Here is a 72,089-nt window from a genome sequence, read left to right as displayed (position 1 = left end):
GAATATAAACTTAGTATTTTTATTAATTTTATATATTGTATATTATTACTGTGAATTTAGGAACTAAGCGCTTCCAAAGAGGAACAAAATAGAATAAAAGATAGTTAATACTAGAAATATCGTATTAAATTAAATTAAATTTCTGAGTATCCAAATTATGCTTCATTTCTTTCTTTATTTGTATATATTATTTTCTTATTATATTCTTGCACCACTAAGTAGTAATGCTTAGCGCGATGGATTGTTTCCTTCGTGCAAGTACTGAAGATAAAACTCAGTGGACATTAGGCTGGGATTTTTGGAGTCTGGATCTGTAGAAGTGTCAGAAGTGTTCAAGGTTGTCACCTCCTCAGCAATGCATGTAGATAGGGCTCACAAAAGTCATATTATGTATTTTGTGCATATAAGTAGTTATTATGTTGAAATGTAAACTATGGAATTGTGATTAATTTGTATATTATATAAATTATAAATTTATGTAATTAGTTTGTAAATTATGTAATTAATGGAAATATGAGAATTTTGATATATGAATTGAGCATGAATATGAGTTGCAAGAATTGAATGTGAAATGATTATGATGAGCATGGATGAGATTCTTATTGTAAAATATTCTTGAAAATTTCAAGCAGGTGAATAGTGAAATACGCCAAATGGTAATATAATAGGGAAAACTCCATCAGTTTCTCCTAAGCAGAAGAAAAAAAAATTGATATTAAAATAAAATCCATTCAAAACTATTAAAGGAATAAAATAAGATAAGATAGGGTGCTCCGGCACCAAATGTGGCGCGCCTTGCTGGGCTACACTGTAAACCGGGTGACGGGTGTCACAATAGATTTGTTAGTTTCAAAACATAGTTTTAAACTAGAAGTACCATGAAGATATCTCAATATCCACTTCACTACATTCCAGTGCTTCTTTCCTAGATTAGACAGAAATCTACTAACTGTACCAACTACATGAGCTATAACTGGCCTAGTGCAAACCATAGCATACATCAAACACCCTACTATAGATGTATAAGGGATTCATTGCATGTCATTCTTCTCTTGCTCACTAGAAGGAGACTACTTGACACTCAATTTAAAGGATGTAATAAGAGGTGTACTTATACCTTTAGCTTTAGCCATATAAAATGACTATAGTACCTTCTTAATGTATTTTTCTTGAGACAACCATAACTTCTTGCATTTTCTATCACGGATGATCTTCATGCTGAGAATATGCTTTGTTTATCCCAAATCTATCATTGCAAAAGACTTACTCAACTCTTTCTTCTAACCATCCATCCTAAAAGAGTTAGGACCCACAATAAGTGTGTCATCAATGTACAGAAGCAAAATTACAAAGTCATTATCAGAGAATTTCCGCACAAAGACACAATGATTAGAAGTAGTCTTGTTATTGCCTTATTAAGCCATAACTAACTCAAACTTCTTATACCACTGCCTGGGTGCTTGTTTTAAACTATATAAGCTCTTTTTCAAGTTGCAGACATAATTCTCTTTTTCTTTCACCATAAAACCTTCAGGTTGTTCCGTATAAATTTTCCCCTTTAGGTCACCATGGAGAAAAGTTGTTTTCACATCCATCTGCTCAACTTCTAAGTCAAAACTTATAGCTAAACCCAAAATAACTCGAATTAATGACATTTTGACCACTGGTGAAAAGATCTCCTCAAAAACAATTCCCTTTTTTCTTACTAAAGCCTTTGACAACCAATCTAGCTTTGTATCGTGGATATGAGGAATTTTCTTAATGCTTCACCCTATAGACCTAGCAATTCTTTAAGGCTTTTCTGTCTTTGGGAAGCTTAACCAGTTTAAAAGAATGATTATCGAGCAAAGACTACATTTCATCTTTTATGGCTATAACCCATTCTACCTTCTAATCACTCTCAATAGCTTCTTGGTAACATTCTGCATCAGTCAACAGTACATACTCATTGGAAGAGTACTGAGTATAAGCCCTGTGGTCTCTGGTAGACCTCCTAAGTGGAGCTTCAGGTTGCTTAACATGTGCTTATTGTTGATCATTAACTACTTCATGTATAGGAGAATCTACCTCACCTGTAACTTCATGTTCACCCTCAGCTTCATTATTCTGAGTATCATTTTTCACATCAACCTCAACTGCATTAAGCATATCTATTGTGAAAGTTGGATCCATATCAATTAACCATCAGCTTTAGACTTTGACTTATTTGCCTTGTCAATATCTTCAATGGTCTGATCCTCTACAAAGATCATATCATGGCTTCTAACAAGTTTCTTTTCATCTGGATCATAACACCTATAGCCAAACTCATCTTGACCATAGCCAATAAAGATGCATTACCTTATCTTGCCATTTAACTTGGACCTCTAATGTTTAAGGACATGCACAAAGCATTTGCACACATAAGTGGTCATAGGAAATATCCCTACCATACCACACCCTATTAGGAACATCAGCCTCCAATGCAACAGTAGGAGTTAAATTGATCACATGTGCAACAGTGTACAATGCCTTACCCTAAAAAGATTTAGGCAATTTTACATCTGAAAGCAAACATATGACTCTCTCCATTAATGCTCTATTCATCCTTTCTACCAAACCATTTAACTGAGGAATCTTAGGAGGTGTTTTTTAATGTCTGATACCCTATTCTCCACAATATACATCAAAAGGCTCGCAGTATTCTCCACCATTATTAGTTCAGATACATTTCAGCTTCTTTCCTATTTCTCTTTCAATAAAAGCTTGAAATTCTTTAAATGCACCAAACACTTGATCCTTCGACTTCAAGACACGAACCTAAAGTTTCCTTGAGCAATCATCATTAAAAGTCATAAAATAAAGTGCACTACTAAATGGATTTTTCCTTCAAAGGACCACAAACATCTGAATGTACCAACTCAGGCAAACCCTTTTCCTGAAAAAAAGGATGATGTTTGAAAGAGACCCTTTTCAACTTTCCAATCAAACAATGATCACCTCTATCTATCTTTGCACCTTGCAATAGCATATTCTTCTTGGTTAGAAAATCAAGCCCTTTTTCACTAGTGTGACTCAACCTCTTGTTCCATAATTCTGCAAAACTATTGCTTTCAACTGCATTCACAAGATTAGTAGAGGTTGAAGCTTGAAACTAGTATAAGCCCAAAGACTTCTTCCTTCTAGCATAACTAATGAACCTTTAGTGAGCTTCAATTGCACATCATTGAACATGCCAGAATATCTATCATCATCAAGTTTACTGGTAGAGATCAAATGCAATCGGACATCTGGTGTATGTCTGACATCCTTAAGTAGTAACTTTATTCCAATATTGGTCTCCAAACAAATAGTTCCAATGCCCACTACTTTTTCCAGTCCATCATTACCCATCTTCAAGACCCTAAAATCACCTGGAGTATAAGATGTAAAGAATCCTTCCTTTATGTAACATGAAAGGAAGCACTACTATCAAATACCCAACTGAATTCAATGCTGGCAATATTAACCATATTTTCATGATAAACAGTAACCAAATCATCAAAAGTAGTGGTGTTGACATGATCATTATTATTAACATTGCCCTTCTTTTCTTGCTTGCCTTTGTCAACCTTGTTCTCCTTTTTCCACTTGAAATAATATTTCTTGAAGTGCCTTATTTTACCACAGTGATGATGTTTAAGGTTTTTATAACTTGACTTTGATTTTCTCCTACTTCTGCCTCTATTATTCTGATCTTAACTCTTGCTTTTACTTCTGCCCCTGTTTTAAGTAACCAGAACCTTTATATGCGATGAAGAAGCTTGATACCTTCTTCTCCATTCTTCATTTAGAACACCTCCCTCATCAGTTTGAAAGGAGACAGCACCATTAGGAACTAAATTAGTAAGTGATACTTGAAAAGTCTCTTAAGAATTAGGTAGAGTATTAAGCAACCACAGGCTAAGAATCTCATAATCAAATTTTATGCCCATACTAGACAGCTGATCCATAATTCCTTTAAACTCATTTAAATGGTCAGCTATAGAACTACCTTCTTTAATTTCAACTACATCATTTTGTTTAGCAAAAATAATTTGTTGTTACCACTCTTTGAAGCATATAATGATTCAAGCTTATTCCATAAGGTTCTAGCATGTTTGTCATTACAAATGTGGTTATAAACATTATCATCAATAAATTGCCAAATAAACCCACATATTTGCTCATGCTCAAAATCCCATTCTTCATCATTTACAATCTTGCTTTTGACTAGCAAATACAAGCAAATGTAGTGACTTAACAAATAAAAGGTCTTTCATTTCATTTTTCCATAAGTGATAATTTGTGCTAAAAGGTCTTTCATTTCATTTTTCCATGAGTGATAATTTGTGCCATTCAACCAAATCATTCTACTTGCATTAACTTCCATTGTTCTACACAAAACAATCACTCAAAGAACCAAGCTGTGATACCAGTTTGATCGATGTACAATTCAATCACAAGAAAACAAGGCAATTTTTACTTAGAAAACTCCTTCAAAGTGAAGGATAAAAACCACGGGACTTCTCTTGGTCCAATTAAAATAGCTCCACTATCACAACAAAGGTTTGTAGCAATTACAAATACCATAAACAATTCTCAACCAAAAATCTCAGGACAATTCAAATAAATTAACAAGAGATAACAAGGTTTTGAAGAGAATTCACCAAAACACAGTTGTTGTCCATACAAATTGACCACCTTCTAGTTGTCAAAACCTGATCTCCACTATTCAGATAAAAGAACAATATGTCCCCACTGTGCCTAATCGGACTACAAATGACCTTATGATTGCTGGAAATGATGAAACTGGTCTATGTTGGAAATCAAAGAAAACCAATAGTTGTTCAAGTAACCAAAAACAATAAAAACAGAGCTCCAAACAAGATCTCCATCATTCATAATGAAGAACAAGCTGCGAAGATACTGCAAACCAAATTTGAGCTTGTTCCAATGGTAAACAAGCTCCCAAAACTCAAAAATGTGAACTTTGCACCTTGAAAATTTTGCAAAAATTTCTGCAGAATGCTCTTTGTTTTTGTTCTATTTTTCCCACTTCTATTCTAATGTTTTAGAGTAGTCAAAATAAGAATTGTGGCTATTGTAAATTAGTGCAACAGAAGGCAACAATATATGCAACCCTAATGAGCCAAAATAAATACGGACTTCAACAAAATGGGCTCTTCACATAGGAGGGACCTAAGCCCAACATGGCTCACAAGCAATTGAAAGGCCATCCCAATATTACATTACTTTCCTACAATATTAGGCATTCCAAATGCAATTTTGGAAGTAGAATTTGCACAAATAAACTTTAATTCAATTGGCATAATATAAGATATTTCTTAAGAGGGTTTTCGGCTATCTTTGGTACAAATAAATTCAATAAAATTTTATGGAATTTCTAAATTTTTTATATTTCATTTGGAAAAAAAAAATTCAATTTTGACAATTCAATTTCACAGAAGGTAAAGACCTTTTTTGGTTATAAGGGATATTCTGGAAAGTAAAGATAAATGAAAATGTTTTGGAAAATAAAGATAAATGAACTTTTATTATAAAATTATACCAAACATAAATTATATAGAATTTAATTGAATTCTTCTTTTTAAATAGTATCTTACCAAACACAATAATTCATTTCCAAGTGAATTCTAATTAGAATTCCATCCAAATGAATTTCAAATCTCTAATTAATTTTAACCAAATGGGGGTACTCGCTATTAATCAATTCTGACTGGGGAGAGAGAGTAGAAAATATAAAGAGAGGGAGAATGAAAGAGAGAAAAAGCATAAAATAAAGCGGGACAAAGAAAGAGGGGTGGAGACTAGAAAATAAAGAAAGAGATGGGGAGAAAAGGGATAAGAGGGAGAGAAATAGACAGAGACAGAAAGAGGGAGAGAGGAGGATAGAGATATAAGGAGGGAGAGAGAGCAAAAAATAGAGTGAGATATGTGGAAAGAGATAGAGATAATGATAGAGAAGGGGAGAGATGAGGGTAGTATAGTCTTTTCATTTCATTTTAACAGTAAAATAATTATTTTATTCATTAACGGAATCACAATAAATTACTAGCTAATCTAATTTTGAAAATAAAGGAACCAATTAATTAATATGCTCAAAATCAAGAGGCTAAAAAAACCAAGAGGACAAGTAAATGCCATAAATAAACATATGTTATGCAATTCAATGACCTTTGAAGGATTTGAAGAGTTGGGTAAGAGACAAATTACTTCATGTGCTTAATATCAATGTGTAGAGAAATTCTATGACATGGAAAAGTATGAACATATGGAAGAATATGTTCCATTATCAGCATCAAAATAATACAGTTGAGAAGCTTTAAAAAAAAAAAATAAAGGCATTCTATTCTAAAGGATTGATATTCTCTTGTAGGCTATAAAAAAGGATAATATATTGAAACAGCATTGAATTAGTAGCAATGAAATGAATTGATAAGAGGAAGAGAAGCATAGCATGAGGATTAGAGTATGGTGTTGGAACCAAGGATGAATTGCCCGCAAATCCCAAAATTTGTTTTATGTGTGGATGGTTTTGCGGGCAGTCGCCTTGGTGCTGACAGTCTCTTCTTTCTCATGCTAGGTTTTCTCTTCTTCTTCCTTAGCAAATCCATGGGATCAACTTTTTTCATATACTGGTAAGTAGAATGGTTTTGTGATTTATTTTTAATCTGTTAACCAAAATTTCTCCTTTTTTTTTAATCATTTTTTTTCTTAGTTTAAAATTTGTCAACCTCAAAACTGATTTGAAATTGAAAATTAGGGGCCACTTTGATTGAAGAATCGTCCTCTCAATTTATTTGAGCAATATCTCTGATCAATTTTTACATAGATCTAGTTGAATATTAAATACATCTATCTATATTGTAATTAAAATAGAAGATATGAAAATAAAAGCTGCCATGACTCACAATTCAAATTATTGACTTTCTGTAGTATACAAGGCAAGTATTCGATTATTGATCAAATAAATGATTTGTCTTTAATTGAACTAATAAATTTATCTTAATAAATCGTAATATAATCCATTGAGATAAAAAAATTGAGAGGGTCTAATGGGGGCCATGAGATGTGTAGTCATGGCCAAGGTTTTTATCGCAGAAATTGAGGCTCTCGAGGCTGCATACTGTTAAACCTCTTCTGAGGCTTTTTCTTGTTCTTTTTTTCTTTTTCTTTTTCTTTTTCATTGACAAAATATATAATGATGAATATTGACAACCCTGAAGACAAAGAGGACCTTATTTTATTTTATAGTAATTATCGAGGTAAAATATTTATATTTATTCACAATATTAATTAGACTAATCAAACTTGCAACAGCCCAAAAAAAATATTGTTATTGAGCTGAAAGGCCACCAAATATTTAGAATTGTTTCGCATTTAATATACCAATGTAAATATTCAGTTTTGTATGATCTTCGTCAATCCTTGGTCTTGAATAAACTCTTCTTTGGGTGAAGTTTCAGGGAAAGCATCCATGAAATTTTCATTCTTCTGTTTCTTTTAAATATTGAATTTGTCAACTTCAATATCTTCTTGCGAGAGACATCACCCATAACCCTTCCACATGCACAACAACATCTGCAATTACAAAAGGTCAATTAATAAAAAAACTTTTTGATGTTTCTTTAATAATGATGATGGCTTTGATTAAGTTATACGTACATGAAGCTACCAGCACTTGTTGTTCTGCAAAAATTGAGACAGTGCGTGCACCAAGCCATGATGAGATTTCTCTCTCCTTGATTTTGTGAATAGAATTTGAGAGATATGGAGAAAACCCAATTAGCTAGTTTGCCTGTTCTAGGTTTTTAATTAGTAGCAAGTCTATTTCTTGGGCACCAAGAATATGTATAGTGTGTTGCTTGGTGGTAAGGTAGATATACTCCTTGTCCTGTTAGACTTAGAAAAAGTCCATTCAAGGCACCGTCTTAGAGACTTTGTTGAAGCTAAACACATGCTCTTCGCACTTAGGCACTTGCGTTGCGTAGTTTAAAGGGAAAAATAATTTCCTATACACCACTTTGTCCATTTGGTTCTCCATCAATTCTCTTAAAGTATAAATCGAATTAGATTGAACCATATTATTCAAATAATCAAATCTAATTAAATCCATATCTTTCAATTTGATTTTTTTTTTTTTAATTTTTAGGGTTCAATTTGATTATTTGGTCATTAATAAAAATATAATTTCTGAAAATAATATATTACTAATTTATAGAACTAACCAAACTGAATAAAAAAATTGAAAAATTAATAACCAAATATCCAAATTTCATTAATTTTACTTTTATATTTACAACCACACATGTATTTATATTTCACACATGAAGTTACCCATTTTACGTGATGTTTATTTTACATGTAAAATTAGCTAAAAGTATCCTATGCAATAAACATTCCGAATTTCAGTGGACAGAATCTTAAAAAGAAAAACCCATTCTGTAATGCTTATTCAGATGCAAAAGAGGGTGAGAAAATGAAAACAAACGAGATTTTGTCAGAAGGAAGCCATTCTCTGCTGTTGATAGATTAGAATTTGTTAGCAGCTCTACAAGGGGAAAAAATAGCAGAGCAATGTCAAATCAAACCATTTGTAAACAGCACAGTTATCACTCTTCTCAGCTTACAACAAACACCTACAATCTTACTACTACATCAGTTAGCTACACTCAGAGCCTATCTAATTTAACAGTTAGATATAGCCATAGTTGATAGCTGATAGATATTTCTATCAGCTAATGGTAGCTTATATATATATATATATATCTTAAAAAGATTGTATATTTATGTTGTCAATACTTCCGCTAGCATTGACACTATGAGAAAACAGAGAAAAAAAAAAATTGAATATTTCTCACTTACCGCTTCAATTATTTCAGGGTGAGAGCATATTTAATTTGTTCTCTCTACATCTCTCGGCTGAAATTGGCGCGCTTGGGAGAGTTTCACAATAGAAAAATATTCATTCTAAAATTTTTATTGCATTAGGACTTTGAATATAGCTTTGGCATGAGAGGCTTTTCTTAATTAATAGCAGTCTAATGCAACGAGCTTCAATACTTATTTAGTTTACGGGTGTAACTGATGAGGCCGACTGCATCAGAATTAGATTAGCTATATATTTTATGATTATCACCAATCATATAGAGCATAAATTCTAATAATTCATTTATTTGTCAATGTTTTGAAAAGGTAAGGACACATTTCCACAAATATTCAAACATTTAATTAATTCTTTTAACTTGATTCAAAAGTCATGATCATAATTATTAAATGCGCGCCTTAAGCACATCTTAGGCTCAAGGCTTACCAAACTTTAACTTTAGTACTTTGTACGCCTAAACATGTGCCTTCATTTCAGGCATAAGGCTCTGAAAACACATGCCTTCCTTATTTTCATTTCTGACGAGCACTTCCATTGGTTAAAAACACTATCAGTTAAATTTGATATTTGTTGATCTATCAGAATCTTGTATTGACGTACCAAAAAGTTTTCGAAATTAGCATCATTAGCGATAACTAGTAATAAAAATCTCATCAAGTCAAAACTTTTAGTAGTTTATTTTTATTTTATTTGGATTGTAAAATTATTATTACTTAATTACTTATTAGTTATTATTATTCTTTAATTTCATGTTATTTGAAGTTTGATGAAATATTCACATTTATTTTACTTTTATGGAGTTTTAAATTTTTTTTTACTTTTGCACTTCACCTCGTTTAGACGCGTGCCTTCGCTCTATACCTTGCGTCTGTGCTCTAAAATCCCATGACACCTTAGTGCGCCTTGAGCCTTTAATAATTATAATTGTAATTATTTTTGTATTCTAAATCTTTTCCACGTCCAAAATTTTTACAAGTTGATTTTATTTTTTATTTTTACTTCCCCTTTAGATTTTTGATAACTTTTTGAAACTGAAGATTTATTCATAAATATAATAAACAAAATTTAGATTCTTTAATTAATCAAATTAAAAAAAAAAGTTTAATGATAATTTTTTCGGGATTCTGCATTTATGTTCCATTTTTTCAATTTAGCAATTTTATACCAATTTAAAAGATTGACTACAAATTTATCTTATGACTACAAATATGACTTACTTTTAAAATTGTGAAATCATAATAACTGTAATTAAAATATTAATTTGTAAAATATACATAAAATACCGTGGTAATTTTAAAACTTTGTATTTTTTTAATTAACTATTTGAATTTTAAAAGAAGAAAATAGTTAAAAGACAAAATATGTTTTACTTTCATTAATTAAATTTTCAGTATAGTATTTTGATTATTTGAAATATAATGAGCATTTACTTTTATTCTTTAGATTATATTTTTGCAGTAATTTGGCGAGTTAAAATTTTTTGTACAAGTAATTCTCTTGTTTGTTCTTAATAGACTCACTCCAATTACGAAAAGCTCTAAATCCTTAACAGACTTGGACATCTACTGTAACAACCCAATTCAATTGGACTAAATAATTTTCTAACCATAAATTATTAGCCCAAAATTATTAACCAATATATATATATATTGACGTCAATTACAAATATATATTCATTTCTTTTTTAAAAAAAAAAAAGAAACAAAAATTTAAAAGTCCGTATATGATATATGTATATTTAAAATATTTTTTATATAATAGTTATTAGAGATTGTAGTTACACATTTTATACATATTTGTACATACTAAAAAATGTCAAAATTCAAAATCTTTGAAATATGAAATAATATCATTTTTATTCATATTAATTATATATTATATATATCATCTATAAAATATATAAATAATTTTAATTATATATTTATAATTTTAATATATGTAAATAAAATGATATTTTAAATTTATTATTATTTACTTGTATTTACTTTTGTTACCTTCTATGTATACTAAACTTTTCACTCTCAAATTTTTTAACAATGATTTCATAATAAAAATAATATAAAATATGCAATATAATAAAATTATTTATTAAAGATATGAAATCATTTAAGCTTGATTAAATTATATAATCATTTTTATCATTTTAAAATATTATTTTTTTATATCCTCTTAATATATTAAAAAATATAATAGATTAAAATATTATATTTATATAGTAATATTAACAACATTATTCTAAAAAAATTATTAATAATAGAAAAGCATTAAGGTAGTATTAAAAAAAAAACGAAAACAAAATTATATTATGTACAATATAAAATTATAGGTGTGTACAATAAATATATGTTAATATATTGTAACTTATCTAACAATAATAGTAGTTTATTATGGCATTAAGAGGGTAATTATTTAATAATTGATAAATTTATATAGTTAATTAGAAAATCAATAACTTAATTAAAGTAATTGAATAATTAATTAATAAAAATTTAATGAAATTAAATTAGTTATATTTTATAAATACATTAGTGAATTATCCGTGCTAATGCACATGGGTATTAATAATTTTAATTATATATATATATATATATTCAATTTTAATATATAAAAAATTAAATAATATCTTAATTTTTTATTAATTATTTCATTTTTTATTTTTTATTAATTAAATATTGTTTCATATTTTTATTAATTTTTTTATCTCTCAAATTTGAAAATGAAGATTTCATAATAAAAATACAGTAATATAATAGAGACATTGCTTAAAGATATAGTTATTTTTTTATATTTTATTTTTTATTAATTAAATATTATTTTATATTTTGTTAATTTTTTTATCTCTCAATTTTTTTAATGAAAATTTCATAATAAAAACAATAAAAATATAGTAATATGATAGGAACATTACTTAACGAAATAAAATCATTTGAAATTAGTTTAATCATATGATTATTTTTATTATTTTAAATATTAAAATTTTGTTATATAGTTAAAATAAAAGTAAAGGAGCATTAAATGGATAGTAGCAACACCATAGAAGATATCATGTGGTAATACCATGAAAAAACTGAAGGAGCGGAAGCATGAAAATTGCTAGATTATAGCATTGAATTTAAAAAAATTTCTTGTAGGGTTTCATGTATGATGCCACATCCATTATGTGCCTAATTAATTTCAATGTTCAATTGTATATTAAAATACTTTTAATATGTATTAGGATCTATATTTGCCATTTAAGATTTTTGAATTAACAAATTAATTCAATTGAACCCTAGTTTAAAAGAATAATATGTGCACTAACCTTTTAATACACTATTGATGTATTTGACACCTTTAGGAAGCATCTAGGACCTCAAATGTTGTCCCTCTAGCTTGTCCACACTAAGATCACCAATGGGCAGCTCGCAATTTGCTTCTCAAGCCTTTGCCAACCAATTATAAATTGGGTTCTTACCTTTAGAGAGGTTATATGTGTTTATAGGACATTAGAAATAATTTCTAGCAATTTTAATTCAAAGGAATTTGGGCAATTCTCTTTAAATTGATGAGAAAAGATGAAGAGAAGAGGGAGCTCTAAAAGTGGCGGCCTTTGAGACAAAGAAGAAGAGTAAGTTGTTTCTTCTTTTTTTTTTCCCTTTTATAATTAGGTCATCACTTAAACCTATTGCCACATGTCACCACCACATTGCATCTTATTTTTAATTGACCTAATCACATTAAGTCAAGTGTCAAAGCTAGACTTAATCTTGACTTTGATCATCTTACATGATAGGAAGACAAGCAGTAAGCTAATATGGTGCCATGTGTCACCATCTTATGGTGCCACATGTCACCCTGTGAAATGATCAAATTACCCTTATGTTTTAATTTTGAGTTCTCAACCCAAAATCATTATTTCTTCTCTTCTAATCAATTTATATCAAATATAAATTAATTAATTAATCTCCATTAATTAATTTCTCACAATTAAATTCATATTTAAATACTTTAAATATAAATTTAATTTATATTATACATCCAATAACCTAGATTTGGTTTCAAGCCATGCTAGGGACCTTGCAATCTTATTGCAAAGCAAACCTATTTAATTAATCAATCAAACTCTTTAATTAATCAATTAAATCACATTTTACTTGGTAATTAACTTGTGTATGTATGTGACTTACTAAGCTCATCACTAATTGGCAATGAGACATGATATTAACTCTTAATATCATCAGAACTCTTTCTTGCCATAAATGATTTCTCTAAATCATTTTAGGCATCTCGTAGACCATGGTTGACACCTAGCATAGCATGCTATGGCCACCCAATCAGTAACAAAGAGTACCTTACCTTTAAATGAACCTATAATCATATGTTTTCGTGCACTAGAATCTCTCTGTTACAAAATCCCAATTCAAGCTGGAGTCATGGTTTATGTCAAACCTCATTTGCTATGAATATTATATTCTCTTTTAATTCCAGTTCTTGATTAATTAGATTTTCTTATCAGAAACTCTTTTCTGACTAAATCTGTTTGTCCTGGCCAGGAACTTGAAACATCAAGAACAATTAAATGAATATAGGATTTTATCCCTATTTACTTAGGGTAACAGATTCCATCTTGATCAACACCTATCTCCATATATAACAAGTAGGAGCCAACACATGCCCATATACCCATACACAATACAAGTATGAAAGTAGTATCAAACTCAAACCACCTACATACAAGATAACTATGTTATCTCAGGTCTAAAGATTATATGCACTAATATGATATATGACAATGCATTGATAAGAGTAAACTCCATGTGCTTATCACATGCGTCACTGGTTCGGCCTACTTATCATGTGTAAGTGCCTATCATGTTTGTTATATGGCATGAGACTCACCATTCCATCTTATTTATATCCCATATAAATACCTTAGGAACAAACATGATTACAATCTTTCTAGATAAGTCATGTCCTGTGTGAGTTATCCTTGATTGTAAACCAATTTATGGTACTTTGTGCTAGAAATACTGTCACTCATATTCTTAACAACTTAAGAATAGAATTTCTAACAAAATATCAATCGACCTTTTCTATTATACATAAATGCATTATGTAAACAGAAAAGTGAAATTGCCTTTTATTAATAAAATATGTACAAGATACATACTAAATGATATGCTCTAGGGCATACTACTAACAAAAACAATGTCACGTGTCAACCTTTGGGAATTATATATATATATATATATATTGTCACTTGTAATGCCATATAGTAAACTCTCTTCTTAGAATACCACATGACAAGTTTTTGGAAGAGTTTAGCCTGCATTACATATATCTAATTTAAATTTTAATATTTTATTTTTTTTATTAAAATCATTTCTAATATTTTTTATATAATTTGATTATTAAAATTTATAGCATATAACTATAATACTCTTATTTTAAAATTTATTTTTAATCTTTATATGTCCCATTTAGATTTTCAATAAAATTATATTTTTTTGTCACTTTTTGTAATCCAATTTCCATAAAAAACAAATTAGTTTATATATATATATATATATATATATATATATATATATATATATATATATATATATATATATATATATATATATATATTGTATATAAATGTATGAAGATGGAGAATATTTGCTATGCCTAAATTGCCCTTTATTTTTAAAATTAATTATAATTATATTTTTATTATTTTAATTAATTTTAGAGTTCATACAAATTTAAAATTTTGACTCCTACTTATACTTAACTTCAATTAAATATAAAATTTTATAAAAAATAATTAATTAAAATAAGAAATTAATAAATAAAAAAATATTATTATCTATTGTTTATAAAAATATTAAAAAAAACGTATTTATATTGACAGATGAATAATTAGTTGTCAATAATGCATATTAAAGAAAAAAACATATAGCTAATAGCTAATCCATATAAATTCATTGTTAATGTTGTTTAGCAACAAAAGATACATCGACGCTAATCGTTTAGCGACAGAAAATTTATCACTAAATCCTTTATTATGCAAATTCTACAATATATTGTGTTGGACCTAGGGTTCTTAATCCATGTTTGATGATAATAAACAATTAATGTGCTACTAATCTACCTTAGAAGTATTTGTGTTGAGATTATAGGTCCTAAGTTCAAAAATGAGAAATTGCTTTAAATCAAGATTGAAAGTGTCACGCCATACTTCTTTGTAAGGTATGACATGATCTTGTAGTATACCTAATAAATTACCGAACTTCACCTACTGACAATCTATTAAATATACTACAAGAGATTTTGATAAAACAAATGCGTTTTTAAATTTAGCGTGGTGATAAAAATTTAAATTTAGTGTTTTCAATTCAAGTATGTTTCAAGAAACTTATTTAGAATTAATTGGGCATTTTTAAAATTTTGTGAAAAATCTGTGTGATTACGGCTAATAATAGGTAAAAACAATTCTTCAAATCACCTGAAAAAGCAATTTACAAAAATGTTTCCAGTTCAATCTCAACATTTCACAAATCATTTCTCATTTCTTTTTAAGCAATCAACTCATCATCAAGAAAATGATTCATTGTCTACAAGACTCAGAAAGAAATTTCAACATTACATTCATTGGAGTGATAAATTAATTTTACAAAAATATACAAGTAAATAAAATCTCAAACTAATATTACAATCATTTGGATTTGATTACATTCCAAAAATAATATTACAAAAGAGTTTATACAACTGCTCGAACGTACTTACATACAAATAGTTACGTGATTACATCAAAATCCAATGTATAGGAGTATACCTACAATACACTTAAAATTTATTTCCACACGTCTTCAAGTCACAGCTTCAAGTGATTTCACTCAACTGCTTTGTCCTTACGTTCACCTGCGACAGCATACAAAGCTATCGCTGAGCGGTGAACTCAGTGGTGCACAACTAATAATTTAAAAATGTAATACTCTATACTTCAGCAAAATCATAACAATGAAATTGGAAATATTTATTTTCTTCATAATTCACAAAATCAAAGTCAGTGTTTTCAATAATACAATCATGTATTTAAATGACATTGATCAGTAATTAAAATTTACCAAATCATAAATGGACATTTGAAATAATCCCATCAACTATGGAAATAGATATTAAATTTTCCGAAATAAGGAAAAGCATAAAAATATAAACCAACTAAAATAAATAATCTCTTTTAAATCATTTGTGCATGAGATATCATTTTAGAATCACAATTGCTCACTTTCAAATCCATTCTTATTCTCACTAACTTAATGCAAGACTAATCCGTAAGGGCCATCTTCAAAGTTATTCTCACTCCCTATGGTAGGGAAGATCGAATCGTGCACATTCCATCCATCACACCATAAAAAATTAAATTCCAAAAGGGCCATCTTCAATATAGATCTAACCTCTTATATGAGAAAGATCAAATCATTAATGTGCACATACCATGATATTCAACACAAAGCTAACATCAGTGTTTCCTCAACAAATGAGGGACGGGTAATAACCATGTCGAGTATTAGTAGTGAGATATAAAATAACATCAGAAAATTCATTGCCCTTTTTGTGAGCATATAATCACAATACAAATCATTTCCATGCCAATCTCAGTAAGCAATATTTTCCATTTTCCATGTAAATCCCATTTCAATCACAATTTCCCAAAACCAATTTCATTCAACTTATAAAAATATGCAATAATTGTTAAAATAAAATCAATATTTGATAAACATAATACATAAAAAAAATAAAATCATTTAATCATTTGGAATATGTAAAATAATTATTAATGAAGAACTAATTGTGCACAAACCTCTCTTGCTTGCCTCAATTCAATCTCCTCTACTTCCTTCCTTGGAAGGCTCTTTTCTCACTGAAACACAAAATTAAAGTGTTTCAATACCTATCCAAATCATTCCTAATAATAATCCCAACAATCAAATTCTTCATCTTAAATTTACTTATAAGGTCTCCTAAGTTAAGGTCTTTGTGTTTAATATTATGGTGTTACTATTCATTTTACTAGTTTGGTAAAATATTGACATTTTCATACTTAATAAGTATACTAGTTCTAATTACACTCACATACCACATTTTGGTTTACAATAGTGTTGCCATTGATTGCCAATTAAAATTTAAAACTCCCTAAGAGAAATTCCAAAATTTTAGTTTTGGTCACTTGGGTTTATTGTTCTATTAGACCTATCTACAGTAGAAATTTGGCTAAACTTTCCTCATCAAAGTTGTTTCTTAATGTGTCTTGTTTAATTCTCTTTTTGAATCACTCAATTTGGAGTTTTGTATCTCAAGTTATGGTAATTTTATCATAACTGGTCGGATTGGTTATTTTCAGATTTTCTGGGCAAATTCTGGTTCTGGCGGTTTTGATAACCTAACTTTGGTTGGCAATTTGAATAGGCTATTATCAGAATTTAGGTTTGTGTTCTTCATGAAAGTTGTTCTACTATGTCTAAACTTTCGATGGCTATAAAAATCAGGTCATTTGGACCTTTCTACATCAAGTTATGACCATTTGAAGAAGTACTGTTCATATGGTTAGTTTTGTCTAGTGGCAGGGTACCTAATCCGAATTCAATCTAATTTTACACTAACTTGTGGTCAGTTTTAGGGTAAGATTTCTACATAAAAATTTCTTCTTTGGGTCTTAATTTTCATCTCCAATTGGCCTTACACCAATTGGAACAACAAAATTTCAATTCTAGCCATGTGAATGAGCAAGGGTCAAGATGTCCAGATTTGGACATTACCACTTTCACACTTCAATTCAATTCCATGCATTCAATCACACTTATAAGCACACCAATTAACCAGTTTAAGCATCAATAATGTCAATTGGTCAATAATTCATCAAAACCCTAATTTTCATAAACCCTAACTATATAATCCACCATCCCATAAAATCCCATGCAAGCTCATCATGCAATTCATGTTTACATGTCAATCCACTCTAGTAAACATGTTTACTTCCATCAACACATCAAAATCTCTCTCTCCCTTAGGGTGGCCGAATTTTATGTTCAACCCTCCATGCATTTTTTTCAACATTTTCTTTATAATTTTCACACATCTCAATTGAAATTTAAGTAATATTCAATAATTTAGAACTAATTTGCACATACCTCAAATATGAGATTTCCAAGCTAGCCAATTCTTCATTTTTTTTCCTCTTCTTTTTGCTACCAATCTCTTAATCAAGGTCTCTAATCAAGTTTTTGTGTTGACACTTAGGGGAAATATGATGAGAAAATGAGGAATTGAAGCTTGAAAAGGAAAAAAAATGGTGGAAGAGAGTTTAGGAATGGTGGCCGGCCAAAGAAGGTTGAAGAAGACAATTTTTTTTGTCTTTAATTCCACTTTTGTCTCTTACATAGAGATAATTATCCACAATTATTTTTAAATATTAAAAATTATAACTTTGATTACATCATGATGATGTCATAATTCCTATTTAAATTTGTATTTCTTTTCTTTTATTCTTTCTACTACACATCTCTTCATTTTTAATTATTTTTCAATATTTTAATTTTCTATATTTTAATGGATCTTTAGACCAAGAGTCACCCCTATGGGTGAATTGACCATTTTGCCCTTTATCGGTCTAATCCATTTTTCCAATAGCATTAGGTTACTTCCTGAACTCTAATTCAATTTTTCAAGCTAGTTCTCTATTCTTTTCTGTGATTTTCACATTATCATTAACTTCACAATTATCCCTAGGCCTGGGTTGTCATAAGGTCCCACACAAAATTAGGGTAGCGACTGAGCTCGTAGTCACTTCCAAGTTCGGTCACCCATCGCTGTGGCCTTGGCTCATTTAACCCATTATGCTTTGTTTTCTTTATTTCCTTTTTACCTTCATGTAATTGCTATTTATTTTTATTTATGGCTTTTTTAGGTGACTTAATTATGGTTCTGAATATCCTAACTGTCCGGACAGACATCAGTCGCTGAAACAGTAGAATGTACGAGACTGTACAATGTGAGGGTGTTATAGAAAGAGAGCAAGAAATTGAAGTAAAGATTAAGGAGACACTACAATGTAAATTTTTCTTTTATCTTATGAATCTTAAATGATTGGTTATGATGGCTCAAGTTTAGGTTTCTCTAAATTTGTTAGTGTCTATATTTTTAACTTTTTCTTGACCAAGGGGAGTAAAATGAAATTTTCACTTTTAGGAAATGCAAATTTGTTTGTGAAAGTTTTTTCATTGAAAAATTTATCAAATTAGCTTTCCAACGGTTTAAACAAATCAAAAATCTGAGTTCAAGTCAAAAACTTATGAGTTTATGAATCTCTAAACTTCTTAGTGTCTCTATTTTAACTTTTCTTGACCAAGGAGTAAAGTAAAATTTTCACTTTTGGGAAATGAAAATTTATTTTTGCAAGTATTTTCATTGAAAATTTTATGAAATTAGCTTTCTAACAGTTCAAACGGATCAAAAATCTAAGTTCAGGTCAAAAATTTATAAGTTTTTAAAGCCTAAGTGCCCTTTTGTCTAGAGAGCACTTCAGTAGCCGAAAGTGGAAACTTTGGCAGCCAATGTTCACTCTTTAAATGATGGTTTTTGAATGTTTAAACCCTTTTTGTCCAAAGAGTACTTCAGCAGCCGAAAGTGAAAACTTCAATAGCCGAAGTTCACTTTTTGAATGGTGTTTTCTAGCGCTCCAACCTTCGGCAATTGAAGTAAAGAACTTTAGTAGCCGAACCTGAGTTTCTAAAACTCAATAAAATAGAATTTTGGGTGATTGAATGGCTATATTTATATTTAATACACCCCCAATGGTTATTTTCTTACTAAAACTATAAATAGAGGTCATTTATGACTGGAGGAGAGGAACAACAACTATATTTTGAGAATTTATTGTGTTTAAAAGATTTTTTCTTCTTCTCTCTCTCTAAAACTTGAGCTACCATAATTGATTATTGAGACCTTGATACTTTGAGCTGTAATTTCTTTATTCTGAGAGTTAGTTTAAGGCTGTTGTGAGCATTCATTGTAACTTGAGTGTGATAGAGCATTAAATTTCTCTTGAGTGTAAAGGGATTTGCAAAAGAGTAAGGTTTGCACTTGTGGTAATTGTAAGGGGTTTATTCTTCACCCAAAAAAGAATTTTAGTGGAGTTAACTCTCAATGAGAGCCTTGAGGAAAGGATGTAGGCTTGGGATAGCCAAACCTCTATAAAATTCCTTGTGTTCTTTCTTTCCTTCCTTTTCTTTGTGCTCTTCACTCAAAATTTCTCTTAGGCTTCAAATTCTTTAATTAACATCCAATTCACCCCCCCTCTTGGGTTGCTATAAGGGACAAAAAGTGGTATCAGAGCTGGTCTCCATTCAAAGACTTAATCATCTTGGAGCAAAGATTAATGGCAACCCTCAATGCATAAGAAGGTCAATCGGTGGTAAGACCTCCCTTCTTTGATAGGAATGACTTCTTATATGGAAAAATAGAATGTTTTATTTTCTTAAATGAGAAGGAATTGACTTATGGGATGTTGTAAAGAATGGGCCATTCACCCTAACTAAAATTATAGATGGTGTGCATGTAGCTAAGCCAAAGGGTGAATAGAGTGAGCAAGAGAAAAGAAGAGTAGCTCTAAATGATAAAGCTTGTCACACATTACCCCTCTGTAAGGCATAACATGATCCCGTAGAATATCTAATGAACTACCGAACTTCACCTACCGATAACTCATTAGGTACCCTACAAGGGATTTAAAATAATTTTCTTATTTTTGACAAGTGGTGAGCATTTTCTAGTAAGTACTTAAAATATTTAGTTAAAATTAAAACTAGTTAATATTTTTGGTCCATTTTAGTTTTTCGCAAATTCTATAAAAATTTTGACAGAGTTTCCTCTGTATTTTGAGAAAACCGTTCTTCAAATACCTGTAAAAAAACACTTCTAAAATTTTTCTCAACCACTACTTCAATTTCATACTCACTCCCAATCAATTTCTCAACACATTTATTAACTTTCAAATTACAAATCAATTTCTCAAGTTCAAAATTCAATAATACTCAAAATACTAGCAATACATTTCATTCAAATTAATTAAAATAGTTTCATTCATATTTCATTAAGAACAAAACAATTTAGATACATCATTACAAAATTTACATTAAGAGAGTTTCAAACTACAATATATATATTACAACTTTATACAAATTTTATACAAACTGCTCAAGACCCATTTTTACATGTCCATACATTTATGTGCAATATATACATCAAAAGAAATATTTACAGTCAGGGTATAAATTATACCCGATAACTTCTAGCAGGTAGCTCCCCTGTCCTCAGCAGCTCAATCTGCTGCTCCTCTAGTCTCTATATCTGCGACAGCATACAAAGCTATCGCTGAGTGGTGAACTCAGTGGTGCACAAACTAATAATTTAAAACTTAATACAATTTATGCTTGACAATTCATAACAAATAGAATTTTAAAATTTCTAAATTCTTCAAAATCCATGACCTTCAGAAATCAATATTTTCATTTATGCAAATTATTCATTCGAATAACATTTTGATCAAATAGTAACTATTTATTTACATTTCTTTGAAATTCCGAGACAATGCAAAAATTTTTTAATCATTGACAAATTATTTATTTCAATCACAATTTATCAAATCATGCATAATTTAAAGGGCGTTGCCAACAATACACCTGATCGAACCCATGACCCAAAATTCGAATAGATGCCGTGTTGTACACCACGACATTTCACATACTCTCAATAACCGAGGCTAAAAGGGAGAAACAAAGACTAGCTAGTATATATGAGTACTCATTCACATCACTCCCCAACTGGCAAGCCAGAGAGGAAGAAACTCGCCCCATCAAGTGGAGGAGTTATCTCACTAGACAAGCTAATGAGAATTCACAACATATTTTGTCATGTCAACTGTGGTTTCAAATCATATTCAAAATAATTTTTATTTACAAAGTGTTTACAAATCATTAACATATTTAATCATCATAAATTCATGCTCAAGGTTGGCAACACATCAAACTTAAAATTTACAATCCTCAAAACAATGCAATAAATCCTTAAATGCATAAGAAAATTTATATTCAAATTATACAATTTCATTCAATAAGTTAAAATTCTCAACACAACAAAAATCATAAATTATACAATAAATTTATTTCAAATCAATTTGGTATTGAAAAATAACAAAAGTGTTAGTTGTACACAAACCTCAAATGAGTCGCCTGTTGGCCTTGACTCGACTCCTCGGGTTCTGTCCCGGTATTCTTTTCCACTGAAATACACAATTTTATAGTATTTCAGTACCATAATTTAACATAAATTCAAAAATAAATTTAACTTCACTTTTACCTAGCTCTAACGTGCTAAATTTGACGTTCTTGAAATTTTGTGTTTCGGGTTACTATTCACTGCACTATTCAAGTCAAATTGTTGACTTTTTAAGGCTTAATAGGTATGGGAACTCCAACTTCACCCACATACCACATTTTGGCCATTAAACTTGTTGGTTTTGGTCATTTTCTCAAAGCTTAAGTCATTTTGGCAAAATTGCCAATTTTCGGTTTTGATGCTCCGAAGTTGCACTGTTCCATTGGTCAATCTACTGTTGGAATTTGGCAAAACTTCATTCATAGAAAATGTTCCTTATTATCTTAAGTGTATTCTCATTTTTGGATCACCCCCATCGGAGTTTTGTAGCTCAAGTTATAGCTAAAATACATTTACTGTTCATTTGCACTGTTCATACTGGTATTTTGGATCTGGCAGATTTTTGGTCCTAGCAGATTTTTGGTCCAACTTTGTTCAATAATTTGATCAAGTTAAGTTCATAATTTGGTCTAACTTTCTTCATATGAATTGTTCTACTATGTCTTAGGTTTCCATCGGTTCAAGAATCACCTAAATCCGAGTTTCCTAGAGAGAGTTATAGCCCTTCAAACATTACTGCTCAAATGGAATTCTGCAGAATCGCAGGTACAGTAACTCAAATTTGCTCAATAATTTGAATGGGTTAATGGCATAATTTGGGGTGGTGTTCTTCATGAAAGTTTTAGATCTATGTCCTATCTAATTTCTGGTAAAATTTCAGGTCAATTTGACCTGTCTAGCTCGAATTATGACCAAATGAACAGTTACTGTTCATTTGGTCATTTAATGCGATGGCGACTGCTCTCATTTCACTTTGGTCAATTGGTTCACCAAGTTTTAGTCAGTTTTTGGCCATGGTTCCTTAATGAAAATTGTGCTATTTTATGTCTATTTTCATCCCCAATTGGTGGCATATCAATTGGAATTGTAAAATTTCTGTTTGGTCCTTCAAAGTTGGTTTGGTCATCTTGCCAAAGACATGACCATTTGACTAAGAATTTGGTTTCACTTCCAATAATTCAAACACAACTTATTTGGTCACAATTGACCATTTTTCACTTCACAATAGGTTAAACATGCCATTTACTCATTTCTTGCATTTTTGGTTCACAACCCTAAGTCCCAAAACCCTAACTCACTAAGTTGTTTCATTTAACCAATTCAATGCCTATGTACATGCTTCTTTAACTCTATCAAGCTCATATACACCTTTAAGTCCATCAAATTCATGCACACACATCAAACCCTAGCTAGCCTAAATTCAGCTTTGATCCCTCACAATTATTTTTGTTTCATTTTAAGTTACTTTCTAAGTTAATTAAACTAAGAACATAGAAATTTAGTAAAAGAATTCAAATTTATATACTAACCTTTGTTTGATTTTCCAATCACTAATTTTCTTCTCTTTTTTCTTCTTTCTTATTTCTTCAATCTCCTCTTCTAGTAGCCCAAACAAAGCTTAATCATAATTTAGTAGAATTTTTGGGGAGTTTATGGGGTTGATTCAAGCTTTGAAAGCTTGAATTTCATAGCTATGGAGGAAACTAAGGAGAAAAGAGAGAGAGAGGAGAGATACACATTTTTGAAGAAGAAGAATTATTTTTTTTTCTTTTCTTTTATGTTTTTATCCTTATGGAAGACAACAATTAATCCATTTAATTAATTTATTAATTATGGGATTTATGGCATCATGCATGATATCATTTCCCTACACCTTTTTCATTTTCCTTCTTTTTTCTTTTTTTTTCTATTAGTTCTTTAATTTAATTTTTGATTCCGAAATTTTCTTTTCTCCGATTTTATTTGACAGTTAGGTCAGGAGTCAGCTCTCGGGGTCAATTGACCAAATTGCCCTTCGCCGGTTCAACCCGGTTTGCAAATAATCCAATATTTCTTTCGGCTCCCTGACCTAATTATTTGACTGGCTTAACAGTTCTTTTTCATGATTTTCTATTTTTCACTGTGTTTATAAGGGTCCTAAGGACCGCAGCGTCACTTTTTACGGTTCGAAATTTGAGTTTAAAACGACTTCGCAGTCGTTCCCGAGGAGGTCACTCATCACTGTTACTCTCGGCTCGTTTAACCTCTTATGTTCTGTTTTTCTTATTTATAGTTAACTAATTAAACATTACTAATTATTTGTGTTTATGGCTTCTCAAGTTGTCTTAAGTGTGGTTCTAATCCCCTTAATTGTCCGGACCGACACCGGTCACCGAAACAGTGAAATCTACCAGGCTATGCAAATGGGGGTGTTACAATTCTCCCCCCCCCCCCCCCTTAAAATAATTTCGTCCTCGAAATTCTGTTCACTATCTGTCCTCAAATAGTCATGCATATTGTTTTCTCGTGTTTTTCTCACATTTCTGTGTGGCTTCATAATCAGAATAATGGTCTATAGCACTTTAACCAACACTATTTACTCATCAATTTCTTATGAGCTTCTGTCATAAGTTAGATTCAATTTCATTTCAGTTTTAGAGGTAAGCTAATCTGTGTGCTAGTGGATCCACTCTTTCTAGGACCTCGTATGATCCTATGGGAGAGAACTTAGTTTTACTATTTTCTTATCAAATCTCTTGATCATTTGATGCAACCTTCAGTTTAGTTTAGAATATTTTAGTCTTTTCTTGTTGTTGTTTTAACAATTATTTTTTTTTATAGTCTTTTCTTCTTAAATGACCTTGTTGGTCGTATATGAACTGCTTATCTCTTTCTTGGCCATAGGTCCATAACCATTATCTTACCATCTCCATTTATGACCACGGCCTATGTGCCATTTTGCACTATCTTGTTTGCTTTTATTTAACTTATTTCCTTTTTGATAAAATAGTTCGGGATATCGTTACGTATCTTAAGTAAGTTGTTTACCTTAGTAGCAATTCCTCATCTAGTGTTTTTCTCATTTCTTAATGTTCTATTTGTTTCCTTTTTTCATTCCACAACTTAACTTTAATTATTTTATTCCTCAATCTTATCTTCTTCCTTAACTTGGCTGTCGAGTTGTAATTTAGTACCTCTTATCGTCCCTAATAAATCCACTATACTTCAATATTACTTGATTTGGTCCTCTGACCATTCTAGTCAACACTTTAACTAATGTTCATAATGTTTCTTTATTACGTTCGCACTAACTATTCTAATTTTTACTTCCACAACTCTTTTATCTATCAATATTCTATAGCTTATTTTCCGCTGGTTTGTGATCATTACCTTTTTTTTTTTTAACCATAAACAATTCTTTAATCTTAAGAAGGGAGTCTACCGGACTCTCCTGTTTCCCATGCTATTTAAAAGTTCTGCTTTAATTCTAATATAATCCTTATGATCCGCATAATAAAATTGTGCTCTTCCTAAAGAATACCTGACCAACTAGTTCCTATCGAATTGCTGTTATCAGTAGAATATCGTTTCTTAACTGTTTATAAGTTATAATTGTTATCCATAGCATCCTGTCTCTTCTAGGGAAACAAAATTATATTTTGTGTCTTACCTTTACACAAATAGAATACTATTCCTTACTAAACTTTGAGTAAAAGATCCATTGCAATACCAGAACAACTATAAAACCCATATCGGAGACTGGATGACTTAGCCCTATAGGTGTTATTTTTAAATATTTACCATGCTAAAATCTCTAGTCCCATAACAATTCCTGATGTACTGTAATTCGTGCTAGGGTAACGGAGTCTTTAACTCTCACTACCTTACAACCATGATATTTTGATATTCTAATCATAGAGTTTTAAATCCTGAATTAGGATTTTCAAACTCAGTTCTAGTAATAAACTCTATTCTAGTATATTTATACCAGAGCGAAAATCATTTATAACTATTCTTATCCTTATGTACTATTGGGTAGTACGTAGCTCTACACAATAAATCTCAAGTCAATCTCAGAATCTGACTTACAAAGACAAACATCAAGTATATTGCATAGTTACTACTATACATCCTAATAGATCAAACTTTCCTATGTTTTATTTCTTTCAAATCCACTAATACCTTAAACTTATTTTGATTATGGTACTTACTGACATCTATCAACAGTAATACCTTTACTTCCATCTAGGGCAGATATATTACTACAACTTATTTTTAGGTCCTCTTGCCTTACCTAATTAGGCTTACTAATTAACTTTATAATTTATCATAGTCTAGGAGATGTCTCTCACTAGAAACTTTTCCAAAATTAATTCCAATCATGCTTATTATCGCAATTCTTATCCTAAAAGACTAATTACTAACACATTAAAATTTATCTCCATGCAAGGGAATAGCAGTAGAACGTATAATTTTAGCATTAGCATATAAACAAGTAGAGCCAGAATCAAATAGTACATAATTATTCCTTTCACAAGTTAAGGACATACCGGCAACTACATCTGCAGTCTCTGCTTCTTCCCCTCGATGCACGGTGTTCCCTCTTTCTAGTGTATTCCTCTGCTCGGGTTGGTCCATTGTACGAGGATTACCTGAAGTGTTGTCTCTACTTCTGCCTTTGCCCCTACTGACTATTAATGAGCCTCTAAAATCAAAACCTTGGACTGATTCCTTTGGTGTAGTATGTGGCATAACTCGACGTGCGCTAGTACAATCTCGGGCGAAATGTCCAATTCCACCACAATTGAAGCAGGCTCCAGTGACCCTATGGCATATACCTCCATGTAATTTCCCACAAACGTCACAGAGACGGGTAGGGTAGGAACTTCTGGTTCTTTGACGAATGGTTCTTGATTGCTTCCGCCCTGAAGATCCACCTCTGTCATACTTAGGAGCTCGGGGTCCCTCAAAATCTTTTCTCTTTCCCAAATTACTACTCGAACTTTGACCGATGGGTTTCCCACTTTTCTCTTTTTCATACTGTTCTTGAGGGGGTTGGGTTCGTACTTGGGCCTGGGCTGACAGATTATCAGCCATTTGCTGAAAGAACATGGCCATCTGCTGGGCCGTTTGAGCAGTAATTTGTATAGGAGGGATTGGTGCAGTTGGACCCCCAACGCTCTGTGAAACTGGGGCCTCTTTTTGTACGTTAGCTGTATCAGACTGCTCTACAATTTTATCCCTCTTGTCCATATCTATTCACAGGATTTTTTTTTTTCAATTTCCTGTACACCCAACACAAGGAGATTTCTCCCTGTTAGTTCATATTCATGATGTAATGCATGGTATGTAACAATTATGGACATTGAGCAGTTGTACTTAACAAGGAAAGACACAAATTTACAATTTAAAACGTACTTCAAAAACTTGCTCTGATACCACTAAAACATGTCACACCTTACCCCTCTGTAAGGCATAACATGATCCCGTAGAATACCTAATGAACTACCGAACTTCACCTACCGATAACTCATTAGGTACCCTACAAGGGATTTTAAAACAATTTTCTTATTTTTGACAAGTAGTGAGCATTTTCTAGTAAGTACTTAAAATATTTAGTTAAAATTAAAACTAGTTAACATTTTTGGTCCATTTTAGTTTTCCGCAAACTCTATAAAAATTTTGACAGAGTTTCCTTTGTATTTTGAGAAAACCGTTCTTCAAATACCTGTAAAAAAACACTTCTAAAATTTTTCTCAACCACTACTTCAATTTCATACTCACTCCCAATCAATTTCTCAACACATTTATTAACTTTCAAATTACAAATCAATTTCTCAAGTTCAAAATTCAATAATCCTCAAAATACTAGCAATACATTTCATTCAAATTAATTAAAATAGTTTCATTCATATTTCATTAAGAACAAAACAATTTAGATACATCATTACAAAATTTACATTAAGAGAGTTTCAAACTACAATAGATATATTACAACTTTATACAAATTTTATACAAACTGCTCAAGACCCATTTTTACACGTCCATACATTTATGTGCAATATATACATCAAAAGAAATATTTACAGTCAGGGTATAAATTATACCCGATAACTTCTAGCAGGTAGCTCCCCTGTCCTCAGCAGCTCAATCTGCTGCTCCTCTAGTCTCTATATCTGCGACAGCATACAAAGCTATCGCTGAGTGGTGAACTCAGTGGTGCACAAACTAATAATTTAAAAATTAATACAATTTATGCTTGACAATTCATAACAAATAGAATTTTAAAATTTCTAAATTCTTCAAAATCCATGACCTTCAGAAATCAATATTTTCATTTATGCAAATTATTCATTCAAATAACATTTTGATCAAATAGTAACTATTTATTTACATTTCTTTGAAATTCCGAGACAATGCAAAAATTTTTTAATCATTGACAAATTATTTATTTCAATCACAATTTATCAAATCATGCATAATTTAAAGGGCGTTGCCAACAATACACACAGTCGAACCCATGACCCAAAATTCGAATAGATGCCGTGTTGTACACCACGACATTTCACATACTCCCAATAACCGAGGCTAAAAGGGAGAAACAAAGACTAGCTAGTATATATATGAGTACTCATTCACATCACTCCCCAACTGGCAAGCCAGAGAGGAAGAAACTCGCCCCATCAAGTGGAGGAGTTATCTCACTAGACAAGCTAATGAGAATTCACAACATATTTTGTCATGTCAACTGTGGTTTCAAATCATATTCAAAACAATTTTTATTTACAAAGTGTTTACAAATCATTAACATATTTAATCATCATAAATTCATGCTCAAGGTTGGCAACACATCAAACTTAAAATTTACAATCCTCAAAACAATGCAATAAATCCTTAAATGCATAAGAAAATTTATATTCAAATTATACAATTTCATTCAATAAGTTAAAATTCTCAACACAACAAAAATCATAAATCATACAATAAATTTATTTCAAATCAATTTGGAATTGAAAAATAACAAAAGTGTTAGTTGTACACAAACCTCAAATGAGTCGCCTGTTGGCCTTGACTCGACTCCTCGGGTTACTCACAGTATTCTTTTCCACTGAAACACACAATTTTATAGTGTTTCAGTACCATAATTTAACATAAATTCAAAAATAAATTTAACTTCACTTTTACCTAGCTCTAACGTGCTAAATTTGACGTTCTTGAAATTTTGTGTTTCGGGTTACTATTCACTGCACTATTCAAGTCAAATTGTTGACTTTTTAACGCTTAATAGGTATGGGAACTCCAACTTCACCCACATACCACATTTTGGCTATTAAACTTGTTGGTTTTGGTCATTTTCTCAAAGCTTAAGTCATTTTGGCAAAATTGCCAATTTTCGGTTTTAATGCTCCGAAGTTGCACTGTTCCATTGGTCAATCTACTGTTGGAATTTGGCAAAACTTCATTCATAGAAAATGTTCCTTATTGTCTTAAGTGTATTCTCATTTTTTGGATCACCCCCATCGGAGTTTTGTAGCTCAAGTTATAGCCAAAATACATTTACTGTTCACGTGCACTATTCATACTGGTATTTTGGTTCTGGCTGATTTTTGGTCCAACTTTGTTCAGTAATTTGATTAAGTTAAATTCATAATTTGATCTAACTTTCTTCATATGAATTGTTCTACTATGTATTAGGTTTCGATCGGTTCAAGAATCACCTAAATCCGAGTTTCCTAGAGAGAGTTATAGCCCTTCAAACATTACTGCTCAAATGGAATTCTGCAGAATCGCAGGTACAGTAACTCAATTTTCCTCAATAATTTGAATGGGTTAATGGCATAATTTTGGGTGGTGTTCTTCATGAAAGTTTTAGATATATGTCCTATCTAATTGCTGGTAAAATTTCAGGTCAATTTGACCTGTCTAGCTCGAATTATGACCAAATGAACAGTTACTGTTCATTTGGTCAGTTTGGTGCAGTGGCAGCCTGCTCTCATTTCACTTTGGTCAATTGGTTCACTAAGTTTTAGTCAGTTTTTGGCCATGGTTCCTTAATGAAAATTGTGCTATTTTATGTCTATTTTCATCCCCAATTGGTGGCATATCAATTGGAATTGTAAAATTTCCGTTTTGGTCCTTCAAAATTGGTTTGGTCATGCTGCCAGCAGCATGACCATTTGACCTACGAATTTGGTTTCACTTCCAATAATTCAAACACAACTTATTTGGTCACAATTGACCATTTTTCACTTCACAATAGGTTAAACATGCCATTTACTCATTTCTTGCATTTTTGGTTCACAACCCTAAGTCCCAAAACCCTAACTCACTAAGTTGTTTCATTTAACCAATTCAATGCCTATGTACATGCTTCTTTAACTCTATCAAGCTCATATACACCTTTAAGTCCATCAAATTCATGCACACACATCAAACCCTAGCTAGCCTAAATTCAGCTTTGATTCCTCACAATTATTTTTGTTTCATTTTAAGTTACTTTCTAAGTTAATTAAACTAAGAACATAGAAATTTAGTAAAAGAATTCAAATTTATATACTAACCTTTGTTTGATTTTCTAATCACTAATTTTCTTCTCTTTTTTCTTCTTTCTTGTTTCTTCAATCCCCTCTTCTAGTAGCCCAAACAAAGCTTAATCATAATTTAGTAGAATTTTTGGGGAGTTTATGGGGTTGATTCAAGCTTTGAAAGCTTGAATTTCATGGCTATGGAGGAAACTAAGGAGAAAAGAGAGAGAGAGGAGAGATACACGTTTTTGAAGAAGAAGAATGATTTTTTTTTCTTTTCTTTTATGTTTTTATCCTTATGGAAGACAACAATTAATCCATTTAATTAATTTATTAATTATGGGATTTATGGCATCATGCATGATGTCATTTCCCTACACCTTTTTCATTTTCCTTCTTTTTTCTTTTTTTTTCTTTTCTATTAGTTCTTTAATTTAATTTTTGATTCTGAAATTTTCTTTTCTCCGATTTTATTTGACAGTTAGGTCAGGAGTCAGATCTCGGAGTCAATTGACCAAATTGCCCTTCGCCGGTTCAACCCGGTTTGCAAATAATCCAATATTTCTTTCGGCTCCCTGACCTAATTATTTGACTGGCTTAACAGTTCTTTTTCATGATTTTCTCTTTTTCACTGTGTTTATAAGGGTCCTAAGGACCGCAGCGTCACTTTTTACGGTTCGAAATTTGAGTTTAAAACGACTTGCGATGCGTTCAGGAGGTCACTCATCACTGTGACTCTCGGCTCGTTTAACCTCTTATGTTCTGTTTTTCTTATTTATAGTTAACTAATTAAACATTACTAATTATTTGTGTTTATGGCTTCTCAAGTTGTCTTAAGTGTGGTTCTAATCCCCTTAATTATCCGGACCGACACCGATCACCGGAACAGTGAAATCTACCAGGCTATGCAAATGGGGGTGTTACAAAGCTATTCATGTTTTATTTTGTACACTAAGTAGAAGTGAATAAAAGTGTGTATGAAGTCTACTACAAAAGAAATTTGGGATGCTTTGGTGGTTACTCATGAGGGTACTAATCAAGTGAAGGAGAATAAGATGGATTCCCTCATTTATCAATATCAGTTGTTCAAGATGAAATTGGATGATACCATAAGTCAAATGTACGATAGATTTGTGGAGATTATAGGAGGAATTAAATCCCTTGAGAAGGCATTCACGAATGAGGAGCTAGTAAAGAAGATTATAAGAAGTCTTCTTAAGGAGTGGCTACCCAAAGTAACTTCACTCAAGGATTCTAAGGGCTTGAGCAAGGTACAACTTGATGAGCACATGGGAAATCTCATTGACTATAAGATGACCCTCAAAAAGAGCAAGTGGAGGAACTAAACAAAGCCAAAAAGAACATTGCCTTCAAAGTATCTTTCGAAAAATCTAGTGATGAAGATGATGAGTTTGATAAGGAAGAGTTGGCTCTAATGACAAGGAGAATAAGGAAGATGCTCTTCTAAAACAAGAAGTTCCTCCTAAAGAGAAACTTCAAGAAGGACAAGGGTGAAAGCAGTAAGAGGGATCCTCCCATATGTTTTGAATGCAATAAGCCGGGTCACATTAGAACTGATTGTCGCAAATTGAAAAAGCCTTTCAACAAGTTCAAGAAAAAGGCACTTAAAGCAACATGGGATGAATTAAGTAACTTCGAAGATGAGGAGATTGGTGATCAAGTTGCCCAAATGTGCTTCATGGCAATGAAGGAAAGCTCTAATGAGGTAACTTTAAATGATGATGTTGTTGAATTTTCTTATAATGAACTAGTGAGTGCTCTTAAAGTTATGAATGATGAACTAGAATTAAGTCATAAGAAGAATAAAGTGAGCTTGCTAGTTTAAGGAAGGAAAATGATACCTTATCTAAAGATGATAGACCTTTAGATAGTAATATACAAAAGTCTTTAGATGAACTCTCATTAGAAAATGAGAAGTTGAGAAATGAAATTGCTAAGCTAAAAACTTCTCTTTCCAAATTTGATAAAGGAAAGGACAAACTTGATGCAATTTTGGACTCTCAAAGGTCTCTGAGCATCAAGTATGGACTTAGCTATAGCAAATTAGCCAAAGCACCTCCTTCCAAGACCATTTTAGTTAAAGCATCTAGTTCTAGTGAACCTAGTCCCCACGTGCCTAGTCCAAAGGTATCCAATCCTAAAGGACAAAAACCAAAGATATCTAATGGAAATGAAACTAAAAAGACTTTATTTCATCCACATGCTCCTAGACAAAATGTAAATAGGACATATACATCTAGGAGAGTTGCATCTAGGTCAAACTTTCATAGGGGATATGCTACTAGGCCTCATAACTATCATCACACTCACCATGCCTCATGCTCACATGCACATAATGGACTTAAAAAAAATGGTCACATGAGACCATATGTACATTATCATGCATATAGACCAAGAACATGAAGGTTTAGTGGTCATTGTTACTATTATGGCAAGTTTGGTCACACCAACTATAAGGGTGCCATTAGGAAAGTCCATCCTAGATTTGGTAAAATATTTGATTCAAATGATGGAACTACTAAACCCTAAGGATCCAAGTACATTTGAGTACCTAAAGTAAATTGAATTATCTCGTGTAGGTGTGCTTGAAATCCTCTAAGCTTGAAAGCAAGTGGTATTTGGATAGTGGATGTTTAAGACACATGACCGAAAATGCCAACCTTTTCCTTTCACTTGAAAAGAAAGATGGAAGTGGGCAAGTGACCTTTGGTGACAATAGTAAAGGTAAAATTGTGAGGATAGGTAAGATTGATAAGAAAAACTCCCCTATTCTTGACAAAGTACTTTTGGTTGATAGTTTAAAGTACAATTTGCTTAGTGTTAGTCAATTGTGTGATAAGCATTATAGAGTTATTTTTTAGTCTAAATCTTGCTTTGTGTCTAGAATGTGTGATAATAAAATGTTGTTTACTAGTGAAAGAGTTGAAAATATTTATGTTATTGATTTGCATACCTTGTCTAACAAAAATGTGAAGTGTTTTATTTCTATTAGTGATGACTCTTGGACTTGGCATAGAAGGCTTGCACATGCTAACATGGACCTTGCAAACTTGAACAAGGATGAGCTAGTTGATGGGCTACCAAAGATCAAGTTTTAAAAAAGATAAGGTGTGTAATGCATGCCAAATGGGTTAGCAAGTCAAGAGCTCTTTTGAATCTATTCATAGGGTATCCACTTCTAGACCTCTTCAATTGTTGCATATGGATTTATTTGTTCCTACTAGAGTAGCTAGCTTAGGTGGTGCATATGATGACTATTCTAGGTATACTTAGGTTGCATTCCTTGCTCATACGGATGAATGTTTTGATATTTTTGAGAGATTTTCAAAAAGGGTTCAAAATGAAAAAAGATTTTAAATTTCTTCTATTAGGAGTGATCATGGTAGAGAATTTGAAAATAGGAGATTTGAAAAGTTTTGTAACTCACTAGGGATGACTCATAACTTTTCCTCTCCTAGGACTCCCCAACAAAATGGTGTTGTTGAAAGAAAAAAATAGAACTCTTTTAGACATAGGGAGGACTATTTTAAATAAATATAACTTGCCTACTTATTTTTTGGTGGAAGCCATTAATACAATTTGTTATGTTTCAAATAAAGTTTTGATTATACCTTTTTTAAAGAAAACCCCTTATGAGCTATGGAATGGCAAGAAACCTTAAGTAGGTTATTTTAGAGTTTTTTGCTGTAACTGCTTCATTTTGAATACTAAAGATAATCTAGATAAATTTGGCTCCAAAACTGATGAAGGTATCTTCTTGGGGTACTCTATATCTAGTAAAGTATATAGAGTCATCAATAAGAGAACTTTAGTTGTTGAAGAGTCGATGCATGCTGTATTTGATGAAGCTAACCCCTTTGATCCTAGAAAGGATATTTCTTATGATGATGATATTGTAGGCAATTTTGATGAGCTGACTCTTGAAGATCCTCAATCTAGTGAAAATCAAGATCAACTCAATGAAGATCCCTTGAAGGATTTGGGAGATGATGAAGTTGAGCTTCAAGGGTAACAAGGTCAACTAGCTCCTCATGAAGGAGTTCAACAAGATCTACCTAAAGAATGGACCTTTAAGAAGGATCATCCTAAGGACCTAATCATTGGTGATACATTAAAAGGGGTAACAACTAGATCCTCTCTTAGAAATATATGTAATAACCTTGCATTCATTTCTCAAATAGAACCTAAGAGCATAGATGAGGCCATAAATAATGAGGGTTAGGTGCTTGCAATACAAGAGGAACTCAACCAATTTGAAAGAAATAAGATTTGGACCTTAGTTCCTAGGCCAAAAGATCATCCATCCATAGGCACCAAATGGGTGTTTAGAAATAAATTAGATGAAGATGGAAACATAACTAGAAATAAAGCTAGGTTAGTAGCCTAAGGCTATAACCAAGAGGAAGGCATTGACTATGATGAAACTTTTGCCCCTGTAGCTAGATTAGAAGCCATTAGAATTTTGCTTACATATGCATTAAACATGAAATTTAAACTCTTTCAAATGGATGTTAAAAGTGCTTTTCTAAATAGTTTTATTAATGAGGAGGTATACGTTGAGCAACCTCTTGGTTTTTAAAATCATAAGTTTCCAAACCATGTTTTTAAATTGACTAAAGCCTTATATGGTTTGAAACAAGCTCTTAGAGCTTGGTATGAAAGGCTTAGTAACTTTGTTTTACAAAATAGTTTTTTAAAAGGAGAAGTTGATGCAACTCTTTGTTAAAAATCATGAAAATGACATCCTTCTAATGCAAATATATGTTGATGATATTATATTTGGTGCTAGTAATGAATGTGTGTGTGAAGAGTTTGCCAACACCATAAAGAGTGAGTTTGAGATGAGCATGATGAGAGAACTCAAGCTCTTCCTTAGGCTTCAAATCAAGCAAGCTAAGGATGGCACTTTCATCAAACAAGCCAAGTATACAAAAGAATTGATCAAGAGGTATGGGATGGAAAATAACAAGCCAAGTAGAACTCTAATGAGCATAAACACCAAACTTGATAAGGATAAAAGAGGAAAACTGGTTGACGAAAAGCTCTATAGAGGTGTAATCGGTAATTTCTTATACCTCACAGCTAGTAGACTACATATTATGTTTTTTGTATGTTTATATGCACATTTTTAATCATTTCCTAAAGAGTCTTATTTAGACACATTGCTGAGTAGAAACAAAGAAATCAACTATTCCCAGCAGAGAAACTAGAAAATGACAACTGAGAAGCATCTGCAAGCAATTTAAAATTGGATGCCATAGCAAATAACTCTAAGCCTGTTAAGATAATGTCAGTATTATGTTTACTAATAGAATTGTGAATGAAGAGAGAAGATGACGGTAAATAATTGGAAAAAAAAAATGTAATCGACTCTTTTTCAGTCCAAAATTATGCTAATTTGCATTATAAGTTGAGAGGCTTGATTGAATATCAAACATGACCATTTGATATAATTTACCTTCTCTTTTTTTTTTTTTTCTCTTTTCTTTTTTTTTTCTCTTTTTTCTCAATTTAATTACTTTTTTTCTTTTTGAATATTTAAGTACCTATAATTTTAATCATTTTTTAAAATCTAACAAATACATTTTATTAATTCTTATTTTTCAATTACTCAAATCTTTAAATTGTGCTTAATTTAGTTTTTTTTTTTTCATTTTAGTAAAGTTTTTTTTTTCACCATATTTTGATTGGAAAGGCTATTAATAAAATTAAAGTTCTGCGCTATAAAATAAAATAATTTGACAATTTTATTATAAAGTTCAACGTTCAAGGATGAAAGATGAAATATAATCTTAAATTAAACTGCATTTTCATCATCTGACAATCAAAATTAGAAATAAAATATTTAAGAAACGATAACCTACACCAAAATACATAAATTACCCAAAAAGTCACAAAATCCTTTATACATTCATAATAATAATTTAATGTTCTTCCATTTATTTTTAGTTTATGATGCACTGATCCACCCGTCAGACACCTCCTGATATAAATATGAGCAAATGGAGCAGTATTTTCTTGCACACTGTAGATGTTTCTTGATACTTTCAGCCTTCTTGTTGATCTCATCCTCATTCCACTCCTCCACATGCTTATGCAAGTTTTTCTTGTTAGTTAAAAATCTCCACGTTAACTTCTTGTCTTCTAGCCAATAACAGTGACGAGTATCAAGATAAATTAGATTCTTTTGACCATCCAATATAATTAACAATGCATCAATTGATAAAGCAGAGCGGAGAACCATACTCTTCAGTTGAGGAAAATTTCCAGCAATAATAGATGCAACAGTGTCCCCTATTGCTCCATCCAGGCTCAGTGCGACAATATTTTGACAATAATTGCCAAAGTTTTTCAGCATTCCTGGCCAACAATGTGCATGCTTCAAATTTGGCCAATATGGCATCAAATTAGAGATGGATTCTATGGCACCTAAAGGAAGCTTAGGCAATATGAAAGACTCCAAAGAAGGCAATCTGGAATATCCATCGTCAAAAAGATCAGAAAATATCAATATCAAAAATTTTTAAGAATAATAATTATTATTAATATAAGGGTAGCACCTATTATTAGTAGTCAAATAACAATTCCATTAACATCCATAAGACACACAAGGGACTCAACTTCAGACTTCATCTTGACGTGATCATGCAAATTTGAACAGCTAAAAGACCTTTAACAATATATTACCTAGAAATCAGAAAGGTGGTTACACAAACGTGATATCATTTTAAAAATTTCAAAGTTAGACCATATGTGCATGTCTTCTCATGACTTGTAATCAAATTTTGCTAATGCAATCTGTTAAATATCCTTGTTGATTACCAATCATGTGTGGAATTGACATTAAATCACAATTACCGGCGTTTTCATATTTACTTGCGTTCTATGTTTTCATTTTGTTTAGGAATGTGGTTCACCTTTCAAACAACCCCCCCTTCCCCTCTCCCTCCTCTCCTTTGCCAGCCATGCAATGGTAGAAATTTCACTAAAGGTTGAATGCATAAATGACACGTTCCTACCGAGTATCCAAGTTTTTGTTGTTTTCTTTCCCCGTGAAAGGATCCAAGTTAATTCTGTACTACAATTTATACAACCTTGAAAGAAAATACAAAACGCTAATACTAATAAAACAATAAAGAAAACCAGACACAACATATATTGAAATTGCAAGCATGGCAGGGTACCTTTGTCCAATGTATTAGTAGGCTGCATCCTTGAAGGGGGTTCTAGCAAAGTAAAGTTTGGTGTACTGAGTTGTTGGACGACGATCAAGCACAAGCTTCATATAGTGACGAAACCTTCTGCGAATGTATGGATTCTTATCTTCGATCAAATCAATAGGACGTAGATCCAACACATTCCCGAGGGACAATTGAATCCAGTAACGCTGATAACCAAGATTTACATACATAACATACTGTCAGGCAGAGTTCTCTCCACATCAAGCGCTTCATACAACTCAACTCAACTCAACTCAACTAAGCCTTTATCCCAAAAATTTGGGGTCGGCTATATGGATTCGCTTTTTCCACTCTGAACGATTTTGGGTTAAATCTTCAGAAATGTGTAATGCTTCTAAGTCATGCTGTACTACTCTCCTCCAAGTCAATTTAGGTCTACCCCTTTTTTTCTTTCTATCCTCTAGCCTACTGTGCTCTACTTGTCTAACTGGAGCCTCCGTATGTCTACGCTTCACATGACCAAACCACCTCAATCTCCCTTCTCTCAACTTATCTTCAATTGGCACCACTCCTACCTTTTCTCTAATACTTTCATTACGGACTTTATCTAGTATAGTATGACCACTCATCCACCTTAACATTCTCATCTCTGCAACTCTTATCTTAGATGCATACGACTCTTTCAGTGCCCAACACTCACTACCATATAGCATAGAAAATTTTCCTTTTAATTTATTGGGAATCTTACGATCACATAAAACTCTCCACTTCAACCATCCGGCTTTAATCCTATGACTAACATCCTCCTCACATCCCCATCTACTTGAAGGAGCCTAGATATTTAAAGTGATTACTTTGGGACTAACTCCTTCCCTATCACTGGCCTTCACCGAACTTGCAATGCATGTATTTACTTAACTTAAAACCCTTTGACTCTAGAGTACTTCTCCAAAGTTCTAGCTTCCTATTGACTCCTTCTCGTGTCTCATCTATCGAACAATATCATCCGCAAACATCATGCACCAAGGAATACTCTCTTGTATATGTTTCATCTAAAACTAATGTAAAAAGGTAAGGGCTTATGGCTGATCCTTGGTGTAATCCAATTGAGATCGGAAAATCTCTTGTGTCCCCTCCTTTGTCACAATAGTAGTTGCTCCTTCATACATATCTTTCAATACTTGTATGTACCTAATAGATACCCTCTTTTGTTCTAACGCATTCCATAAGACCTCTCTTGGAACACTATCATAAGCCTTCTCCAAATCAATAAAAACCATGTGTAGATGTGTCTTTGCGTCTCTATATTTCTCCATCAAGCTTCTAATGAGAAAGATCGCTTCCATAGTTGAGCATGAAACCAAATTGATTGAGAGAGATAGAAGTATCATGACGTAGTCGATGCTCCACAACTCTCTCCCACAACTTCATAGTATAGCTCATGAGTTTAATTCCCCTATAGTTTGAGCAACTCTGTATGTCTCCCTTATTTTTAAAAATAGGTACTAAAATACTCTTCCTCCATTCATCAGGCATTTTCTTTGAGTTTAGAATCTTATTAAATAATTTAGTTAACCATGCCACTCCCATATCTCCCAAATACTTCAACACTTCAATTGGTATTTCATCTTACCTACTTTCATTCTCTTAAGTGCTTCCTTTACTTCTAAAGATCTAATCCTTCTAGTATAATTTACATTCTTTTCTATTGTTCTATAATCTATATTCACGCTATTTCCATTTTGACTATTATTAAAGAGATCATTAAAATAATTTCTCCATCTTTCTTTAATGTCCTCATCTTTCACCAACACTTTTCCTTCTTTATCCTTAATGCACCTAACTTGATTGAAATCTTGACATTTCCTTTATCTACTCCTTGCTAATCTATAAATATCTTTCTCCCCTTCTTTAGTTCGAATTTTGTCATATAACTTTTCAAAGGCACATGCTCTTACTTGGCTAATTTTGCCTCTTTCTTTGCTATCTTGCATATGCCTCATTATTATCACATTTAGGTAATTTCTTATACCATTCCCTTTTTCTCTTCACCGCCTTTTGTACTTCCTCATTCCACCACCATCTCTCTTTTGAGGGTGGTCCATGTCCTTTAGACTCCCCAAGTACTTTTCTATCTACTTCTCTAATCTTTGATGCCATCTGTATCCACATATCATTGGCCTCCATATCTAGCTTCCATACTTCAGACTCAAGAAGCTCATTTTTGAACTTCACTTGCTTTACTCCTTTGAACTCCCACCACTTTGTTCGAGCTACACTATTTCTTCTGACCTTACTTGAATTGTTCCTAAACTTGACATCCAAGACCACCAACCTATGTTGACTTGTTAAAGCCTCTCCTGGAATGACCTTGCAATCCTTGCATAGAGCTCTATTTGTCTTCCTGGTTAAGAGGAAGTCGATTTGACTTCTATGTTGCCCACTTTTGAAAGTCACTAAATGTGACTCTCTTTTTATAAAGTAGGTATTTGCTAGTATTAGGTTGTATGCCATAGCAAAATCCAGGATACTTTTTCCCTCCTCATTTCGACTGCCAAAACCAAAACCTCCATGAACATTCTCATAACCTTGCCTATCACTTCCTACATCAAGCGCTTCATAATGCTCACCAATATATCATGGTCCATCTCATCCCACCTTCTATTATTCTGTGTGTACACCTCGAGTAGCACCTTTTGCTTCTTCTCATGCTTGCGCAACCACTTGAGGGGGGGTTGCTGCTGCTATCGCTTCTTAGATCTTTTAACTAGTGGCAATGACGTCACCTGAAGAACATAGTAGGAATAGCACATTTTTGTAATAAGACAATGCAAACAAACTCAATGATGTAAGATTATTGAAAGTCATGCTTTGGGGAATTTTTCAGGAAAATAGGAGCAAAAGGCTCATCAAAGCCATCAAGCAATAATAAGACTAGCAAAGATTTATTGGATATCTAATTATTTGAAGCATTCTTATGAGGCCAATTTGTGTAAACTCTTTATATTTAACAAGACCAACAGTGGGGGAGTAAAAGTCGTTCCTGTGGAAGACTGCTGAGCTAGATTAAAATAAGTGGCTTGTCATATAAGTTGTTCCACAGCTATTGTAACTTATTTTTTCTCTTTTCTCTTTTCCTTTCACATGCGCAGCATGTGTGCTAGACTTGTATATAAAGACACAAACTTTGTATTCTGTTTTCAGATGAGAATATAGCAGTTACCATTTTTCTCAATTCTTTCTAAGCAAGTTTGTTCATGGTATCAGAGCCTGTTCAATTCTAGGGTTAGTTTCTTTGAGCAAATCTAAAGAAGCTGGAAGATTGAGTTGAGGAAATGGATGAAGAAGTTGTTAATCGAGATCGAAATTCTGCGACGGTAGAACCTGAAGCTACTCGGAATCAGGGTAGCGGAGATCCAATGAGTTTGCTAGGGTCCGACAATCCAGGTATGATTCTAGTTTCAGCACCTTTGATAGGGAATAATTTTCGATCTTGGTGTCATGCTATGAAAATAGCATTGGGAGCCAAACAGAAGTTAGGGTTTGTGGATGGTTCTATTCTGGAACCAGAAGAGCGATCTGAGGGTTATGAAAAGTGGAAACGATGTGACTACATGGTTACATCCTGGATCTTGAACTCTATGTCTAAGGAGTTGGTAGAGGCATTCATATATACTGCTTCAGCTAGGGAATTGTGGAATGAAATAGCTGAGAGGTATGGAGAGAATAATGGACCTTTGATTTACCATATTCAAAGGAAAATAAGTTCAATTAGTCAAGGAAATGGATCAGTGGTTGAATATTTTACAAGATTAAAAAAGCTTTGGGATGAGCTTGCGTCGATTGAGTGCTTGACTGCATGTAGTTGTGGTGCTGCAAAAGAACTTGCTGATATAACTGATAGGAACAAATTGATGCAGCTTCTCATGGGACTTGATGAGAGTTTTGAACAGGCAAGGAATCAGATTTTGTTGACAGATCCTCTTCCATCAATAAACAAGGCTTACTCGACAATTATAAAGTTTGAAGATCACAAACAAATTGCATCTAATTTTTCTGAATTAACTGGTGAGGTGGCTTTGTTTTCTAAGGGGCAAGGTATTAAGAAAGAACAGAAGAAATATGATCCTAAGAAGGGACATTGCAATTACTGCAATATGGATGGGCATATAAGGGAGAATTGTTTCAAATTGGTTGGATATCCAAATTGGTGGAAGTCTAGGAATAAGAATCAACCTAGACAATATAAATCTACTGCAGCACAAGTAGTTAGGGCAGATCAGTTGTTTACAAATATGAATGCAGTGGATACGCCACTAGAGGCTTGTGAAGATAATCACAGTATTGAAGATCTAAGTGTGAGATTGGGGTCAATTCAACAAGAATTACAAAGGTTAATAAAGGGAAAGACATCTGTGGCAGCTAATGTGATGGGACCTATCAATCAGAATTATTCAGGCAACACTACTCTTCATAGTATCACATCTTTTGCTGGTAACTTTAGTCTTATTAATGCATGTTGTGTAAGTGAATTAGATGTATGTTCATGGATCATAGACAGAGATGCCACTGACCATATGTCACCTTTCCAAAACCTTTTTAATTCCTTTCAAACCTTACCTAACCCTATCACAGTTCATTTACCTGATGGTACTAAAAATAAAGTTTCACAAGTAGGTACCATAATGTTGAGCTCTAACATTTGCCTTCATGATATTTTTTATTTGCCAAAATTCAAGTACAATTTACTATGAGTCAGTAAATTGTTAAAAACAACTAGAATCACACTTATTTTTTATCCCTCTTGTTGTCTCTTTCAGGACCTTCAGACTGAGAAAGTGATAGCGGTGGCACATGAAGTTGCAGGGCTCTATAAGCTAGATAAATCTAGTTTTTTGGCTTCTAGTATAAACGATTGTTTGTTGAGTCTACAAAACAATTTCTTGATTTCTTCACCCGTAAATACCATGATCTCTAATTCAAGAATCAATAAAGAGAATTACATTTGTTCTAGTTCTAATGTTGTTTCCAAAGTTGATATCTCTACTTTACATGCTAGATTAGGGCATGTGTCAGTCAAGAAAATGAATCACATTTTGGGAATTGAAGGGTGTATTTCAGGAGACAAATCTTTTGATTGTTTTGTGTGTCCTTTGGCAAAACAAAGTAGATTGCCTTTTCCTTTTAGAAAGACACAAGCACAACATGAGTTTGAGTTAGTTCATATAGATATTTGGGGACCTAATAAAGTTACTTCAGTCACTGGGGCCAAATATTTTCTTACCATAGTTGATGATAAGACTAGGGCTACTTGGACTTACATGTTACATAACAAGTCTCAAAGTGTTGCTACTATATCTAAATTTCTTCAGTTGGTTAACACTCAATTTGATGCTATGGTCAAGATTATTAGGACTGATAATGGTGCTAAGTTTGTAAATAGTAATTTTGCTCAACTGGTGTCTGATAGAGGTATAATTCATCAAAGAACATGTCCCTATACCCCACAACAGAATGGGATTGTTGAAAGAAAATATAGGCATCTTCTAGATACTGCCAGAGCTTTAAAGATACAAGCACAGTTACCTAAAGAGTTTTGGTCAGAATGTGTCTTAACAGCCACATATATCATCAATAGGTTGCCTATGCAAAAATTTAATTGGCTCACACCATATGAGCTACTTTACCATAAACCACCAGATTATAGTCATATGAGAGTGTTTGGTTGTTTGTGTTATGCTGTCAATCTCAATCCTTACAAGGATAAGTTTGATGATAGGGCAATTCAATCTATTTTCATTGGTTATTCAGGAGTGAATAAAGGGTATAAATTGTATAGTTTGAAGGATAAGAAAATATATGGAAGTAGAGATGTCAAATTTTTTGAAAATCATTTTCCCTTTCATTCTGTTTTTTCTTCTACTCCTGTTATTTTTTCTGATTCTGTTGTTCTTCCTAAACCAATTGATAATGATGCAAATGAGCCTTTATCAACTGTCACAGATATTACTATCAATGATAATGATTCTCATCATTCCCCACCTAATTCTTTACCTTCTTTATCTTCTCTACCTCTTTCTAATGACTCATCTTCTCTTTCTTTACCTTCACCTCATCCTCCTTTAAGAAGATCAACTAGAACAGTTTCCAAACCAGCATGGTTAAAGGATTTTGTTAATCTAGCTTCTGCAGACTCTCCTTCACTAGCTATCACTTGCTCAGCCAACAAATCAGGTATTTTCCTCAACCCTGTTATTTTTTTTACACCTTCTCATTCTTCCTTTGTTCATAATGTGTCTACTATTCATGAACCTACAACTTTTTCATAAGCTTCAACAGACATTAATTGGATTCAAGCTATGCAGTAGGAGCTCTCTGCTTTGGAAAGGAATGAAACTTGGGTGTTTACACCTTTGCCAAAAGGAAAAAAGGCTATTGGGTCTAAGTGGGTATATAAGGTGAAGTGTAAGCCTAATGGTGAAATAGAGAGGTTCAAAGCTAGATTAGTTGCTAAAGGATATAATCAGGTAGAAGGACTTGATTACAAGGACAGGTTTTCTCCTGTAGCTAAACTAGTTACAGTGAGAATATTCATTGTATTAGCAACTATTAAAAGATGGCCGATTTATCAGTTAGATATAAATAATGCATTCCTCCATGGATACTTAGATGAAAAGGTATATATGCATACACCACAGGGGTATGACAAAGCTAAACCTGGTCAAGTATGTCTTTTAAAAAGATCTTTGTATGGATTGAAACAGGCTTCTAGACAATGGAACCTGGAATTTACTAGTTTTCTTCACTCTCTTGGATTTCTTCAGTCCAAGAATGATCATTGTCTTTTTACAAAAACAGATTCAAACCAATTTATGGCTCTTTTAGTGTATGTAGATGATGTTATAATTATTGGCACTAGTTCAGAAGCTATTGCTACTGTTAAACAGGCTTTTCATTCCAAGTTCACAATTAAAGACTTGGGATTTATGAAGTACTTTCTGGGATTGGAAGTGGCAAGCTCAGGTTCTGGCACAATTCTTAGTCAAAGGAAATTTATGCTTGATGTGTTAGCAGATTCAGGTATGACAAATGCAAAACCAGCTTTGTTTCCTTTGCCTAAAAGTCTGCAATTGTCTACAGATTCTGGTGACTTATTATCTGAACCAAATTCTTATAGAAGACTTATTGGGAGGCTATTGTATATTAATATAACTAGACCTGACATCAGTTATGCAGTTCAACATTTATATCTCAGTTTATGTCAGTGCCTAGGAAGCCTCACATGGATGCAACTATGCATGTTTTAAGATACTTAAAATCCTGTCCATCTAGAGGATTATATTTTTAGCAGATTGTGATTTGAGGTTATTGGCATATTGTGATGCTGATTGGGCATCATGTGTGTTTTCTAGAAAATCCCTTACTGGTTTTTGCATCTTTCTTGGTAATTCTCTTATCTCTTGGAAGACCAAAAAACAAAATACAGTCTCCAAATCATCTGCAGAAACTGAGTATAGAGCTTTAGCTTCCACAGTTTGTGAATTGTTATGGATTTCTTATATTTTTAAAGATCAGCAGATTCCCATTCAATTGCCTATTTCATTGCGATGTCACAATAAAGCTGCTCTACATATTGCAGCCAATCCAGTCTTCCATGAGAGGACTAAACATATTGACATAGACTGTTATATTGCTAGGGAACAGTTGAAGAAAGGTTTTATTGCTCCATCTTATGTCTCTTCACAATTACAGTTGGCAGATATTTTTACCAAGCCTCTAACATCTGAGCTCCATAGTCAGTTTGTTTCCAAGTTGTCTCTTGTGTCACTTCCACATGATCCAACTTGAGGGGGGAATGTAGAAGACTGCTGAGCTGGATTAAAATAAGTGGCTTATCATATAAGTTGTTCCACAGCTGTTGTAACTTATTTTTTCTCTTGTCTTTTCCTTTCACATGCGTAGCATGTGTGCTAGACTTGTATATAAAGACACAGACTCTGTATTCTGTTTTCAGATGAGAATATAGCAGTTACCATTTTTCTTAATTCTTTCTAAGCAAGTTTGTTCAATTCCTTGAAGCTGAAACAACAAGACAACTAAATTTTGAGCTTTGATAAGCACTATAAAAGCCGTTCCTTGGAATTATCTCTTAATACAAAAACATAGAACCAATGTGGCAACAAACTTGTTCCATGCATATATAAATTTTCCAACAGAAAACTTTAACACACGAAATGGGGTAAAATAGCTTTATAAGGAATTGTTGTATAATTTCATTTTGTCACACAAAAACACCAGCAATTTTCAACATTGTTTCATGCGTGGCCGCTTTGGTCAAAATCAGTTGAAAGCTTCATCAGAATGCTTATCTGGCAGCCATGTCAGATGTTTTAAATTTAAAAATTCAAATGGAACATACTAAAATTGACTTAATTAATTTGATCAATCTCTATTTACTTTCTTGCTAAAAGATTATGCTACTCTTGCATTATGGAATCCATTCACTAGATAGTATAAGAAATTGCTTGTATCCATTCAAATTTGCTCAAAGGCTTAGGCAGTTTTGGTTGGGGTATGATGCTGCTGGTGATGATTAAATGGCAGTGAATATTGCATTACATTTGAACCAAGTTTGAGTTTTATCTTGAGAAGTAATTGTTGGAGAAAAGTTCAAGATTTCCCATTCTGATGCAGTGCGTTTCCCACTGGACCAGTAACGATAAATTTGTTTCAAGCAGTACAAACCCAAATTTACTTCCTGATTTGTTAAAATACAGATGCATAATTAGTTTTAGGGTGCTTTTTAGCTTGAGAAGTAATTGTTGGGGAAAAGCTCAAGATTTCCCATTTCGATGCAGTGCATTTCCCACTGGACCAGCAACGATAAATTTGTTTCAAGCAGTACAAACCCAAATTTACTTAGTGTTTTGTTAAAATACAGCTGCATAATTAGTTTTAGGGTGCTTCCTATTTAAATTAGGACTTATTTCTAATTTACCGATTCTAATTACAATTTATTTTTAGTTTTCCAATTTCAACTAGGTGTTAGTTTTTCCTATTTTATCTCAACTTCCTGATGTATTTTAGATTATCTAAACTTCCTAGAAATTAGATTTTTTTTTTTTTTCATTAGGATTAAGAGATTAAAATCTCTATAAATAGTCTCATATATCATGTGTCTTTTGAGCTTTTGAGTTTTGGTTTGGAGGATTGGGTTGAAAATAGAAAAACAAAAGATGGTGCAGTTCGTGGTAAGCTTATTTATCGACCAATTCTTGCATGAGGCAAAATGTCTACGATGATGATCCGGAAGAGGAAAACGACTACGAGCCAATTAGGTTCAATAGGTATCAAAGCGATGATGGTGAAAGGAGAAGAGGCAGATTATCAATTGAAAATTGATGTTCCTTATTTCTATGGGGATCTCAACATTGAAGAATTCTTAGATTAGATCACGAAGGTTGACAAATTCTTCAACTATATGGACATAACACCTGAAAGAGAGGTCAAGTTGGTGGCATGTTGATTAAAGGGAGATGCATTCACATGGTGGGAGCAACTACAATCTAGGAGGGTAAGAGAAGGAAAAGGACCATTCCATACATGGCAAATGACGAAATATTTGTTGGAACAAGAGCTTCAGCCTCTAGATAATGAGCAAATTTTATTCCAGCAGAAACAACGTTGTCAACAGGAGGTCCAATGAGAGCCCTTAGTGGTTGAAGAATGAAAGTGTAGAACAAAAAGAGCTTAGGGATTCAACAACGCAACTTGAAGTGGTGCAGCCTAAGTTTGAGGAATCCAAGCTATAAATTTTAATTGAATTTCCTTTTACCATGATTGAAAAAAAGAGTTTAAGGAAAGTGTCCTATGGAATGAAAATTATCACCTCTTGGAAAAATTAATGGAAGTTGAGGAAAATCATGTCACGGAGATGATGGAGAATAAAGATTTTCCAACTCTTTAATTCCTATTGTCTTTGCAGATTTTATTTGTTCAGATGCTCTTAAATATGAAAAGCAAAGTGAGAAGTTCAACGTCTTTCAATCTTGTTGCTACCATCAAGAAAGATAGAGTTGCTTGTTTTCTGCATTCCATTCTCAATTCTTCAACACTTTAAAGTCTGAGGACGAGTTCTATTCCAAGTGAGGGAGACTGGTCTGGAAGAACTCTAACTCGCAGATGAGCTTTTTTCATGTGGAGCGTTATGCAATGCGTTTCCCGCTAGACCAGCAACGAGAAATTTGCTCAAGTAGTCCAAACCCAATTTTAATTCTTGTTTTGTTAAAATACAATTGTATAATTAGTTTTAGGTTGTTTCCTATTTAAAGTACGACTTATTTCTAATTTACCTATTCTAATTAGGATTTACTTTTAGTTTTCCTATTTCAACTAGGTTTTAGTTTTTCCGATTTAATCTAAACTTCCTTATGCATTTTAGATTATCTTGAGCGAACATTATTAATTAGTCTCTCTATTTTAATTAAATTAACTACATGGTCCTTGTATTTTGGATAATACATTAGATAGTCTCTATATTTTTATTTCATCTACTCTTTAGTCCCTCCGTGCAGCATAAATCAAGTTTTCTGTTAATCAGTGTATTCAAAGGAGAGAGAAATTATCTTTACAGGGACTAAATAGTTCAAGGCTTAGAAAATAGGACTATACAATTGTGTTTTTCAAATTTCAGGGACTGAATGAAATGCAAAATAGCCCCTAAAATGACCAAAAGAACTAAAGAGTACATAAATAAAGCAAAAATAAGGAGACTAATTAATGTATTTTTTAAAATAGGATGACCAAATGTTAATTTTATTAAAATAAAGGGACTAAATAGTAATTTCTCTTATTTATACTTCATAGAAATTAAATTTATTTTCCTATTAGGATTAGGAGATTAAAATCTCTATAAATAGCCCCATATATCCTATATAGAGTTTTTGAGTTTTGATTAATAAAATTCTGCAAAGTTCACTCACAAATACTTGTGTATTGTATGAGAGTGTTCTTTTCTTAAGATTCACGTTGCATCACATTCAAAGATTATCATTTGTCCTGTGCATCAAGGAAGGTTGCTTTAGGTGACAACGGGTTTCTTCAAGTTCAGATTTCAATTGTTCACCATCTCTATGTTCTTGCTCAATTCCCTCAACATACCAATATTTCAACAGTCACATTCAAAGACTATCATTTGAAATATTTTTATTTATTTTATAAAATAAGAAAAACTTATAGAAAATTTTAATTATTACTTATTGATTTACAATTTATTTTATGTGATTGTGATAGACTCTACTGTTATGTTAATTTACAAATCAATTAACATTAAAGAGGAGTTAAAAGGGAAATACACACACACACACACACATTTTAATAATTATTTCGACTGAAATGCGAAAATAAGTATCTTGGGCATTGACAAGCAAAATCTAGCATGATTAATTAATAGGCACAACCAAACAATAAATCTTAAGTTTCAACTTTATTTTGCTAAACATGTATTATGAAAAAAAGAAGAAAATTAATAAAAGAAAAAGGTCCATTCCTTTACCAGATCATTTAACGACTTCAATAGCAAATCATTATCAGCATCCTTTATTTGAAGCTGAAACAACAAGACAACTAAAGTTTGAGCTTTGATAAGCACTACAAAATCCATTCTCAGAAATTAACTCTAAACATAAGACATTGATTCAATACAGAAACCACACCTTCTCAGATAAAATCTTGTTGCTTTTCTCCAAATATACATTCCTTTTTTGCAAATCTTTTAGCTAAGAGACTAACCCACTAACATCCATCTGGACAACACATTAAAATCCATAACAATCTAAATCAAAGACAAGCACACAAAACATCAACACAACCACATCCATGAATAAAATAAAGTACTAAATTAAAATAATGCTATGTTTTCCCTTTCTTTTCCTACATTTCTTCATACCCTAATTTCATAGTTCACTCCTTAGGACACAAATGAAATAAAGTAACATGCTGAAAAAAAAAATTAGAAAAGTGAATAACAATAATAGAAAAAGAAAGGAAAATCATATGAATTTCCACCTCTGAGAGTCGATTTCCGCTTTCTAACTTTCTCATTCCTACATTATCTGCACACAAAGATGTCCAAATTGAAAAAAAAAATCATATGAATTTAATAAAATAAAAATATTTTGTAACTGTATTTTTTTATAATAAAAAAAGAAAAGGAAATTGAGAGAGACCGATAGGGATAGGAGGTTTGGTGAGATCCAGACCAGAAGATTCTTTGCTTAATCTCTCTAGTGCTATTTTTTGTCTGTTCTCTTCTAACTTTAGAAATCAACACCATGTCAATTAATTAAAAGAAAATGAGGTTAAAATTCATAATTAATTGGAGAAAATAGTAGAAATACAAGGGAATAGGGATGGTGATTCAATCAGTACCATTTGTGGACCTAGAGATGTGTGATGAGCGTCCATAAATGGTGATGAATTCGGTCCTCTTCTTTCTCCCTATATGAGCCTCGATTGAATTTGAATTTGAATTTGAATTTTCTCTGCAGGCATCCATAAATAGATAAAGCATATAAAAAAGCTAGTCATAAGACTAGGAGATTTGTTTCCACCTTCCCTCCATTCTCCAAACCAAAAAGTTAAAGCCAAGAAAGACGACAATCTACCTCGAAAGCCCTCCTGTTCCTTTGATCTGAAAAATCCAAACTACTATTAATTAAAGGTATACCAGTTAGGCTAACAATTCATTTTCATTAGAATCTACGGCCACCTATTATACTCCTATGACAGAACACGCCAACTCTCAAAGTTATCTAGCTCGAGTACTTCACCAGTAACAGGTGCGACATGCTCACCAAGATAATGCCAATTGGCGACCTTTAATAATTGGCTATATCTAATTTAGTATAGCCTCTCTAACAGTTGTCAATTCTAACCAAGGAACCATTTGGAAACAAAAATTATACCCATTTTACATTCTAATCTAATGATAAAAATCTGTCTAATCTAGTAAACTTGTGCGGCGGAATTTAAATTGTCTTTTTCACCTTCATAAACCAACAGTAATGACAGAACTAAAATCAGATTTGAGCATTGATCACATGAACCAACATGTCAATACATCAACAGATCAGTGACCCAAACATCTGTGAAATGAACCAAAAAAAAAAAAAAAGACATCTGTGAAATGAAATCCAAACATCTGTAAACTAAAAATTGAAAACCCACCTACTGTGCAACGGGAAGGATGTGCAGGAAGAATGAGCACTGGCGAGCTTGAGATGCGAGGTTAAAAGGCGAGGGAATCTGTCCTTCGGTGCTACGGCGAGGTTGAGAGGCCATGACAGTGAGGGAATCGGAGGGGCTTGAGCTGAGAGGAACGGGTAGCCAGCGGGCAACTGTGATTTGTGAAAAAGTGGGTGGCTGCGCAGTCTCCTTGTAAAGAGGGCCGAGGGAGGTTTTTTTTCACCGAAACGACGTATCTTTGGATCATAACGAGTTTCAAATGCGGATGTTCCTTTTTCATATTTATTTTATGGGAAATTACTCCATATATATTAAAGAAATTAATTATTTAATTTTATAATTAAAAAATATATATTATTCAATATTTTTATTTTTAATTTATTAAATTATTTAATTTTTTTATTAATTTTTTTATTAATCAATATCAGTTATATTACTGTTTAATTTATTTATGCGAATAAAATTAGTGTTTTATTTTCATTTATCGTCCATCAATTTTAAAAATTGTATTAGCATATCTCTTAAATTTAATTTGTATCATAAAAATTTTCTAAGTTTAATTTATATTAGTTAAATATTATATTCAATTATTTAAAATAAAATGTTAATTTTAATATTATTTTAATTAATTATATAAATAAACATATTTAGTAATTTAAAAATTATTTTTTTTATTTAATTATATTTTTATGAAAGTTATATTATTAACGTATAATATGAACTTAATTCTAAACTTAAATGTAATATAATAAAAAAATATAATAATAAATTTTAAAAATATAAATAGATAAAAATATTTAAAAATTAAAATAAATTAAAAATAAATATAAATTAGCTCATTTAATTTAATTTATTTAAATTTTATTATTTATTTTTTTAATTATGTACATATCTTATTTTAATTTTTAATAATTTAAATAATCTTAACTTATATAACGAAATTGCATATCTAATATATGAAAGAAAATTATTTATAAAATTAGAGAATAGAATAATTTTTGAAATGAATTTTTGTTAATCTAGTGTATTATTATTATAAATTTTCTATTTTTATTATATTGATATTTTGAAATTTTGTATTGTCATATTGTTTAATATAAAAAATTTTAAAATCTATTTAATATATTAATTATTTAACATATTTAATAAGTATTTTTATTTTTGTAAGTTATAGATTATATTATATATGTTATAAATATATTATTTATTAAAAAATAATATTATTAGGTATTTAGTGACAAATACTTTATCGCTAAAAATTATTAGTGACAATATAATATAATATACAATGAACATGCTAAAAGATTAGCAACAATAAAATTTGAAAGGAATTAATTGTTAAAATTATTAGCGACGTATCTTTTTGCCGTTAAATAGTATTAACAACAAATTTATATAATTAGCCGTATATTATTAAATTTAATATACATTATTGGATATGAATTATTTATCTGTCATTATAAATACTTTTTTATATTTTTATAAATAATTGATAGATTAATAAGATTTTGTTATTTATTAATTTTATTTTAATTCATTAGTTTTTTTTTAATTTTTATATTTAATTAAAATTTAAGTATAAATAATATTAAGAATTTTAAATTTATATGAATTCTAAAATTAAGAATTTTAAATTTATATAAACTTTAAAATTAATTTAAATAATAAAAATATAATTACTTATAAAATTTTATATTTAATTGAAATTAAGTATAAGTAATATTAACAATTTTAAATTTATATGAACTCTGAATTAGAAATTTTAAATTTATGTAAACTTTAAAATTAATTTAAATAATAAAAATATAATTATAATTAATTTTAAGAATGAAAGGCAATATGAGTAAAACTAATATCCCCCTCCCCCATTCCTTCATATATTTATATATAACTAATTTAAAAAAAAAAAACGTGTATTGCACTTTTTTGTGCTCGTAATTTAATATTTTTATATATTATTTTTTATATGAAACAATATTATTAATTATTATTATAATAATATAATAAATTTTCATTTTTTGTGATATTTATGTTATATACGCACTTATCATTTCAAATTAAGTTAATAAAATTGAAAGTATACTAATAGAAATAAGAAATTATAAAAGTGAAATTTATAACGGAAAAATTATTATTATAGCATAATTTTATAATTATAAGTGTTTTTATAAATATATAACTTTAACTATTTGTTATTTTGTTAATTTATAAGTATTGAATTTAGTAAGACTAATTAGTTTTTATTATTTTTTAATTTTTATAAAATATATATAATTAACATGAAAAATCTAAACTTTTTTTCAATGCTATTTAAGAGTTTAAACACATAATAATAAAATAAATTCAATTTGATATAATTTCATATAATGTTGTTTTTATTTAATTTCTAGTTATTTTAAATTTTATTTTTTAATTTTATTTGACCAAATTAATTATGCACATTCATATTAATAAGTATCAATATTATTAATTTTTATTTGATATATAATATTTTTCAAAATTTTATATTTTTTTATGATGTATAGAAAAATTTTAAAGATAAGATTGAAAAATATATTAATACTAATAAATTATTTATAAATAATAAATTAATAACCAAAATGTTATTTTTTTAAAAACAAATTCAATACTAATAGAATAAAAAAAATATTGACATTAATATATTATTATTTTTAATAGAAATGATTACAGTAAAAAAATATATAGACAATTATTCGATTCACAATAAAATATTTTATCAAATTAACTTGTAATATATTTCTAAATTAAATTTTTTATAATTATTTTTTTAGAGTAAACGTCAAATTTTAATAAAAAAAGGTTGTTAAATTCATATAAATAAAAAATATATTAAATGATATGATACTTGTGTTCACACAAAAATTGTAACTTTTTTAATCAAATTATTAATTTATGTTTATGTTTAAATATAAAATTATTAAATTAAAATAATAATTATATATTCAAAAAATGATTTCTAACTTTTTTATACATATTCAATATTTATTAAGTTAGAATAACATTATAGCATTAAAAAATTAAAAATATATATATTTTTTTTTATGTATATAAAAAATAATATTTTTAAATTTATAATAATATATTATTTTAAAATAAAAGAAATTAGTATTATAAATTACAATCATCTTATTAATTTTATAATTAAATTCAAACTTAAAATATTTTGTTAATTATTAATTTGTTAAATAATATAAGTTTATCTACTTAAATATTTTTTCTCATATATATAATTTATTTTTTTATATTTTGTACGTAATTATATATTATTTAAAAATTTTAAATTTATATAATTTTAATATATATTATATACTAATTAAATATTTTTTTATAAGTAAATGAATATGAATTTTTTGTCCATTATTAAAACTATATATATATAATGCTTATCCATTAGTAGTATTTGGTATAAGATTTATAAATTTAATTTTAATTAGAACATATTTAATTATAAATAATAAATTAATAATTAAAATTTTTTTATGTAAAAAATAAAAAAAATCAATGTTAATAGAATAAAAAACACTTATATTAATATATTATTATTTTTAATTAAAATGATTATAGCAAAAAGTATATAGACATTTATTCAATTTATTGTAAAATATTTTATCAAAATAACTTATAACGTATTTTTTAATTAAATTTTTTATAATTATTTTTTATAATTTTTATAATTTGTTTATAATTTCTAATATAATAATTACATAATTATAGTCCTATAAATACTATTAATTCATTAAAAATTATTTAATTTATTTTAATAAAATTATATATATATATATAATTAAATAAAATTTAGCATTAACTACAGAATAAAATCAAGAATTTAAATTTTTAATTGAATTAGATGAACACATTATTATAATAAATTTATAGCCTTTTTAATTATTTATATTAAAAAATATAATTTTAATCATGCTTAAAATTTATTTTTATACATAAATAAATTTTATTTATTTCATTTTTATTAAGAATAAAAATAAATAATTTTATATTCTCAAATAATTGTTCAATATAATAAGTTAAAAAATATTTTTTATTGAAAATTTTAATAAAATTATTATAATTGCATTTCAATTTTGACTAATTTAGGTAAATAAAATAAAATTAATACTAATTTTATAATTTTAATAAAAAAACTAAAATATTAAATAAAATTAAGAAACTGCATAAAATTTTTTATTAATTAGTCTTATTTTCAAATTAATTTTATTCTTTGCATCGATCAAATGTTATATTTTATAAATGTATTAAAAAAAATTTTAAAAATTATTCATAACAATTATTTAGACTTTATTTAAATAATTAATTATTTAAAATAAAAATAAATTTTAATTTTATATTAAAATATAATAAAAATCGTAATATCAAATTTAAATACTTATTAATTTCAAATTTTTATCTATTTATAGAAATTTTATACTATTATTTAATGATTAAATGACTAAAAAAAATTAAAACTTTGATAAATTTATTCAATTTTAGCCAAATATTTTAATTTTATCAATTTAATCTTAAATTTTCACATTAGTTTCAATTTTATCTATTAGCCTAATTGGATTACTTAATTAACAAAAGTAATTCAAATATTTACATACATTATTAATATTAACCAATTTTTTTATTTTTATATCAATTTTAGCTTTTATTCTCAAATTAATAAAAAATATTATTTTTATTAATTTATCTATCATTTTGAAAATAATAATTGCATTTATTTTAGCTTTTTTTTCATATTTTATTTTTAAATATTTTATTTTTTTGCCTTAAATTTGAAATAAAATTATAGAAAAAATATAAATTAAAAGTATAAGTAAAAAAAAAGAGAGAAAAAAAATCTAAAATTCATATAATAATGTTAGCTGTATTATTCATTTATTATTTTTATCAACATCAAATTTATTAAAATTAATAAAAATACTAAAATTGCTGATTATATTAATAAAACTGAAAGGAATAGCTAAAATTAATAATAAATAAAAAATTTGAATTATTTTTGTTCATTGATGAGTTAATTATTTTTCATTAAATTTATTATTAAAATTGAAAATATTTGAAAAGGTTTATTATTAAATTGATATAATTAAAAGTTTTTACCAAAATTGATAATTAACATAAATGTTTTATTTCTTTTTTTTTTGTCTTTTATACTTACCTAATTATATAAATATATGAGTATTTAAAGTTATATTAAAAATAAAACTAATATATAATTATAACAATATATTTTTAAATTATATAATTTAACTTTTCATCAAGATATTTATCATATATATATTTTTTAAACACTTCAATTTTTTATTTTTTAATTTACATTATATAGAATTATATATATTTAAATTAATAAATAATAAATATTTATTCAATTATTAATCTAACTTTTTACTTATAGTATCGTATTATTTTCTAATAATTAATTAATAAATATAAAATATGAATAAAAGAATTTACGAAATAATCAAGTTATTTTTTAATTTTTTAATTTACAATAAATAATAATGAACATATTAAAATCTTAATCTCATTATAAATTTTATATCAAAAAATACTTATATAAATAAAAATCATATCCTAACTCATAAATAATTTTATTAATAGTAAATAACAATATGCAATTTAAAGGTTTAATATTAAAAAATATTTTTTTTGCAAATTTTTCTAATTATAGCTAATTTTCTTTTAACAATTTTAGTATGATTTTAAAAGTTTTTTTTAATTTATAATTAAAATTGATTTAAATCAGTTTACGTGATGTAATTTTGATTATTGGCTTCACTTCCAATCATAATTTTGATTGTTAATTTATTTTAATTTTCATTGCTCACTAAAAAAATAAATATTTAAAATAAAACTAAAATTCTCAAAAATTAAAAAATTGACTATAATTGCAAGAAGTTGGAAAAAATTTAAAAAGTGGGAAGTGCGAAACATCAGGATTTTTAAAAATACCCTTTATTATTTTTATTATTTATAAAAATATAAAAATATTTTTATAAAAAATTGTTAGTTCTAAAATTTTTATTACAATATTGCTTGTTTAAGCTAATCCATTTTTTATGCCTGCTTGGATATGTTAGTTGAATGAGCTATTCTATTTCTTATGCCTGCTTAGGCATATTGCTAGCTTGTGCTATTCTATTTCTCATACTTGCCTAAGCATATTACTCGCTTGAGCTATCTTTGATCCTCTTACATCTTCTTAGACTTTTCTTATCTCTCCATCTATTTAGGCAGTTTTCTTATCCTCTTTTGGCTATTCTAACATTTGTTTTTTCTCTTCTTCTTTTTTTTATCGGGAATTTTTAATTTTCTTTATTATTCTCTTTTATTATCCTCTTTTCTCACTTTTGTTTCACTCATTGTTTACTGAAACAATTTTTTATTATTCATTACTTGCTTAAGCATTTTATCTTCATGCCTACTTAGGCACCTTTGCTTTCTTTCGCTACTTGCTTAGGTAGTTTGCTCACTTTTTTAGGTAGTTTGCTCACTTTTAACAGCTTTGATCTCTTTGTCATACCCGCTTGGGCCAATTGCTCATTTGAGTAATACCAATTCACATACTTAAGCATTTTCTTCTTTTACTACCTGCTTTGGTAGTATTATTTCCTCTGGCATTTTTCTCTTTTCCTCATTTTCATTATTTATATGCAATTCTACATGATGCAATGCAAGCATGACTATACTCAATAGTCTCTATATGTAATACAAATGCATTTATCTATGCATGGTACGACGATGCTAAATGATGTGTATATTTCAAATGCTCATGCTCATATTTTCTAAAGGCCATGTTATGAAAAATCTCTTCTAGGGAGATGATGCTCATGCCAAAATTTAACTGGAGATTTTGGACTTCTGTGAAAATTTTGGCTCCACTTGGGACCATTTTTGTAAAAAAAATTCCACTATGGTCAAAAATATAATTTTACATTCTTTTAAAAAATCTCTATTTTCAATGTCAAGAGTGCAAAACATGAATTCAGATTTTGGATCAAAGAAAAAAAGTTTATTTATTTTGGATGGAGTTTTATTCTTAATGTGATGCATAATATGTCATAATTTGCTTAACACAGTACACTATACCTCTTACCCTTATTCCTTTGAATATTTCATATCATAACTTGGCAATTTGACTTCTCCTTTTGAGATGTTGGCACATAACCCACTATCACCATGCCCTCCAGCTTAACGGTACTCAAATGCATTGTCCATCATGTCTCGCCTTTGTGTTTTGTGTTTGACATCATTGCTTTCCAATTAGATATCCTGATCCAAAACTTTGCTTTCCAATGTTACTTTTTTATTTTGCTTTAATTTTTGCTTAAGTCTCCCTTTCGGGTTTTCGACTTAGTGAGTTGCTCTAATTTTTGTCTAAGCCATCTTTTTAAGTTTTTGACTTAGCGAGCCTTTTTTTTTTCTTTCTTTCTTTTTTTTTTTCTTTTTTTTCTTTTTCTTTTCAACATTCATTTTGGCTTATTTACTTTTGTTTTCCTTTTTTTAGTTATATGCAAAGCACCTAATAATTTCATGTTCTACTAACATGGCTTTATCTATTCATAATTAATTTGAGCACATCTTTTACTCTTTATCAGTACAAAATTAGACAATTTATATAAATTTTAAATGAAAACCAAGCATTCATATCTTGTTGGCTAGCTCTTGCAGGTTTTCTAACTAATTCTCTTCTCTCCTTTTCATTTTCTATTTTCTTTATTTCCTTTTTTTTTTCTTTACTTTTTTTGTTCTTTTTCTTTTTTGTTTCTTTCTTTTCTTCTTCTATTTTTTTGCACTAATTTTTGCCTAGGCCATCATTTATAAGTTTTCAACCTAATGAGCTTTTGTGTTCTAATTTTTGCTTAAACTGCCCTTTGCGGGTTTTCAACTTAGCGAGCATTTTTCAAGCAAAGTACCCCATAAATGTTAATGGGATTCTTGGATTTGTTGTGCCTCTTTCAACAAAATTTGAAAAGGCCCCCCTAGTTTGAATTGAAATTCTCATTTTCCATGTTAAAGTACTTTGCTATAACAGATTATGATTGCTCAATTTTCTTTTAGAGTTAGACAAACACCTAACTTTGTTTCTTTAGGATTTTCAAGAGTGCCCCAATTAATTATTATAGACTCATTCACCTTAATATTCAATGAAATCTTAAATGCTAAACACATTATATTGAAATTAAAAAACTTGGTAAATAAACCAAAATGCTGTTATTCAAATATTACAATTTTATTCCAATAATAAAAGAAATGGCCCTCTGTAACATTCAATTTTTTAGATTAAGTATCTTCTTATCATCAATCAGATTTTGAATCTCATGGCAGAGACATTGACATTTATTTGTATCATGACCAGGGATCTGATGGAAGTCAGAGTACAAATACATCTTGAAATTCTTAGGCAATGGATTTGGCATTGAAGTATTAGTCAAAGGTCGGAGCAACCCTTTGTCCTTCAATCTTAAAAAAGTTGATGCCATAGTTCTCCTCACTTAGAAAACATCCTCAAAGTTTGAACACTAGACCTTTTATTCTAAGAAACCTAGTTGTAGTAAGCATTTCCCTTATAATCCCTATTCCCACTTGAAACGCTATGCTTCCAAGCTACCTCATTCATATTATCTTTCAATTCTACCCCAACATGATACAAATCTCCAAAATTAGATATCGGAAGATAATACATTTTGTCACGATAAGCGGCTAACAAATTTGCTATAATTATTTTGATTTGCTCTTTCTCCACTAGTTGTCACACCATAAGAGCAACTTTCTTTCTCCATCTCGTTAGGAATTCAGCAAATGGTTCTTTAGGTTTTGGCTTGGTAGTTTCCAAGTCTCTCTAAGTGACATCCAAGGTAGTATTGTATGAATAATGCCCAATAAATGCTTTGACCAAGCTATCCCATTCTTTCCTAATTTCTACCCCCGAATTGTAGTACCATGATATAGCAGCTCCTTCCAATGATAAAGAGAAAAAATGAGTTATTTGATCATCGCTTAGACTAGTTGTTTTCATAATGATCAAATATCATTTCACATGGACAATTGGATCTCCTAACCCCTTAAATTTTGGCAAGTGTGGCATTTTAAACTTGCTTGGCAGTTGTACTCTTGTTTGGAGTCCCAAATCTTCCATTTCACTCATGTCTTGAAGCACAAATTGCTTTTTAAGGTTAGCTTCAAACCTTTTTATCTTTTCCTTCAAAGTGTAGTATGCTTTATTCATCTTAGCTTTCTGCTTTGTTGCCTTTTTCCTAGAGGAGTTTCTTTCATCACTAAGATACTCCTCATTGGATTTGCCCTCCATATCCAATGGCCTATTAGTTCCTTTGTCTTCTTTTATCTATTGCTTCCCATGTGTCTCAATAAGTTTTGTCATCATCTCTTCCATTCTCCCATTCACCATTTCTTCTAAAGCTTGTCGCTACTTTTCACTTGCCATTGCCTAGATAGGAATATTCTTGGGATGCTAAGATGGCTGCAAAATAAAGTGTGAGTATGCTATGAACAAGTCATGCTTATGTTATACTTTTACTCATTTGATTGCACATTAGTTGAAGAGTTTTTTCATGGTTATTTAACCTTATAAATAGGAACTAAAGAAAAGTAGAGACAAAGATAAAATAGAAACTCAAATCTTTATTGATAAAAATGTTAAAATCTTATTACAAAATAAGCTCTATAAAGCTTTGTTCTAAACTTTTCTAGAGTTCCTATCCACTTGATCGAATATCTTCTAGGGGAATGTCAATATGTAAGGATTCAGTGCAGAAGACTTCGCAGGTAAAGTTTTCAAATGGCTCTTTTTTCACTTGAACTCCTTGAATCTTTTTTTTGCATGGTTCTAGTCTTATCCCTTAACCTTTTCAAACCTCCTGGTTAGGAATTGAAGTTATGCATCTATCTTCACTTCTTCTATCATGAGAGCATTCTTGATGTCTTTTATCCACATTCTTCTTACATCTAACTCCTGTTAGCATTTCTTTATCTCTTTAATCATTTGACTTTCCCTTCTTATTGACATGACTCCTAACCTTTGTGCAACTAAATGACTAAAGGGTAATGCAATATAATGTAGATCAAGTAGCATCCAAGGAAGCAATCTAATGTTCCATCATAATCAATGGCAAAGAAGATGCAAGGATTGGTGCAAAAACGCATTGGTCGAACCTATATAGATCAATTGGAGCAAGGATGGATCATATTAGTGCAAGTTTGCTTGGATGGAGAACATGTGTCGAGAGTTGCTTAGGGTATGACATGGAGTATGTTGAGTTCACTAAACTTGACATTGGGTAATGACACTTGGTATGTCACATCTCCAGCAAGTGACACTGGGTATATCACATCTCCAGCAAATTTTAGCCTAAAAATGACTTTCATATCATTTGGTGCTTTCAGCATCAGCCATGTCTGTGCAAGTGTTTACCCATTAGTTATTACATGGTGCATGTGTGTAATGTTCATATTGGAAGGAATCACTTGTTTTTCGTAGTTTACTTTTCTATTTTCCATTTCTGTTAATGTATCAGTTTCAGCTTTTATAAAGTGTGTAAGAGAGTTTGTTTTGATTAGCTATTACCTTTCTTAATAAAGAAACTTCTAAGACATAAAAATAGATGTTAAGATACTATTTTTGAGTGGAAGAATATGCTTTCTTCCACCTCCCTTCTTTAGGATGAATTTTGAATGGGGTATAAAACCCATATCTTCTTCTATTTTGTAACAAAACTTGAATATTTAGGAATACAAACTCCATTGAGAGTTTTTTTTTTCCCTTTAAGCGTTCTTGAAGAACTCAAATCACTCTTGACAAATCTGATCAACTTATCACATTTTATCTTATATTCTTAGTTCTCATTACAAGTTAGTGAGCGGTTTTAAATCTGATTATTCTGCACTTGTTTTTTTTTTTTCTTTGGTTTGCACTTTGTTTAAGTGTTGGGTTAAGGAAGATTAGTGTCCATAGACTGGTTTTGAGCTTTCCTTAGAGAATCACTAATAAAGAGGTGGAGGGTTCCTTAGTTCTTCCTTATGGGTCCGCATGAAAATTCTCCCAATAATTGGTGGTCTAAATCACATGTATTTCATTAAATTTGTCTGAGAAACTACATATACCCTAGAATCCATCTAGTAATATCTTAACTTCATTTAGGAAAAATATAAAGCTAAGCAAAATTTCTCAATTAGAGAATACCTAGTTTTTTTTATCTGTCAGGTTTTAGGTCAAGTAGTATATTGCCTGCTCATGTCCCATTTGGTTGTCTTATGCCAGCAAACAGCCAACAAAATCAAAGGTGGTAAGTAGATAAAGCTTTAGTGGATCACCATACCTTAGAGGAACAAGTACCGGTGGCTTGGTGAGATATTCCTTGATTTTGTCAAAGGTCTACTGGTGATTGTCTTTCCATTTGAACTCATTCTCCAGCCTAAGTCTCAGTAGGTCAGAAAATTCTTTTGCTTTACTTATGAGATTAGATATGAATCTTCTTAAGCAATTTACTTGCCCAGGAACCTCTATAACTTTTTCTTAGTATGGGGTCGCTTTGCTTCTTGTATGGCTTTGGTCTTGTTCTAATTCACTTCTATTTCTCTTTGATGTACTAGGAAACCTAAGAAGTTTTTAGCTTTAACACTAAAGGCGTACTTGAGAGGGTTATTCTTCAGTTGCTGTTGCCTCATTCTCTAGAAGATCTTCTTCAAATGCTCCACATGTTCATCAGGCTTTTGGACTTCACTACTATATCATTAATATAAACCTCCATGAAATGCCCTACCATGTCATGAAATATTGCATTCATGGCTCTTTGGTAAGTTGCACCTATATTCTTCAAGCTAAAAGGCATGACCAGCCCTTCAAATGTCCCAATGGAACCTAGACACCTAAAGGTGGTCTTTGACACATCTTCTGGAGCAATGAATATTTGATTGTAACTCGAGAAGTCATCAAGAAAGGATAACAATTTATTTTTAGCTGCAGCATCAATGAGCATATCTGCAATCGACATCACATACATGTCCTTTGGTGTTGCAACATTCAAGTCCTTGAAATCAATACAAACCCACATCTTTCCATTTTTCTGAAAACAAGTACAATGTTTAACACCATTAACTATACCTGGTTGGTCTAATGAATCCTGCTTTTAAGAGCTTTTCTATCTTTTCTTTCATCTTTAAGATTACCTCCCTTGACATTCTCCTAGGTGCTTGGAGGTGAGGTTTATACTCATGTTTGATTAGCAACCTGTGCTCTACCAACCTTCTCTCAAGACCTGGCATCTCATGGTAATCCCAAGCAAAGCAATCTTTGTATTCATGAAGCAAATATATTATTTTTTGTTTTAAGTCTTTCTTTAACAGAGAGCTGATATATGTTACCCACGGTTCTTCAAGTGAGCCGAGTTTTACTTCCTCTGGTGTATCCTGCACACCAGTTAGTATGTCATCAAGCTTTGCAGGTGTTGGGTCTAAGTCTTGAAGTTATAATTTTCCTAGTCCCTCCTTCTTTGGTTCTTCTACATATATGACTTCAGCTCCTTCAACATCTAAGGTCTCTTCTATCTCCTTCTGTCAAGGAATTGCTACATCTGTACTCTGGATATGATAGCTACAACTATTGCTAACTCCTCTTGAGTATGTTTGTTACTCATCATAGAGCTCTTCAACTAAGGGCTCCTCCCTCAGCCACTGGTAAGGCATGATTATAAGTGACTTTTTATTTTTCTTTGTTAGCTCTTTTGACTCCTTACCCTGCTTCTCTTCTTCAGGTGAGGAAGTTGTTGTGGCCTTGGTGTATACCATATGACTTTCTCCAAAGGAGTTATGAGCTAATGCCCCCTGAGCTTTCTTTTTAAAAAAACTAGTTAGGACTCAAATATGCATCATAGTATTGGGCCTGTACTTCTTCTGAATTAGCCACAAATGGCTTTGCATCTGCTCATACTACCTCCACATTATTTCCTTTCCAAAATAACAAAAATTGGTAAAGAGAGAAAGGGATGCACCAGTTTTCATATATTTAATCCCTTCCCAAGAGAGCCTGATAAGTTGCAGTAGAGTGTACAATAAAAAATGCGATAGTAGAGGACTTACTCCCTACAATTACCTCCATTAGTAAAACACTAAGTGTTTTAGACACAACTGCAGTGAAAGTTAATACTGAGACATCAGTTGCGATTAAGTCCTTCTCTATTTAACCTAAGGCTAGTAGTATCCTGAGTGGCATTATGTTAATTGTTGACCTGTTGTCAATCAATATCTTGGAGGTAGGATGGCCATTAAGATGAGCCGTGATATACAAAGGACGCAGGTGTGGTGCCATAAACCTAGGTTGTTGTTTCTAAAATTTTACTACAGGTGTGGTAGGTGCGAGATTTTTCACCTTCTGAGGAAAGCGGTCTGGCTGGTGACTAACTCTCCTGTTGACTTCTTTGATACATAGGTATTTGTTAGAGCTACGATGCCTATCACCTAAGTCCTTATCTCTCCGATACTTGTCACCTGGCCACTACGTGGATGGTAAGTTAAATTGAATGTCACACTCTACTCCTCGTAAGATGTAATATGCTCCCGCAGTACACCTAATGAATTACCGTACTTTGCCTACTGATAACCCATTAAATATACTACGAGGGATTTTAAGATAATTTTAGTTCATTTTTTAAATTGGTGGGTAAAATTTTTTTCAGATATTAAAAACCTTTATTTAAAGTCCAAACATAAATCAAATTTTTAGATATTTAAAATCTCCGCAATTTTTATAAAAATTTCGGCAGAGTGCCGTCTGTATTTTGAGAAAACAGTTCTTCAAAACTTGAAAAAAAAGACACTCCCAATATATTTCTCAATCACAACTCCATTCTTCAATCTCATTTCACAAATCAGCACAAGCAACTCAATACACTGTTTAAATTAAATCAAATATTGAAACATCTCATTAAGGTAACAAAATTAATATTTACATCCATGGGATTATTAAAAATTTAGTAGTGGAAAACTTTATAGATATATAAAATCTCAAGATAACCTTACAATAATTTTTATTTGATTATAATCCAAAAATATATTACAAAAGAGTTGATACAACTACTCAAAGAAAATTTCATACACATAATTACAGAATTACATCAAAATCTAAAGTACAAGGGTATACCTATGATATACCCGAAGATAGTCTCACTATATCTTTCAGTAATCTTGCTCAGCTGCTTTATATTTTATTTCACCTACGACAGCATACAAAGCTATCGCTGAGTGGTGAACTCAGTGGTGCATAAACTAATAATTTAAAACTTAATACAAGTTATGCTTGACAATTCATAACAAATAAAAATTTAAAATTTCTAAATTCTTCAAAATTTATAACATTCAGAAATCAATATTTTTATTCATGCAAATTATTCATTTGAATAACATTTTGATCAAATAGTAATTATTTATCTACATTTCTTTTAAATCTGAAAACAATACAAAAATATTTTGAATTACTGACAAATTATTTATTTCAATCACAATTTATCAAACTATGCATAATTTAAAGGGCGTTGCCAACAATTTACATAGTTGGACCCATAACCCAAAATTCAAATAGATGCTGTGTTGTACACCACGACATTTCAAACTCTCCCAATAACCGAGGCTAAAAGGGAGGAACAAGGACTAGATAGTATATATGAGTACTCATTCAAACTTTTCCCCAACTGGCAAGTCAGAGAGGAAGAAACTCACCCCATCTAGTGGAGGAGATATCTCACTAGACAAGCTAATGAGAATTCACAACATATATTGCCATGTCAACTATGGTTTCAAATCATATTCAAAACAATTTCTATTTGCAAAGTGTTTACAAACCATTAACATATTAAATCATCATAAATTCATGCTCCAGTTTGGCAGCACATCAAACTTAGAATTTACAATCCTCAAAACCATGCAATAAATCCTTAAATGCATAAGAAAATTTATATTTAAATTATATAATTTCATTCAATAAGTTAAAATTCTCAACACAACAAAATCATAAGTGTGACACCCCTTGCCCATCTACTGTATAGCCGAGTAAGATATGTCACACAGTGTACCAGAACACCTTATTTTAATTCAACTATTTTTATTCTTCCTAATTTATTTCTTTCATAGTTATGAAGTATAATTCGTGAAATATCATTCATTTAAGTCATTTATTGAAATTATAATTTATTTGAGGTTCCGCAAATTTTATAGAAAATCCGAAAGAGTGTCGGCTAAAAATGGATAAAACAGTTCTTCGGAACCTGTGAAAAACACTTTCAAAATTTTCAATCAATCCCAAACTCCATTTCATCAACAAAATCCCAATATTTCTCATATATACTCCCATTCTCATTCATTCATTTCATATGAAATTCATATAAAAGTCATAAATAAATTGTAACACCCCTATTTGCATAGCCTGGTATATTTCACTGTTCCGGTGACCAGAGTCGATTTAGACAATTAAGGGGATTAGGACCACACTTAAGACAATTAGATAAGCCATAAACACAAATAATTAGTAATTGTCAATTACTTAACTATAAATAAGAAAAACAGAACATAAGAAGTTAAACGAGCCTAGAGTCACAGCAATGGGTGACCTTCTCGGGAACGACTGCGAAATCGATTTAAACTCAAATTTTGAACCGTAAAATGTGACGCCGCGATCCTTAGGACCATTACGAACACAGTGGAAAAGAGAAAATCACGGAAAAAGGTTGTTAAGCCAGTCAAACAATTAGGTCAGGGATCCGGAAGAAATATTGAATTATTTACAAATCGAGTTGAACCGACGAGGGACAATTTGGTCAATTGACCCGAGAGCTGACTCCTGACCTAACTGTCAAATAAAATCGGAGAAAAGAAAATTTCGGAGTCGGGAATTAAATTAAAGAACTAATAAAAAAAAAGAGAAAATTAAAAAGGTGTAGGGAGATGACATCATGCATGACATCATGCATGATGCCATAAAGATTATAATTAATAAATTTAATTAATTTGATTTTTGGGTCTTCTATAAGGATAAAAGTCATAAAAGAAAAGAAAAAAAACAAAAATAGCAAAAGTCTTCTTCTTCTTCCCATATTGCCGCCTCACCCTCTCCCTCACTTCATCCTCCATGAAAGCTCATCTTTGAGCTTGAAAAACCAAAAATCTCACCATAGAAAATTACTCTACCATGGTTAAAGCTTGTTTTGGCAACTAGAAGAGGTGATTGAAGAATAAAGAAAGAAGAAAGGAAGAGGTTTGAAGGAAAAGAAATTATGCACTAAGGTTAGTAAATTAAATTTGATTTTTTAGTTGAATTAGTTATGTTTATAGCTTAGTTAACTTAGAAATATGCCTAAAATGAAATAAAAACATTGTTGAGGGACCAAACTGAAATTTTGGCCAGCATGATGGAGAGTGTGATTGGCATGGTTTGATGGATTTGAATGAATATATAAACCTCAATTAGTTGAGTAATTATAGTTAGAAGCATTGAATTGGTTAAATGCAATAATTAGTGTGAATTAGGGTCTTGGATATTAGGGTTTAGAGACCAAAAATATGAAAAATTAGTAAAAGATGTCTTGGACCTAATTTGAAGTGAGAAATGGTCAATGGTGACCAAATGAAGTGTGTTGGAATGGTTGGAGTTAGGGCCAAATTCGGATTGAGTGTGGTCATGCTGCTAGCAGCATGACCAAGTTACCTTTGAGGGACCAAAAATGAAATTTTACAAGTTTAATTGGTATGAGACCAATTGAGAATGAAAATAGACACTAAATGACACAATTTTCATTCAGGAAGCATATCCAAAAAGTGACTAAAACCTAGTGAATAAATTGACTCAATTCGGAAAATCTCAGTCTGTCCCTGTACAAACTGACCAAATGAACAGTGTTTGTTCATTTAGTCATAACTTGAGCTAGGCAGGTCAAAATGACCTCAAATTTTACCAGTGGTTAGATGAGATATAGACCTAAAACTTTCATGAAGAACACAAACTCAAATTATGCCATTAACCAAGTCATTTGGCCACCCAAGTTGGTGACCTAAAACTGCCAGAACTAAAATTGCCCAGAAAATCTGGGTTGAGTCCAATCTAGTAGCCATGGTTCAAATGGCTATAACTTGGGCTAAAAAACTCCAATTGGAGTGATTCAAAAAGGAGAATAAACTTAAGACAATAGGGAACATTTCCTATGAAGAAAGTTTTGCCAAATTCTAACAGTAAAGTGACCAATGAAACAGTGCAACTTAGGATATAAAAACTAAAAAATTGCAAATTTGCCTAAAAGAATTAGAATTTGAATAAACAACCAAAACCAATAAGTTTAGTGACCAAAATGTAGTATGTGGGTGAAGTTGGAATTCCCATACCTATTAAGCTTTAGAAAGTCAACAAATTGACTTGAAAAGTATCATGAATAGTAACTCTAAAATGAAAATTTCCAAGAATATTAGTTTAAGCATATTTGGGCTTGAATTAAGTATTTATGAATTAATTATTGGATTTACTGTGAAATAAGATACTGAAACACTATAAATGTTGTGTTTCAGCTGAAAAAGACTCGGCAAGGTATAAGGGACTGAGTCAAGGCCTAGAGGCGACCCACGTCAGGTTTGTGCACAATAACTTTAAATTATTGTTTTCCCACTGAAAACTTGATTTATATGCATTGCGTTAATTATGGGTTGTGAGAACTATGGTGTTGCCATTTGTTAATGGAAATTTGATTTTGAAAATTGATTGTGTTTGTGCACAAAAATTTTAAATTATAGTTTTCATAATGGAAATTGATTTGTTATACATTGTGAATTGTATAAAATATTTGAATAACTTGATTTAAATTATTTTTAGTTCACACTTGGCATGACAATATTAATATGTTCCTCCTCCACTTGTGGGGTGAGTATGATATTTGATCAGTTTCTCCCTCTCTGGCTTCCTAGTCTGAGGGGTGAGTGTGGATGAGTACTCATTAGCTAGCTAGCCACCTCCCTCATTGATTTTGATTAGTGGGGGTGTTTGCCTTGTCGTGATGTACACACGGCATGTTCAGAAATTTTGTGTCATAGCCTAAGTTGTGTTATTATTTGGCAACACTATGTTTATTAAATTGTTTCATCAAGTTGTGCTCTATATTAAGCTTTGAAAATTATGATTTGTTATAAATATGATTTGAGAAAAAAAATTGTGAAATGCGATTATGAGATTTTTGAATGAGGATTTGTTCATAAATGTTTTATATTATGCATTTTATGCTTTATTGTGCACCACTGAGTATTTATATACTCAGCGATAGCTTTAACTTGATGTCGCAGATTGAGAAAAGGACATAGCAGCAGAGCGAGCTGCTACAGTTAGAGAGGAGTATAATTAAAGAATTTTTGTACGAGTATTTATCTATACCCTGGTAATTTAGTTTGATGTAAATACGATAGTATGCATATGTATCCCTGTAATTTGAGCAGTTGTACAGATAAAATTGTAATAATATTATTTTTGAGATTTTACATCAGTAAATTAACTTATGACTATAAATTAATGATTTAAATTGCAATGTGCATGAGTTATGAAATATTTTGAGATATTAATTCTTGATTTGAAATTTGGATTTTGAATTGAAGTGTTGCTATTACTGTTGATTTGAAGTTTGGTTGTTGCAAATGGAGTTGTGATTGAGAAATATATTGGGAGTGTTTCTATTTTCAGGTTTTAAAGAACTGTTTTCTCAAAATACAAATGGCATTCTGCCGAAATTTTTTAAAAATTGCGGAGATTTTAAATATCCAAAAATTTGATTTATGTTTGGACTCTAAATGAAGGTTTTTAATATTTGAAAAAAATTTTACCTTCCAATTCCAAAATGAACGAAAATTGTTTTAAAATCTCTTGTAGTATATTTAATGGGTTACCAGTAGGTGAAGTATGGTAATTTATTAGGTGTACTACGGGAATATGTTACATCTTACGAGGAGTAGGGTGTGACATAAATATTCACTTGTCATTCATAAATACAATTTTCGTAATTTACATCAATACTAAAATACATTACATAAGTCTTAATTACACATAAGAAAATAAAAGTTAATTACAAAATACCAAAATAAAACCTAGTGTCCTACCAATGCACTGATGACGATGAGGTGACACGGACACTATGCAAATCTGCAGAAGGTCTCACCCAGTCTGTGGTCTACTGGGCTCTCGGTCGGTCTCTCCAGAATCTACGCGTGGCAAAAAGCAACACGCTAAGCAATAATGCTTAGTGGTGCCAATAATAAAATAAAAAGAAATAACAGAAAGTAAATATGCAGTGCATGTTTTGATGTCTTATGCAGACAACTTTTTTATCATTATTGGTAATCTTATTTATTTTGTACTTGTTACATTCATAATTTTCTTAAATTTATCCACTTCCATTTTTAGTTGCGTAAGTAACCTATACTGGATGACTGGACTGAATAAACTGATAAACTGACACTGGGTATCAAGTACCTCGGGCCGTCACACCATCGGTCACATATGTATCTCCCGGTGTGCAATAGAACAGCTAATGAGCTGTAATAAATATTAGGCACAAGGCCAAGTATCATCACAATGTCAGAATGGCTAAAAGCCATAAAATCACAGAATGGCATAATGCCATATGCAGTACTGCAAACTGAACCCTATTGGCATGCCAACCTATCCAAACCAATCTTGCTAGGTGTACTAGGGCATGTTACACTTTTAAATTGTATAATTCTTGAAATTTAAGTTTAGATGTTACTATTTATTTCATTGGTCAACAAAAATGTTGACTTTTGCACAAGCAATAGGTACATTGGTTCTAATACTCCCAACATACCATATTTTGCATTTTAAAGTTGTTGATATTGGTTGCCAATACCATTTCTAAGCTTAGTGTTAATTATTCACAATTTTCAGATTTCAAGCCTTATGTTTATTGTTCCATTGGTCATTTATACAGTAGGAATTTGGCAAAGTTGTCTTCATAAAAGTTGTTCCTTATTTTGTCTAGCTATATTTCTTTTTTTGAATCACTCCATTTGGAGTTTTGTAGCTCAAGTTATGGCCTAAACACCATAACTGACCGGATTGGATAGAATCCAAAATTCTGGGCAAAACTGGTTCTGCCAGATTTGGTAACCTGAGTTTGGTTGGCAATTTGACTAGGTTATGATCAGAATTTGGATTTGTGTTCTTCATGAAAGTTGTAGGTCTATGTCTTATCTTTTTGATGGTAAAATTTCAAGTCAATTTGACCTTTCTACACTGAGTTGTAACTAAATGAATAAATACTGTTCATTTGGTCATTTTGCTCAGGCAGAATGCAAGTTACCTGGATTAGGGTAATTTTTAGGCCAACTTGGTTTGGTTTTCAGAGCAAGGTTTCTATACCAAAGTTGTGCCATTATGTGTCTAGTTTCATGTCCAATTGTCCTTGCACCAATTGAACCTCTACAATTCCATTTATAACTGCCCAAACCTGCTGGACTCATGCTCAGTCTTGCAGGTCAGCAAAGGCAGCTCACCCATACACAAATGCCAAGCCTCAACTCACTTCAATTCTTCATCATACATAGCCAAATGGTCACTAATTGACCATTTAAACTTTCATTCACCAACACATGACCAAGATCCAAGTTTTTCTTTCCAAACCCTAGTTCCAATTCAAGGTTTACACAACACATGTCAATTAGGCATACTAATCCATTTCAAATTTATGTCTACACGTCAACACCATTTCTAAGCCATTTTAAATCCATCAAAACCATCAACTACCACTTCCATAAAGCTGGCCAAAATTCCATTCTCAATTTCACACATGATTTATCTCAATTTCTTAATTATTTGTCCATATTCAAACTAAATTTTAAGAAATAAACAAGATTAAGTAATTAACATACACTAACCTCTTTGGTCTCTTAATCGGCTTGTATAAACCTTGGAATTTCTTCACTTTA

The 72,089-nt window shown here is 30.9% G+C and overlaps 1 protein-coding gene across 8 annotated transcripts; it reads right to left on the bottom strand.

Moving 5' to 3' along the window:
- Positions 1-15,537: 15,537 nt before the first annotated feature.
- On the bottom strand, positions 15,538-51,353 carry LOC110656503 (uncharacterized). 8 transcript variants are annotated; one of them, XR_009149450.1, is made up of 9 exons: positions 51,078-51,350; positions 50,516-50,541; positions 50,280-50,392; positions 50,078-50,165; positions 49,917-49,963; positions 49,565-49,654; positions 49,405-49,458; positions 16,734-16,793; positions 15,538-15,790 (listed from the first exon to the last, which is right to left on the bottom strand). XR_009149450.1 is itself a non-coding variant. In XM_058148446.1 (7 exons), exons 3-7 carry the CDS (start codon positions 50,313-50,315, stop codon positions 37,021-37,023), a joined length of 234 nt encoding a protein of 77 aa, XP_058004429.1. In that variant the 5' UTR covers positions 50,316-50,392; positions 50,516-50,541; positions 51,078-51,353; the 3' UTR covers positions 36,399-37,020. The 8 variants fall into 8 exon arrangements, 2 of the variants coding, with proteins under 2 accessions (XP_058004429.1, XP_058004428.1); XR_009149454.1 differs by lacking the exon at positions 49,565-49,654 and having other exon boundaries at positions 51,078-51,353; XR_009149451.1 differs by lacking the exon at positions 50,516-50,541.
- Positions 51,354-72,089: the final 20,736 nt, after the last annotated feature.

This window comes from Hevea brasiliensis, chromosome 6, assembly GCF_030052815.1.
Source record: "Hevea brasiliensis isolate MT/VB/25A 57/8 chromosome 6, ASM3005281v1, whole genome shotgun sequence".
In the NCBI taxonomy this organism is placed as follows: domain Eukaryota; kingdom Viridiplantae; phylum Streptophyta; class Magnoliopsida; order Malpighiales; family Euphorbiaceae; genus Hevea; species Hevea brasiliensis.
This window is presented reverse-complemented; position numbering and strand designations above follow the sequence as displayed.

Coding starts and splice junctions, on each gene's coding strand:
- LOC110656503 (XM_058148445.1), bottom strand. CDS start 50,315: ATGGACGCTCATCACACATCTCTAGGTCCACAAATG. Junction 49,964..50,077: donor CAAACCTCCTATCCCTATCG/GTCTCTCTCAAT, acceptor CTTTGTGTGCAG/ATAATGTAGGAATGAGAAAG. Junction 49,459..49,916: donor GCGGAAATCGACTCTCAGAG/GTGGAAATTCAT, acceptor TTGTTGTTTCAG/CTTCAAATAAAGGATGCTGA.